General features: G+C 37.9%; 1 protein-coding gene and 1 pseudogene across 1 annotated transcript; both read left to right on the top strand.

Annotated features, from left to right (window-relative positions):
* Positions 1–6,264: 6,264 nt before the first annotated feature.
* Positions 6,265–16,028, top strand: LOC146392872 (uncharacterized). The gene is made up of 5 exons (XM_084938162.1): positions 6,265–6,618; positions 7,018–7,176; positions 7,263–7,355; positions 8,373–8,543; positions 15,990–16,028. The coding sequence occupies exons 1-5, from the start codon at positions 6,265–6,267 to the stop codon at positions 16,026–16,028; spliced, it is 816 nt and encodes a 271-aa protein (XP_084794288.1).
* Positions 16,029–17,866: 1,838 nt separating this feature from the next.
* Positions 17,867–18,883, top strand: LOC146392871 (E3 SUMO-protein ligase ZBED1-like; annotated as a pseudogene).
* The last annotated feature ends 42,065 nt before the right edge of the window (positions 18,884–60,948 follow it).

Raw genomic sequence — 60,948 nt, 5'->3', positions numbered from 1 at the left:
GACGGGGCACACAGCGGGTCTTGCCTGGTTTGGAGCGGGGTTTATGCTGTGCAGTGGTTCGCCCATAGCATATGGCTTCATTAAGGCATACATTGCATGGGTGTATTTAACATTGCGTTAAATTGAGCCGGTGTGCTGTGTACAAAACTGTCCATGTGAGTGGAGGAAAATGGGTTTGAGTCTGGATAGTGGATTTTCATTTGGGGAGTAGAAGCTGGATAATAGTTCATGCTGCTGCCTGTGTTTCTCTCACGGCCGTAGCTGCGGCATTCAGCATCAACGAAGGGATTCGTGCGGGAAAACTGCGGCTGGGCAGGACCATCGGGCGGCGCGAATACACCCTCTCCATTAGCGTGTGTGTTAGCACAACTTTCGCCACACAGGAATGGGTTCATATGTTCACGTTTAGTCACAGCTGTCTCTGTTAGCTTCCCTAATGCTCGCGGCACCCTCGGAGACACTGGTCAGCGACATGAACGGGTTGGAATAATTGGTCTCGAGTCCGTAGTTTTCACGTGAATGGCGAGCAGCAGCCATCGCGAGTTAGCTTAGCTACGGGCTAGTACACTTGTAATTACGGTCACTCGGCTTTATCGTTAGCCGCTTTAGCCTGTCGGTTTTTCTCAGTGCTCACCACTCCTTTAACAACGTGAGAGGGTCCCTTCGTGGTTGCCAGTGTTAACCATTCCTCGCCGTCAGTCCCCTGACCGTGGTCGGGAGACGCGAGGGGAGATGCTTCCTCCAGGGCCGAAGTTTGTCCTCCTTCGGGGTTAACTCCCTTCACTTTTGTGGAGTAGTGAGGCAGACAGAAATCAGCCGAGGCACCGGAGAGTACTGAAGAGATGAGGCTTTAATAACAGTACTGCACACTTCGAAAAACACACTGCATAGGCTGTAGCCCGTTAGAACGCTGCTCCCGGTCGCCTTCTCTACCCATGACACACTCTCTCTCTCTTTTTCCTTTTTCGCTCCCCGCGTTTTCTTCACGCGCATGCTCACACACATCACATACACTCCTTACTGCACCCAGTCACACACAAGACGGCAATTCCCGCAACAATACACACAGTTACTGTCCCTCCACACATACTACTCGGTTCTGCTTCTATGCCCCAGCTTTGTTTACTTTTTCCCACCGAGGCTTCTAGACTTCTGATTGGCCAACATTTCTACACGGTTAGGAATATATCGCCACCTGTTGCTTTGGCATGTTCCTAGCAGCGTTTTCCTTCATTTCTGCCTTTACATGTGGACGGGATTATTTTTTAAAACGAAAACGGAAAATCTCTGTTTTCAAAAATACCCGTGTAGGTGTGGACGTAGCCTTAGATAACTATATTGTTTGGCTTTTATTAGTGTTTTATTTGTTCCTGAGTAAATCGGCTTGGCTGAGATTAAAGTTATAGTTTTCACACAGTTTTTAAACAGAAAACTGATTAAACAGAAGCGTGAGATAGTCAAGCGCTTACTCCAATGTTCATTTATAGATTAGCGAGGAAGGAACAGATGGCTGAGTTTATTAAACTCAACTGAGACAGCTGGTGACGTAAATCTGAAGGCTAGACCAGCCCATTTCACCAAGCTATTGCAGGACATCACTTGCACGGCCAACGTAGACCTGGTCCTCCTGGGTTTTGGGACAGACCTTTGGTGTTTGGCTGTATAACAAGTCCACAAGAGTGTGGAGAACTAGTCCGAGCAAATAAGTGAAATCCAGAGCTGAATCTCATGGGTTTCAGCAGAGCTGAGGATGTAAGAGGTTGCAGACTGAGGCAGAGCTGTGTGGATGCGGAATGGGTGAGAGGCCCATTGGAGGCAAATATGGCTAATTAAGTTTTACAGTCGTACTTTTCAGATATTTATTGTTTTTTGTTTATTATGGCCCACTACAAGGTTAGTTTCATGTCGTTTACCAGTCCTTTTCTGCAGGGGAGCACACTCATGTCTAGTAATTATGGTTTAAACATCTGCAGTTGTATTTCTTTAACTAAAAATATCTTTGAGGACAATTCCTACTTGTCAAAAAGAGGGAAAAAAAAATATAGCCACTGTAACATTCTTCTCGGGACAAATTGCATGTGCATTGAGCTTTCAGTTTCAGATGTCCACTCGTTTGTGATACTACAGATATTTCAGATAGTACACTGACAGTTGTAATATCTAAATTCAGTTTAAGCTGTAACTTGTATATGTCTATATTGCAAGGTATACAGTTGAATACAAATAATCCAAATAAATTGTGTTAAAAAATAAATGTTTCCACATTTAGTTTTAATTTGTCAATCAGATCTTTACCTGCTGATTAATTTATATGCCAGGAGCTCATTAAGCAGAGAGAAGGTCCTGTTCGAAATAAATATTTTATATTGTGTCAAATCTTGAAATAGTCCACTGAACATTTACTAAAAGTATATTGACTGTGGCGAAGTTTTTAATTGTCACTGTTAAATTTAAAGTAATATTAGTTTTTTCTTTTTTTTTTGTTTTTAATGTTTGCGTTTAATTGCTGTGCACCTTCCCTCTTCAGGCGTAAACTGATGGTGGGAATACCATACATTCAACAATCCCAGCAGTAAAGGTATTTTTACCTACACAATGAAAAAGCTGTAGTAGAAGTTGTAATAACAGCTGTTAATGTAATTCACACTATTGGATTTCTAAAAGTTCAGTCTCACAAAAATAGGGATGCATGCTTTGTTTATTCTAACTGTTAGAACATGTAATTAACTTTATACTTTCTTTTGTTATATTTTACTTGAAATGAGCCATCTCATTTATTTGCACATCTCAACAGTTTTGAGGTAATCATTTGTTTTTTGTAATGGTCTATTTGATTTTGAGTGAGCTGCTAAATTTATAATTTCTTTTCAGATTTATTAAGTACATCAAGATCTTCGGATGCAGTGGACTTGTAAGTATTGCACATTCTGTGCTGAAAAGAGAGGCTACCTATTTAAGCATTACCGCTTAAAACATGGGATCCATACACGGACATCACCACTTCCTTGCCTCTATAAAGACTGTCTGTACACGTTTAAATCTTTTAATGCACTCAAGGTACACCTATCAAGGTCGCATGCCCAAAAGGATGGAGGTAAAGGGAGGATAAGTACTTTCCATTGCCAGCTGTGTGACTTTGTGGAGCCATGCAATGAAGTGGACTTTTTCACCCATTTGCGAAGACATTTAAAGCTGAAGCAAAAAGTCAGTTGTCCATATCAGGGCTGTAACTTTAAGAGCAATATTTATTCCACCTTCAATGCACACAGAAGCAAAGAGCATAAGCTTGACAGTGAGATGATATTCAAATCTGAAATTTTTTCAGAGAATGTCTCAGAGGAACCTCGGACTAATAGACCTGAGGACACTGTGACTGTTGAACCCGAGGACAGTGATTCTGATGCTGCTGATACAGCATTTGAATTAACATCTGACGAAAATGTAGAAGATTTGGAGAGACAGTTGGAACATAATGTAGCTGCTCTGTTCTTGAAAATGACCTCGATTTTTAACATCTCTGAAACTGCCCTGCAAGATGTTATAGAGCAGATAAACCAAATTCATTTGCTGTCACAGCCATTAATCCATTCCTCTATTCAAAGAATACTACATCAGTCGGATGACTATTTAGTGAACGAGATAGTTAAGGTAGTAACTGATAATAATGCATTCCTGAAATGCACTTCTAGTGGAGGATCATTGTCAACTACCAGCAAGCGAACGGCATACATTTTAAGAGAATTTCCTGTGGTAATGCCCATTGAGTATACGCTGAAAAAAGACAAGCACACATTTTTGTATGTCCCTATACTGAAAATGCTGCAGACAATTCTAAGCAATAGGGACATCTTGGATAAGGCCATGTCATCTGAGTCAAATGTGACACAAGGTTACAAGTCATACAAAGATGGTTTCCGATTCAAAGACAATCATCTCTTGACAGAAGAAGAGTTCAGAATAGCTCTTTGCTTGTACATTGATGACTTTGAGGTTGCTAATCCCTTGGGAACTTCAAAAAGAAAACACAAACTTTGTGCCATTTACTGGGTTCTTGTCAATTTGCACCCCAAATATTGCTCGTCTCTTCACTCTATTCAGCTTGCCCTGCTCTGCAAGGTCAGTTACATCAAAGAATACGGCTATAGTGAAATTCTTCACCCGCTCGTTCAGGACCTAGTTTCACTGGAGCAACATGGTGTATATGTTGAGCAGTTAGGATCCAGCACCAAAGGCACTGTGTTATTTGTCGCAGCAGACAATTTAGCTGCCCATTCTTTAGGAGGGTTCTTTGAAAGCTTCACAGTCAGTCGGATGTGTAGATTCTGCATGGCAAAGCGGGAAGAAATTCAGCTCAAGGAAGTGCGGACAGGCACATTTCAACCAAGAACTAAAGAAAGTCATGACAGACATGTACGTGACGTTTTGGAGGATTCTACCATGTCTCAAGAATATGGTGTGAAAGGAAATTGCCCTCTTACTGTAAGCTTGGAACATTTTCATGTTGTTGATGGGTACCCGCCAGACCTTTTGCATGATCTCTTTGAGGGTGTTGTTCCATTTGAATTAGCCTTGTGTTTGAAGGGTCTCGCATCAAAAGGATATTTCACACTTGACGTCTTGAATGCGACAATCAAACAATTTCCATATGCATTTTCAGACAGAAGAAATCAACCACAGCTCATCACAAAGAACTTTTATTCCAAGCGAACAATTGGAGGAAATGGCCATGAAAATTGGACACTTCTCCGACTTTTGCCACTACTAGTTGGTCATCGCATTCCGGAGGGGGATGAAACCTGGGAGGTTTTGATGAACTTAAAAGATGTAGTTGAATTGTCATTGTCTGCAACCTTTACAGAGGAAACCATGTACTTTCTTGACTGCAAGATTGCAGAACATAGACATCTATTTCAAAAAGTGTTCCCGAATGAAACAATAAGGCCAAAGCACCACTACATTGAGCACTACCCTCAATTAATCCAAAAGTTTGGTCCATTGTCTGATGTGTGGACAATGCGTTTTGAAGGAAAACACAAATTTTTCAAAGAAGTTGTGCGTCATGCTCACAATTTCAAGAACATAGCACTTACTTTGGCTATGAGGCACCAAAAAATGATGTCTTTCCATTTGTCATCAGACTCTTTTTTTAAGGCATCTGTTGAAATTGACAAAGTAAAGTCTGCGATGGTTGATTCATTTCCTGAAAATGTGCAGAAGTATCTTTTTCACAGGAATGCTCAGCAGAACACAGTCCTTGTGGCATCTTCTGCATGTGTGCATGGCATTAAATACAGTGCTGATATGGTCGTTTCTGTTGGATCTTGCTCGGGACTCCCAGATTTCAGACAAATAACAAAGATTGTGGTGATCAATACTGAGATATTATTTGTCTGCAGACTCATGACCTCATGGTATCATGAGCATTTTAGAGCCTATGAGCTCTGTGGCAACCATTTGTCCACTGCCTCAGTCACTGAGTTGTGTGAGCTGAATGATCCTTTCCCCCTGTCACTTTACAAAGTGAAAGGAAGACTGCTTATTACACTTAAGCGGTACATATTATGTTGAGTGACAGTAACTTAAATGTTTGAATTTCATACATGTCTCTTTTCTCAGGATCACTTGAATATGGACCAAGGAATGTTGCTCAGAGTTGTCATCAGTGATGATGATATTAGAAAGCTGATGTTGAGTAAGAGACCAGATTCTATTGAAGACCTGAAAGATCAGTTGAAGAATCAACTGTCGCTGCATTATGACTTTAAACTACAGTATGAAGATGAAGACTTCAATAATGCCCTCTGCAATTTAACTGAAATAGGAGACTTGCCTGAAAAAGCAACACTGAAAATACTCCCTCTCATAACTCTTAATCTAAGAAGTCTTTCATCACACAACACATCATCAGACACTGAGTGCAGCACAGCAGACACTGAGATCCTGTCAGCTTGTGGGACATCACATTCACTAAGAGAACAGTGGCCGGACTTCTTTAATATACCCAATTTCTCAGTAGATGTTGAGTACAGACTTAGACAGGGAGATCTTGCCTTCATGAAAGATGGGACACGAATAACTGTATCAAGAGACATGAAGCATGACATACTTGAAAAAATTGCTGAGTCAATGTACACTTTCAAGGCATATCCAGAAGATGATGACTTCACCAGCGTTGCAAAAGCACTGATTAGCAAGCACCCCTGCCTTACAGAGCCCGGTCTACAGCCAGGATGGTACGGCTGGAAGAACAGCCTTAAATTTAAGATGGCGAACTATCGCACAAAGCTTCGGAAAGTTGGATTTGAAGATGTAACAGTAAATGGAGGTAAACAAAGTAAAGCCAACCCAGAGGGAGAGTACTCAAGCAAGAATGTGAAACGACCAAAAAGAGGTGAAGCAAATTATCTGCCCAACTTTCCTGATGGACATGATGAAATAACCCTCGAAAATGCAAGGAAGGTCATTGCAGATGAAATAAAGAAGAAACTGCCAGATGCCACTCTCATCTCACAGTTGATGGATCTGACATTTCCACTACGTAGGCAAGAGATTGTAAAAGAGGCACCTGCTGTACAGAACATGGCTGAACGGTGGCCAGGTCTTTTCAAAGAGAGACAGGTAAGCTACCTGTCTTAAGGTTTAACAGAAGAATTGAGTTTTATGAAATCATAATTTTCTGTCATCAAAAAGTAAAATCACGCAGAGTCAATGACATCACATGAGTAGAATGTATTGCAGGTAAAACAAAGGTTATTACAAAAAATAACAACTTGCACAAAAGATTTTACTTATGATGAGGATTATGATAAGATGACAAAGCTGAATTGCCATAATTCCCATTAGCTTTATAGGATGAATTTCATTACTTATTATTTTAAAGAACCTTAAGGATTTGTTGGTGAAAATTATTACCTTTGTCACCAAGTGTTCTAATTGCTAGTCTCTGCTGGAAGACATTATACAATAACCAAATAATTTGCTCTTTTCTCTACCCCTCCTTCCTTTCTACTTTTTAAGATATTTGCTGAGTTCTTTAGAATTACCAGCAAGAACCTAGAGGGAGACTTCTTTGAGACTTTGGACCAGCTCACCCCACGTTTTATTGAAATATTCAAGTCCAAAAAAGGAACTACTGGACAGAAACTGACCAAGCTATTGCAGGACATCACTGGTTTTGTGAGTATTTTCTTATTGAAATTTTACTATTTTCATTGTGGCAAAATTGTTTCTTTTTACTAATATTTTCTCTATTCTGTTATTAGACTCAAGATGTCACTGCACTGCGTTCTGTTGTCCTGAAAGGCATTCCAATCATTCTTGGTGATGACGCCACTAAATTTTACAAGACATGCTTTGTAAGTATGTGCACACAACAATGCTTTTGTCTCCATTTCAAAGATCATATCCACTACTAACACAAACACTTTAGAAATGCAGCTGTGTTTATACCGTATATGTTTTACTGTTTAGCTTTTGAACAGTAAAATATTTTGGTTGCACGTTAACAGATAGGTATGAAAACAGCCTATATTTAAATAAAAAGTAAGGAATTACTTTGTAATGTCAGAGAAACTAGATTGCAGGGAATGGCCAGTAGTCATGTTTATAAATGTGTAGCTTTTGTTTAATATACTTGGTTGGATTGTCATTTATGCTTAGAAATATATACTCATATATGCTTTGAGGTATATAATCAATTGTATAATGATAGAGGTCTGATCCTTAGCAGTCTGCAAAGACTCTGTGTGCCTTCCAGAGTGTTCTGGCATGCACACACATCCTAGGGTCATGAGAGAGGTGTACCTTCTCTTTCTGATTTATACTATTGGAGGACACCTACTCTGTATCTGCTTAAGTATAAGAGCCCTTTGTTTAGGTGGACCGCTGGGCTCCTGGCACCAGCTTTGGGGAGTCGTTCACAGGGTCACATCTTGACATACACACAGACGGTACTCTTTGTTCACATGTATGCCTATGTAAGACGTCATATGTTAATGAGACTATACATATTCATGTACCCACAATAAAGAGCGTTGCTACGGGGGAGCTAACTGAGAGTGACTGGGGTTCGAACGTCAGGAACAGCGCTCGTCACGGTTCTCTCCCTCGTGCACGAGCAACACAAAGAGCTCTGGTGACTTGCGTCTTGTTTTTGCCATTGTAGTAGAATTGTCTTGGCGTTCCAGCAATAGGTCTGTGCTAGACAAACCTATCAGCATTCATGCTTATTTTTTTATACATGTACAGTACTTTTTTGGAAGCAGTGTTTCAGTGCATATTAAGTAGCAAAGATAAAATGTTTTCTTATCAAGAGCAAATGTAGTAGGTAGCAAACATGACTTGGTGCTGACAGCATGTGTGTTTTATTGCAGGATACCGAGATCAATGAGGCCCTGGCATCAGTTACAGTTGGTGTGCTGAGTGTTCTGAGTGAAGACGATCCCCCGCAGGGTTCAAGCTCAGTCTATCTCCATCCTACCTCCACTGCCATTGTCATTGAGGGAAATCTGGTCATGGACAACATTAAAGACTTCCCTCAGGCAGTTTGCCTATTATTTGGATTTACCTATGCTTTACACTTGGATTACCCAAAGTACATGGCACATACACTCACATTTATTCAGACAGTAATGCTTGGTTTGGGAAACAAAACTCTTTCTCCAAAAATGCAAAGCCTCAGAAACAGTCTAATGATTTAGATAACCCAGTGGATTACTTGTCAGACTAAAGCTAATAATCAGCGAGGAGTCATCAGACAGGATTTGGCAATTGTTTTATTCATTATTGTATTCTTGTGATATACTTTGCAAAATTCATAGCTATTCATAACTAAGGTGAGGTCAGGCTGGCTTTACCAGTACAGTTCAGTTCAGTACTGGTAAAGCACTTATTCATATTTAAACCTTTAGCATGGAATGCAAAGAAAATGGCAGCATTTGTGACCACAAACGTTGATTCCTTGGCGTTTTTAAAAAGAACAAAAGAAACAAAGGAGGCCAAAAAAATGTGGCTGGAAAAGACTCAAATGTTCTCATGTATGCTTTTGAATTGAAGCAAATCCTTAATTTTTGTCAACAGTCTAAGATTTGATGTTATTTTTGATTAAGGTTTATGGTAACTTTGTAAAACAAAAACATCTTAATAGCATTTTCCATTTTGAAAGCAAATACACATAAAAATTGAAAGTTGATTACAATAATTCTTTAGCAGTACAACGACTGTTTAGTACCAGGTTATCGGGGCATCTTGTTCACTTGTTGTACTTTGGTTAGTAGTACTTGGGATACTGGGGTTAGTTTTTCTGATTAGTACATCTTTTTGTGTGCAAGTAATGAACATGTTCTATGTTTCCTTGTCTACATTAGAACTGGTTCTGCAGTTAAACATAAAACCACAATTTTTTTTTGTTTGTTTTGATTGTTAAGCCATTTAAAAAATGACATTTTGTCTTTACATTTAGACTACCTTTTCATCTGAACAATAAATAATTTGATAGTGTAACTTGAATTACAAACTCATCAATATGAGCAACATAAATTTGATTTCAAAATGCCTAGTAAATATAAGATAACATGAAAAATAATTTTGAATATTCTGAGGTTATTGTTTACATTTTAGGTGAATGAGGAAAAAAATGTTTTAATTGGATAATCTTAAAAAATGCTGAATTTTAACAGCTATTATGGTGCAAGTGTAATTATTTATTGTTCAGTACATATACATAATTGAATCTTGGCTGAAATACATCTTGGCACTTGAAAATAAAAGTTCTGCCTTTAACTAAGTCTGGAGAGTGTTTAAGTGATGTGCTAGAATTCTTTCCCTGTGTGTGGTAAACCTGTAATATATTGATAAATAGATAGTAATTAAGATGAGTTACTACTCTTCAGTTTTCTGATCTTAAATATAGTGTGCTAGTTGCTTAAAAAAAACAAGTTCTTTTAAGTACTACATACTCACATTGGAAAAAGTTGGCCTAACTTTATTATCTTAAGTAATCTTTTACTTAGTTTTTTTGAGGCAACGAGTTTCCTCAATTTTTTTGAGTTCTAGGAACTAATGAGGTTGTACGGTGTACTCAGAATAAATAAGTTGCCCTAACTTGGTCATCTTAAGTAAACTTGACCCAAATTTTTCCAGTTCTGGGAACTACTAAGGTTGTACAGTGTACTCAGAATAAATAAGTTGCCCTAACTTGGTCATCTTAAGTAAACTTGACCTGAATTTCTTGAGTTCTGGGAACTAATAAGGTTGTACGGTGTACTCAAAATGAATAACTTGCTCTAACTTGGTCATCTTAAGTAAACTTGATTCAATTTTTATGAGTTTTGGGAACAAATGAACTTGTACAGAGTACTGAAAATAAATAAGTTGTCCTAATTTGGTCATTTTTAGCTAAGCTTTACTCAATTTTTTTGAGGCAACGAGTTTCCTCAATTTTTTTGAGTTCTGGGAACTAATTAGATTTTACAGTGCAGGCAATGTTTTCAAATAGCGCACAACTTCAAGTTTTATTTCTATATGATAATTCTGCATTATTAGGCAATAAGAACAAGTAGTCTGATGTCCTGTAATCATTATGAAGCTATATTATTATATTATTATTACAATTACATAATACAATTATATATGAAATACAATGAAAGTTTTTGTACAAAGTATCAGTATCGGATCAGTATCGTCGATACCACCCTGAATTTTACTTGGTATCAGATCGGAAAGGAAATCAGTGGTATTGCATATCACTATTGCTAGCTAAAACACCGGTGTCGGCACATAAGGATGCTGTCATAGCCTCCAGTCTGTCACAGGGCTAACCATTGACACAGACAACCATTCACACTCACATTCACACCTATGGGCAATTTAATGTTTCAGATTAACCTGTCCCCTCTAACTCCATGTCTTTGGACTGTGGGAGGAAGCCAGAGAACCCACGTAAACACAGGGAAGAACATGCAAACTCCACACAGAAAGACCCTGGCCTAATGGTGGAATTGAATTCAGGACCTTCTAGTGAGGCAACAGCGCTAACCGCTGTGCCACCGTGCTGCCTGGATAGAAAATCATGACCAAAATAAATAAATTAAACAATAAGGGCTATCAGAAACAGAGGCAATGTCCATTGTGCCAAAATGACTTAAAATGATATAATTTCTCATTCCTGCCTAGGGCTCTGACAAAGAGCTTCTTTCTTGATATTGCCTTTACTGTGATCCATCTATGTAAAATTCTCCTAGCCATCTCACAGAAGCTCTTGTTAAAATGAAATTGTTTTTTTTTGATCTGTTTCATTCATATGTGGTTTCAAGTACTGATGTAATTTCTTGATACAGTGACCACAAGCTCAGAGCCCCAATGACTGAATCCAGGTAATTCTCTAGTCTGTCAAGAACAAAGATATCAAATTTGCTGATTCTGGAATAGCCTGTTGACCCTGGTTCTTACATATAGAGAATGGGAAACAGCAGTCAAATACTACTGCTACTAGTACTAAATCATTCTCATATTTTTATATAGTGTATATGCGATGCTGATATGTATTGCCCTTGTTCATTTTATATATTTGTTTTTATTATAGATTGTACAACTATCTTTCCTTGAAATTAAATTCATAACATGCATAACATTGATTTTTTGCCATTACTGATGTGACTGGGTCGGTTTCTGCTCAGCTGCAAGAGTAAAGGTGGACCAGAGCAGTTCAGCAAAAGGCAACTTTTTCTTTTAAGTTAATGAAACACCACATATAATATTGTAGAATCGCCAGGTGGTTGGGGTTGATGCAGGGCTGCAGGGTGCATGACTCTAACACTGGAGACTGGGTTTGTATCCAGTATCGGTTTTGTGGTGAGAGATTTTTTTTTTCTACGTGAAGCCAGACCATGAACTTTCCCTTAGTGCGGTTAGTATGAAAAAGGTTGGAGTCCCTATTGAACAATATTCCAAAATGAGATTTTTGTGTCAAGATATACTCATTGTATTCATAATTTAGTTTTTTAATGTGTATAAATGAACTTTGAAATATATTTTTTGTTGCAATTAGTTATGCGTTTTATGTAATCATAATTTGTATGACTACAGCTGAGTTCTTGACTGAAGATAAAGTTTCTTTTGACCTTTGACCAAAATAAATTAGGTTTTGCCCGAGATCTGCTCTTTTTGTAGACTAGTGTTTGGCATTTATGCTTCAGTTAACAGGTCACGGTGAAAAGAGACAGACATAATAGAAATGACAGATGACACAGGTCCCCTGGATGAGACAGGTTCTCACTGAGATAGATGACATTTGACTGGAATATTCTACCCAAACATTATGATTTTGTATTTCACATTTTTTATTTCACAGTATCAGACATTGCTAGTCTGCTCATCAGCTGCTGATAAGATGGATAAAATGGAAATGTTGACATTTTTAGTACAGATTCCCACAAAGTATAGCACGGCACTTAAGATGCAACACGAGTTTAAAGTACTTTGGGTTTGAACAAATGTGTATTTGTGACATGGATTTTTAATTTGAAACCCACTCTTCAATCTGTGTTTGCTGAAGTAATAAATAATCAAATCACTGAATTGGTGAAACTGAGTTCAGATACTGTTTAATAAATCACATCTGTGAACAACAAAACCGTGTTAAGTTTAATTCTGGTGTCTTAGATTTTAATGAACAGTTTAGTTGAAACTTGTGATTTTTTTATCAAGTATTTTTCTCCAGGTCTAATAAAATGCAGCCAGAGCAGAAAGCTCAAAAACGGCAATTTCTTGACTGGAGGCTGAAGAGAGCAAGGGGCAGCCTCTATAGCTGTAAAACAAAGCCCCGACAGGCTCCCGTGTTAAAATCACAATGACATTTACAACCTAGCCCCCCCAAAAAGCATTGCATCTACTGATAGTTTCCCGTCAGCAACTGTGAATGGGTTTTCAGAACTCATTCACCTGGAAAAGGGTGTTTGGCTACGGCAACACTGATTAACAGGTGACCCAACAGCTGCTAGGGCTCATCTCCACTGTTTCCCTAAACTGAACTGAACTGGACCTTTTCACTATGTTTGTCCAGTTGGTATTTTTTGGAGACTTGTTTGTTTGTCTGGAATGTAATATTATGGCTTGCTCTGTGGTACAGAGCATCCTAGAAGTAGTGATGTGCGAATCATGAACGAATCGTTCAATACTCGAGAATCACTTTACTGACTCATGAATCATGATGCACAAGCCCAACTGACTCATCCCTGTTGCTGTTAGCAGCAATATATCTAGCTTATAATTCAAATTGTGGAGAAAAACACAACATCCAGTATCTTAACAAAAAAATTTCTGCTCTGAAGTGGAAGAAAAAACCCTGAGTAGAAGCTCACATCAAGACAATAGCGCCTCCGTTCACAGTAGCATCGCTCTGCTAACATGCTAACAGCACATTTGAGCTACTCACCCCCTCCCTTCCTGTGCTGAATCGTAGGGTAAGTGAATCACTCAGGACTCACTAACCCCCTCCCTCCTGGCTCACAGCTTCTTCTTCTTCTTGGTTGGCAACCAATGTTAAGGCGCATTACCGCCCCCTGGCTCACAGCTCAGTGGACATTTAGATGAGAAAATATATATTTGACACATTTAAGGAAAATACTAATAAAATAAAAATAAACAAAATAAATGTTTATTAAGCAATTTTGATAGGAAATTGCTTAATTTTAGAAATGTTTTTGCTCTTTTTTGCTCTATAAAATAGTTGTTTTCTTTTAGAATCATTCATCTTAGCAGTAGGATTTACATGAAAAGAGAAACAAATTAAGTTTGAGTGAAAATGTACATTTTTTGCACTCTCTGGTCAACTGACTCAGTGAATCAAATGACTCAAAAAACCCAATTCACTTTGGTGAGTGACTCATTAAAACTCGATTCAGTAAAAAGAATCAAATTTACCATCACTACCTAGAAGTTTGTGCTTCAAAGTAAATTTCTACTTTTTCGTTAGTCCATTCTTAACTTGGCAGAAGACAACCTGATTGCAATAACTGGTTTGGGGAAAAAAATACTTTTGGGACTCTTGAAGTCTTTGGGAAAACAGCTTTCTATCTTGATCTCACTAAACAGTTTCTCAATAGTTTTCAGTTTAAAATCGTTTAAATTACTTTTTGTAAATTTAGGTTATCCAGGTCATTCATTGGCTAATCATTTATAAGTCTCAAGTCAGTGCAGTTTCACAGTTAGACCTACTTGCTTGTGGCTTTCAAATAGGCCTTCAGAAACCAGTTGGTGATGTCATGATAGCTACATCCATTTTTATACTTTCTACATAGCTAGTGTTAGCTGATAAATTAGCACTCATCCATTTATCCATATAAGGTGACTTCTGGTTCATCAAAATGCACAGTGAAAAACAAATGGGCAACTTCCATCTTTTATATTGTTTGTGGAAGCCAACCAGTGTATATTTTGTGTTACCTATATATAATATCTCAATTTGTTTGAAGATCTGAAACATTTAAATTGACGAACATACAGAGAAAATAGGAAATCCGTAAGGGGGCAAACACTTTTTCCCACTGCTGTACATTTGTAATTTATGTACCTCTGTCTTACAATGGCCTCCAACACCCTCCAGCCCTCTCTGATCAATGCTTGCTGGGCTTAAATTCTAGCAGACAAGAATACAGCTTAATTTCCTTCAGATGGAGAATTTAGTCATGATATGTGGCAGTTGGTAGCTCACAGTGAACAAAAAGCTTTTAGGGTGCATTTAACTAAAGAAAAATTGTGCTCCTCCTGGACACTGAGGCATGTAATTGAAGGAGACTTTTGTCAAAACTTGAACATTATTTTTTAGGCTCCATGTTTTAAGCAAAGAGCTTTAGGTTGAAAAGAAATTTGTCACAATACTGTTATACTCGTAAATGGGATTATCACACAGAGAGAATCCTATCCCTTTGGTGTTGTAAATCTTGGATAGGCTACACAGTAAAATTCTTTGTCAGATTGTTAAGGCACTTCCATTTCCACACACAGAGTTTGTAGAGTATGTGATTACACAGTAAAGATCTCTTAACAAGTGTTACGAAATCAGTTTCACCCCGGTTCTTTTTATTCCTCGGGCATCCAGAGACGGCACTGGAACTCAGTAGTCATTTTCACACAAAACCTTTATTCATCTTCATTCATCTTCATTTAAGCATGCATCTTCTAGAAGGGGAGATGTGCAAGGCCGGTGTCCTTCTGCAAATCTTTCACTCCTTTGTCTGTGAAACACAGTTTTGTAGAAGCAACCCCATCATAAAACCCCCATGGTGTGCTGCAAACTCTGTGTCTGTGTGTGTATGTGCGAGCACGTGAGTGCCTGTGTGTGCGCATACCCATGTGTCTATGTGAGTGCACGTGAGTGACTGTTGTTGGGAAATCAGTTTTACCCCGGTTCTTTTTATTCCTCGGGCCTCCAGAGATGCACCAGAATCAGTAGTCATTTCACAAAACCTTTATTCATCTTTATTCATCTTCATTTAAGCATGCATTCTTCTAGAAGGGAAGACTTGCCAGGCCGGTGTCCCTCTGCAAAATCTTCACTCCTTTGTCTGTGAAACACAGTTTTGTCGGAGCGACCCTATCATAAAACCCCCACAGTGTGCTGCAAACTCTGTGTCTGTGTCTATGTGCACAAGCACGTGAGTGCCTGTGTGTGTGTGTACCCGTATGTCTATGTGAGTGTACGTGAGTGTATCCGCGTACCTGTGTGTATGTGTGAGTGCACGTGAGTGAGTGTATGCGCGTACCTGTGTGTATGTGTGAGTGCACATGAGTGAGTGTGTGTGTGGATGTGTGTACGTAACAGTTAAAGCACTATGTGCGTATATCTCTATGCACGTGCCTTCCTGAGGGTCATAAAAGTCCATCTCCCTTCCAAACCAAAGTTATTCAGTTACAAACTTTGAGACTCCCACCCAGGCATGCCCTGAGGAACTTCCACTCAACATTAACCTCTCTTTGTCTCACTTTCACAGTTCAAACTGGGGGAGGGTCTCCTAGAAATCTACTCCTAAGTTTATGACACACTCAGGCCTTTATTACATCCAGGTCAGTGTCTCTACAATAATTCTACATCCTATCTAACACAATTCTAAACTCTAAAATAGGCTACGCATATCTTCACTGTGCATGTGGGTGTGGGTGCGTAACAGTTAAAGCACTGTGTGTGTGTGTCTCTGTGTACGTGACTTCCTGTCGGTCATAAAAGTAATCTCCTCACCCAAGCTACACCAAATTCCTCTACACAACATAGAAAACAGAGTTAATATTTTACAAACACTGAGACCCCCACTCTGCATCCACTGGGCCATTGGCCTCTTGTTGTCTTACATTTACAGATCAGGTGGAGAGTCTCCTGCAAACCTACTTCCAAGTTATGGCAATTATGAGTTTTATTAAAGGTACAAGCATCAGCAATCCCCAACTGTAGCTTCTTGTCTCCTTTTATGACAGCAGACCCCCAGTGTCAATAAATTCCTTTCCCTCTAAACAATTACACACACTCTCAGGCCTACAGCTAAACCAACTGAAACACACAGACAAATCCTTTCCTATTCATCTGATCTACTGCTGGACCCTCTTATTAGGGCTGCTCAATTAATCAAATTTTAATCTCAATTACGATCTGGGCTTTCAACGATCATTAAAAATGACTGAGCCGATTATTAGCACCTCCCTCGTGCTTTACTCTCGCGAGGTGGCAAATCGAGCGCACCTCTATGCGTTTCGAACACGCGTCACATCAATTAAGAGTACCCGAGGAAAGCTAAGCAGTCGTTATTTGGAGAGGAGAGGATAATGGCTGCTAAAGAAAGAATGCCATTGGTTGAAAAGCGAGGTAAAACTACTTCAGTGGTGTGGAAACATTATGGGTTCGCGGAATCAGACGTGGATCAAGTCGATATAGTGTGTAAACTTTGCTACGGTGTTGTAGCTGCACCACAGGGCAACACTACAAATTTATTCAATCATTTGAAGACCGCTCACAAAGTGACATACGATCAAACAATGAAGGAGCATAGAGAAAAACTCTCAACAACACCTGCTTCATCCTCACAGACCTCCATTCACGCTACCTTGTACAACGCAACTAAATATCCCACCAGCTCCCAGAGACACAAGGAGATAACAAACGCGGTAACGTTTTTCCTCGCCAAAGACCACTGCTCAATTAACACAGTGAACAACCCCGGCTTTAAGAAACTAATCAACACTTTGGACAAACGGTATAACTTGCCATCTCATCACTATTTTAGTCGAGTGGCGATTCCCGCTTTGATGAGTGTCATGATGGTGTCGCAAAGGAAGTGGCTACAGCCCAATATTTTGCCACCACAACGGACTTGTGGTCAAGCCGCACCATGGAGCCGTATTTGAGCCTCACGGTACATTTCATTGACATGGATTTCAACATGAAAACGAAATGTCTCCAGACATCATTTTTCCCAGAAGACCACACAGGGCAGAACATAGCTGCAGGTCTGAAACAAGCACTGGCTATGTGGGATCTGGAGGAGAGTAAACCCGTCTGTATAACCACAGACAACGCTGCAAATGTCATACTGGCTGCAGAACTGAATGGCTGGATGAGGCTCCAGTGCTTTGGGCACAGATTACATTTGGCCATAGGTGAGTAGGCCTAATTCCTACTGAATATGATGCATAATGTGATTTTCTTTCAATAAGTATACAACATAATGCTTCGAATGAATATAATATATAAAAAACTATTTAAATTCAGAGATACTTTTATTCATTCTCACAGTTATACACATTTTCTATGAATTATACAAACACATAAATAAGCTACTTAAAGACTGAATGTCCAACCAGATGGGGATCTAGGCAGGCCATGGTTTCCAGAGTCCTTGAGCAGCAGAAGGCCATTGCCCATGTCCTCTCCCAAGACAAAGGAACCAGGCACCTCATCCCCTCATGGCAGGATATTGATGTCCTTGAGGCCATCAACAAGACCCTGGGACCTTTGGTTGAATTCACTGATGCACTTTCTGGAGAGAAATATGTGAGTGTGTCTTTTATAAAAACCAACACTCCACCTATTTAACAACTCAATCTTGGCTGAGCAAGATGATGACACAGACCTCTCAAAATGCATCAAGAGGAGAATACTGGAGTATCTAAATGAAAAGTATGGTGACTCACCAACACAAGAGTTGCTTGACATAGCCACTGTCCTGGACCCAGGGTTCAAACTGAGATATGTAAGCGAGGTCAGCCAAGAGACAATAAAAGCCAGACTGACAATGGAAATGAAGTCCATCATGGTATTTATAAAGATACTAAACATCTATCTATCTACCTATCTACCTATCTATCTATCTATCTATCATTATTTATAGTAATTATTTAAGGATTGTATTTTAGAATGCCAAACCTGAGACAGATAAAACTGGTTCCTCATTCTGTGTTGCTGTCATTTTATGTTTATCCCATTAAAGGAGGCTGCAGTGATGGGGACACCCGTTGGTAACACGGAGGTTGCTGATGATGGTGCATCAAACCAAAAGAAGAGGAAAAAGGGCCTAAGCATCTTCTTTAAGGCCCCTCACAGCACAGCTCCAGGTGCAGAACATGCTCTTCAACTGGAGCAGGCCATAGCTTTTGAGCTTCAGGCCCACTCCAGGCAGGGACCCTGGACACAGAGGAAGACCCACTGGGGTGGAGGAAGCTATCACAGAACCTCTTCCCACGACTCTCCATCCTGGCAAAGAAATATCTTTGCATCCCAGCCACAAGTGCCTCATCAGAAAGGGTCTTCAGCACTGGTGGAAATGTTGTCAACTGCCTGCGTGCATCCCTGAAGCCTGATCATGTCAATAGGCTGGTGTTTTTGGCTAAAAACCTTTGAAAGGTTGCAGGAACCATGTTTTGTTGAGCCATTTTGAGATTGTATGGGACTTGGGCCTACTAGTTTTTATTTATTTCTTATGAAAGGTACTACTTTCAGTGTTTAATTTTATTTTTGTTCAGGCAGCAACTTTAGTTGACATACCTCAATGTCAGTTTGATGCAATTGTGCATTTTGTGGCTACACAGCTTGCCTTGATGTTTGGTTATTTGTATGCATAAATATTATGCAGTAGTTTGAAGTTCACTAAACATTAATGTTTACATTTTTTATTTATTTTTTATATTGCAAACATTTGCACGTTATCAGTATTTGCACACCATTTTATATTATTTTTTGACAATCTTTAAAGCAATTATTCAATACATTGTTATTGTTAAATAAATATCGTGAAATAATTGAGATCTCAATTTCATTGAAAATAATCGTGATTATCATTTTCGCCATAATCGAGCAGCCCTACCTCTTATCTAAGCAAATTTAACACATTGTATTCTAATAATTGTTTTCTTGTACTCACACAAGGTAAATAATACTTTATTAAAATCAAAATGCATTTTGGGTAACAGTTTAAACATTCCACAAACTGTTCTTGATATTCTTATTGATAAAAACTTACTCAACTGGTCATACTTTTCTGTATCCTGCAAATATTGTACCATGAAAAACAAACAAAATTTGCCACAAAAAAGATCAAAACCACAAGTTTGCAGCCAGAAAAATGTGAAACTGGCTACTTAAGCTCTTTGAAAGTCAATAAATCAACGTACCTGCACTGCTAATCTGTCATAATCAAGTCACTATATCATATTTAATCTACACAAGAAAAAAAAAGGTTTTTTTTCCCTTTTTGCCAGCACAGTACAATAACTTTAGTATTGTTGTCACCATGAAGTTGCCAGAGAACTACTTGTGGCTGTGTTGTTTTTCTTACCAAGTACTTGCTGTGTACTGATCTTACAGAACACACCAAAGCAAGAAAATACACACTTTCTTAAAATATCAATTTATTTTTTGAATACAAAACATTATCTTTGTCTTTATGTTGTGCATTTTAATGTGTTTTTTTTCCATTATGGTCTTATCATTGTGGCAGTGACATTATGCAGCCAAATGGAGCAAAGCTGTTCAGCCCAAATTGTCATCGCTCATTGACAAAATACAACATTATAATTAGAGGGCAAAACCTGGTCTTGCTGCTTCATGTCATACAAAACGGAGTTTAGAAATGCAAAAGCCATTGTATGATCTGAAAGAATTAGATGCAGCGCTGGCTTTCATATCTTATTTGCTCTAGCCAAGAATATTCTGACATCAAAGTGCATTTTTTCCCATTTTCTATCCTGCATGTTATTCTATATTAAATGAATTTGGAAAATGAAATGAGATCAAGCTGCTGCTGAGAAATTCCAGGTTTATGAAAAATTATAAAATGTCAGTGTGTGTCAGGATTATGACACAGTTAGATTGACCTTTTTTAGGGATTTGAAAAGTGGGTGAATTCATGCTGATATCACAGCAGCTTGTAAATTTACTAGTCTATTTTATTACTTTGGTATTCCTACATTTGACCTTTAGGTGTTTAAAGAATGTTCCTTTGTACTGAGGACTCCAAAGCATGCAAACACAATAAACCCCCAGGAAACATTTTTATAAACATCTTGTAGTTTCCTTTTCGTAGCTGGCAGAAGTTAATCCTGGTCCTCTGCAGCCTATCTGTTTTGAGGTTTGAGAGATGCTCTTCTACTTTGCATTTAACAAGTGGTCACTTGAATGGTGTAATTAGTGAATTAAATACTTGTGTTACCTTGCAGTGAGCAGTGAACCTAATAATGAAACCAGATAGTGTATATTCCTTATATAATTACTGAACTTATAAAACTCAGAGCAAAATACACTGGTTTGGATCAGTTTACATAGTCACTCGATGATGGAAAAGTCAGTTTGAAGCTTACAGTCTAAGTAAATTAATAGATAAACAACTCTGTAGGAGAGGCAATTCAATACAGAGTCATCAGGTGATATTTGAATAAATAAGGTGCCTAAAGTAATTGTTGGGTGTTGGAAGAGATGAGAGAAATCGTAGGCTGTAGGCAGGATCAAGTAATAAGATGAAGCAAGAAACTGAATAGTGACAGCTGGTGGGCAAGGGTGTCATGCTAGGCCTGAAATAAAAGAAGAGGTTTGTGTGCATACCTGGCATTAATCAGGTGGACAAGAGGAGGAGGAAGTTGTGATTTCCATCCAGAAAAAGGCATGCTTACGCTTGGATTAGGTTCATAGCAAAATTAATAATTAATGGAAAGTTTAATACTTGCCACAGCATACATACTTAATAGTTTCTATGAGAGTTAGTAAGTTAATGCCTGTTTTAGCATAGATTTTCTACCACTTCCTTCACATCTGTCATCCTGTCAAATGGATTACTGTCCAGAGTTACATGTAGCAGAGACTAAACTCAAGATATGCTGGCTATCACTTTCAAACCTGTCAACCTTTCTACAAGATGGTTTTGTAGCTATGCAAGACCAAAAGTTAGATGAAGTGTTTTCAAAAATTTAAAGGGAGTTCCTCAAACTGATCACTAAACTCTGTACACAAGCATAATACGTGGCAAACATAACAGAATAACACACCTCAGACTATCAAAATTATAGCGAAATCCTATTATTTTTATCGCATTCATAGATAGATACATTTACTCGACACTGCCCATTCATGACATTGTGTCTTGGAAGCAAATTTGACATAAAATGTAGCTATGTCAGTAGAACTGTGGTGTGTGGTGTGTTTTACGGAAAGGCAAACAGGCTAAAACCAAAATGAGCTGAGGAATACAGCTCTAGATCTTGATTTTAAATTTCATATTATTAAAACACACAAAAAATACAGCTAAATTAAAAGGGTTGAGTGCTATGTGATATACTCAGCTGTCAATATATACTGAGAAAAGTGGGACATGGTAGGAAGTGAAGTCTCCTCTCATCATAAAAGTTTTCCTTGTTTACTCTAACCTGTGCAAAAGGACTGCTACACTAATCTGAGATGCTGATATCAGAACAGTGAAAACCAGCACATTAGTCTCCCAATAAAGACCAGAGATTTATTCAGCTTGACAAACTCAAGCCATAAAGATAAACACTACAGATTCCAAGCAGAGTCAATCCAGCTTCCAGCAACAGTAAGTTAAAGAATACAAGCAAACAGGCTAGAAATTTAAAGACAGAGCAGTGTTCAAGTTGAACAGTGAGATTATATTCACTTTGATACACTAAGTTGATTTCATTTATTTCAGTTCATTAAAGCCCCAAATCAAAACAAGGTTCCTCAAGGTGCTCTACACTGTAAGGTAAAAACCACAAAGGAAGCAGAGAAAACCCAGCAATATTATGACCCCCTTGATCTTTGGTGACAGTGGAAAGGAAAAACTCCCTTTTAACAGGAAGAAACCTCCAGCAGAACCAAGCACAGGGCTGAATGTCTTGATGATTAGTAGGATGATGTCTATTAACCATAAACTTTTCTCTGATGTGGAGGATTTAAAGAGTAAGTTTGAATGGCAGCAAGTACAAATAAATTTATTAAACTACTAAACTAAAATGTGAGAGCAAGTGTCACAATGTCTATATTATGCCAGTTAACCTTAAGCCAAAACATATTTGACCTGGCCTGTTGAACTAATGGAAACCCTCACAACAAAAACTCTTGATTGTTTAGCTTTAAAGCATTGTGCATGAATTTTATCCAGTGGTTTTACTTTGTCACCAAGACAGTTAAGGCTTCCATTTTAGACTCCAAGCATTTTTGTTTATATTTCTGATAACTATTCTTTCATCAATTTTTTTCAGTTTTCTCCTCTATCGCCTCTATTTTTTATTTATTTGGGGGTTTTTTTGTGGTCTCTACTGGGAAGGGAGTCCTGAAATGTGAACTTGTGAAATTCATTTGGCATGCAGGGCAAGTTTTCTTCTTTTTGTAGGTCATCCTTGGACAAACTTCAAAAAGGTGGTGGTTAGAGAAGTAATGTAATCACTGCTCTTTTATTTAAAGTCCTATTTTAGGAGTAGATTACCTGCCTGAATATTTTGTCTTCCCTTTTAATATTCCCTATATTATGGCATTCATTATATTACACCACATTTAGTATGCTTTTATATGGTATTTCATTTTACCCATATAGAGCTTAAAGCTTTGTTGTTGTTCATTCATTTAAAAAAACAAAAACAAAAACAACATAGCCATCCTTTCAAGTACCCTGTGACTTCAAGCTGTTGTTAAATCTGCCAGAGAGTATCTCAGTGGAAAGAGCTACTGGGTGCCCAGAGTTTTACTGAAACTGTTATGGTTATACTTCCCTTCCATCACTGCATGCTCACTGTGTTAATTTCTCAGATAGGACCAAACCCCAGTACTCCACTGAGCTCCTGCAGAGATTCTAAACCAAGGACACATTTGAAATTAGCTCCCTGGAGTTGGTAGTGCTTTATGTTTAAAGTTGTATGGAGTTGTATGAAACTATATAAACTCACATATCTTTCCACAGTGCATGAATATAGTAGCTGCACAATGCATTCATTTATTTATTTATCTGATTTTGTGAGAACCTGTATAGTACGTAATCAGTGAAAGTGGAAATAGATACTGCTCAGAAATGTTTAAAAAAAACACACTGATTCAGTGATGTTTAACTATATTTTCACAGTTTATGATCATGCTGCTAGACCCTGTGAAACAATTTATTCAGATTCATTTTGTTGTAATAAAACCTATAGTGGTGTGAAGTGGTGTGCTCTCATCCTGATTTGCTATTTATTGAGTGTATGTCACACTTAGGTGTTTCAGATCATCAAACAAATTTAAGTATTAGACAAATATAGCACAACTGAACACAAAATGCAGTTTCTAAATGGAAGCATTTATTGTTAAGTGTGAAAAACCAAACCTACATGGCCTGTGTGAAAAAGTGATTGCACCCTACCCCTCCTGGACGATCTGATATCCTCGTGTTGGTGTTGTTCCCTCATCATCATAAATAATGTTGTTCCAGGTTCAACATTGCAAGTGACCAATCACCTTCTCCTGACGTCATCCGCGACCTCGAAAAAAACAAACTCCTTAAAAAAATCTACTTCACTTGCGAGAAGAGAAACCGCCTCTATCAGATCATCCACACCTCCTATCTGCTTGGGCCACCCTTAGCAGCAACAATTGCAATCAACTGTTTGCAGTAACTGGAAATGTCATGGGTTGCTTAGAGGGTCCACTCGCAGGACTCCTGAGTAGCATTTAAACAGAGACTGTTTATTTACAGATCTTCACCAAGTGTATGTACAGACAGTGCGGGGTTAGTGCTATATACAAGACGTGAGGGGCAGGGGTCCGGGGCTCCAGGGAAAACGGGGAAATCACACACGCGCTCAGTTCAATCTCTCTCTTGTCCGCTAGCGACCAGTCACTCCTTCCACACTCCACACGGGGAAACACGGGGACGGGTCCGGGGAATCTAGGAACAAAGAAACATTCGTTAAGTCTCTGAGACGGAGGCACAGGAAACTTGAGCTAGACGTGTACTGACTAGAGCCTTCACAACAATCCAGCGTTGAACAGCTGATCTCCTCCTTCTAATATACCAGCTGGTCTGATGAGGCCCAGGTGTTCACAATCCAGGAAGGCGTGGACCGAGGGTGTGAACCCGCCATGAGTTCTGCCCTGGCAAAACAAGGGAGAGAGAGGGAAAAAGAGAAGAGAAGGAGGGCTAGGAGTGGAGAGATTCTGATCAGCACCTGGCTGATCCTGCAGGTCGTGACAGGATCAGGAGTCTTTTACAGCCCTGTGGTGGAATTTTGGACCTCTCATCTTTGCAGAATTATTCTAATTCAACTACATCAGTGGGTTTGAGCATGAACCACTTTTTTAAGGTCATGACACAAAAGCTCAGTCGCATTCAGGTCAGGACTTTGACTAGGCCACTCCAAAGTCTGCATTTTATTTTTCTTAAGCCATCCGGGGATGGACTTTCTGGTGTGTTTTGGATCATATCAAAAGTACAGACATTCAGGGCTTAAGTAGAAATACAGATACTGGTGTTGAAGAATAATCCAGTAAAAGTTGAAGTACTGATTCATCTTCTTTAGATAAGTAAAAGTAAAAACAGTGCACAGTCTGAAATGTGCTCAAAGTGAGAAAGTAAACAGTATCTCTTTTCATGACATTAATTTTTTGGTGCAAAGCTAACTAACCCCGTGCTATATTAAAGTAATAATAAAATAATAACAAATAATAATGCAAACTTTACTTCAGTCTCACATGTACAGACACAATATCTGATTTAAAAACATGAGGACTTACGTGTAAGCTTTACATTTCCATTTATCAAACACCACTGAGCAGCTGACCTTTAAATATAATCTCTCTTCTTCCTCTCCTGTCCTGCATTTCTAATCTTTTGCATCTCTGAGTGTAGTTTGCTCTTTTTCTTTTTTCTTTTCTCTCCCTGTGAAACACAGATAGCTGAACATTCTACTAGTATGGTGCAGTAATGAAGTATTTGTACTTTGTTACTTCCCACCTCTGCAAACATACAAAAAACTGGAAATCAGGAATGGGACAAACACTTTTTCACACTACTGTATTTGGACACTGCACAAATATAAGAAAGGAATGAAAGATTTTTTTTTTTTTACTGCCAGATTCTTTACTTAAGCCTGAAATAAAAAAAAAAAACATCAAGGACAGAAAGGGAAACATGCCACTGCAGTATGGCAAAATTAAGTCTTTTATCTAAGCTTATGTAAAAAATCAAGACCCTGTATTTTTCTCATTCTGCAATACTGTGAAAATCTGAAATAAGCTTAGGTATGAACAACCAGGTTACCTTTGTCCCTTTGCAAAGGGTTCAAATAACTGTATCAACAGCATTTTTTGACAAAGAGGGACAACAAGCCTATAATATTTATACAGACAAGTTATCTATCTGTCCTGTTCATAGACTAAATCCAAAACATTGTTGATAGTTTGTACATCAACATGTGGTATACGTGAAAGATTGCATAGAGAGAGAATGTGACATAATAAAGTCTTTAATAAGGTAAGCTTGACACAGAGCAGAAAGATTTAAAATTACATTGCTTCCCTCTCTTTTCATCACTCACTGAATACATAAGTATTCACAATTATAACACTGGTGATAATAAGACCGCATATTAGCTTTCATGCCTGGTTTTGTTTGCATTTGTCACACTGCGGTATGGACAAAAAAGAGAATTAATCCCTTTGTTTTGCCATCGTGTACGGAAGCAATTCAGTTTGTCACCCTTTGCTCCTCTGTTGCCCAGTGACTGGAGTTCAGGAGCACCAGCAGAGCTCAATCAGCACTCCTCCTTCACCACTGAAGCGACAAAGCAAAGGTGAGACTTTTTTGGCTACCCTGGTTTTTTCGTGCAGCAGAGAACTTTCATTGTTCCCACCTGCTCTTGATGTTTGCCAGAATAAGTTGATGTTTATTCAGAGTGGGGGACAACTTCCTTTACCTTTCTGTGAATCTGGGATAACACAAAAGCCAAAGTTTTGCAGTATCTCAAAATGTCACTTTCACAGTGGTCAGTGTCAGGTCAACAGATCCCACCCCAATCTCTTGGAACCTCCCAAACACGATTTCATAAGCACTGAAACATCAGGGTGAGGAGAGCACCCTTAAATTAGAAAAGAGTAAAGAGTCCATATCTGAATTCGTCCTTTTAGAGAGTGTAAAACATTTCAGCTTTTGTATAGTGGTGTTTGCTATGCCAAGCAGGACTATATTGTATTTGACATGGAAAAGGGCCAAAACCTCCCCATGTTACTGTTATCCGTTGAGAGCATCATGGGAGGACCAGATTTGATACATTAAACATTTTAAACTGTGTCGACGATAGCTGCACATTTATGTTTGACCAGAAGAAGCGTGTGATAGTAAGGCATTCATTTCTGAATTTGTCCTTGTAGGTCTGTTTGTCAAAGTCACAATCCACTCCCACGGAGATATGTGAGGTGCATTGCAAAGAGCCAGACTACATGCACTGTGTCTGTGTGTGTGTGTGTGTGTGTGTGTGTGTGTGTGTGTGTGTGTGTGTGAGGGCGTGTGTGTGTGAGAGAGAGAGAGAGAGTCAGAATTATTATAGTTCTGTATTTTCTAATTCTCTTTTAACTTTTAGTTTTAATTAATAACTGATTTTTTATTATTTTTCATTGAGGGCATGTGCCACCAAGGTTATTATCATTAACGAAAACTAACGAAATAACGAAAACTAGAAGTGAAAAAACATTTTCGTTAACGGAAATAAAAATAAAAACAAAAAAAGGAAAACTAACTAAAACTGTAATGAGTGTTCACAAAACTAACTAAAATTAACTGAATTTATAGCAAAAATGTGTTTAGTTTTCATTGAGGTGTGCGTGTCCTACAATAGTCAAGGGTGAAAATGAAGTTTAGTTTCCAGATTTTTTCTTGCTGTCTCATTATGCCAGCAGGTGGCAGTACGTTAGTCGAGTCGTCTGTGTTGCTGCTCCGTCCACGCGCAGAATCATGTCAGGAAAAGTCGGGAGAAAGCGCCAGAGTCCAATTTGGGATTACTTTGAATATGACTGTGTTTTGGATAAAGCAAGTGTCTTGTAGTGGAAAGAGACAAATTATGAGGGACATTTCTAAAGGGAAAAAAATCCCACAAACCTTAAAGTGCACTTGAAAAGCTCACACAAGAAGGCTAACCTAGCTTACCTTGAGAAGGTAAGGGAGCACACTCAACCCTCATCCCCAGAAAACAGAAGCTAACCCCAGGCAAGGCAGCGTGATGCATCCCAAGACAACAGGACTGGGATATCTACACAACTGTGTGAGTCAATTGCCTTCAAAAAGTTTATCAATTCACTTGAACCAAAATTACGAACACCCGGTGCTGCAAGAGTTAATAGTCTCATTGGGGCCAAGATATACATTTTATAGTTGCCTGGTATCAATGGTTGTTCATCTGCCTTCATTTATTTATTTATTTAAAGAACCCATAGGTGGGAATGTGAGTTGTCTGTCTCTGCGTGTTAGCCCTGCGACAGACAGGCGACCTGTCCAGGGTGCAGGGTATGGTAGCTGGAATAGCAACATACCCAATGATAAGCAGAAGAGAATGACTGATATGATGAAACTGGGATTTTGTTACACTTAATTTTTGCAAACACAACTAAAACTATAACTGAAACTAATCAAAACTAAACTGAAACTAAGGATTTTCAAAAAAAAATAAAAACTAAACTAGCAAACAATTGGTAAAAACTAATTAAAACTGATATAAAATTGAAAATCTGAAGTCAAAACTAAATAAAAATAAAAACTAATGAAAATTGCAAAACTATTAAAACCCTGTGTGCCACGGGAAAACTCAATACAGCTATTACAAGAGAACACACTTATGATGGCTAAAATGGCTAAGGCTCAAACCCTTCAGATTTAACCAGTTTGACAGATTAAAATTAAGATGATAACAAAACAGCACACTAGATAAAACCTAAATGAACTTATATGGCAACATGGAAAGAGCAAAAATCCATTCATTACGTTCACTTTTCCCTGAGTCATCACTGCACATAAGTGGTACAGTAAAGTTTTCTTTCATAGATGCCACTGAAAATTTATCATCGGCTTGTGTCACTAGTGTGAGAACAGGATGATTACTATCCTGTGTGTGTGCTCTGGGTGTAATACTGTCAACTTCAAGCGTCAGCTGTGTCAGAGTAGCTGGACTTTTCTCCCGTGCCTCTCCCCGTCCTCAATCAGCTTCACCATGCTTGTCATCAGCAATGTTGTTCCCTGTTGAGGCAGTCTCCAGCCCACTGTCCCTTCTGAAAGCACTTGAAACAGATTTCCAGGTCATATCGTCCTGTTCTGGAGCCATCTCTTTCTCTGGCAGGAGCTTGATACATGGTTGAAGTCAGGGGTTTGGGCACAGATGCTGTAGCTTGGATAGATCATGGCAAGTCATGGCTTCTTCAATTTTAGCCAAGTTCAAAACATTAGTAGTAGCTGGAGAGGCAGCTGGAGGGTCCCCACACTGACTTTTGTGATGGGTTATGTGTAGCAAACTCTGACGTGGAAGTGGTTTTCCTTCCCAGTGAGTCAGCTTGTTGATGTGAAAACGCTGGTGGTCGGCTGTGGTCAGTAATGAATCGTTGGAAGAGTCTGCTGGCGTCGTGCTCTGTCCATCTTTGTTTTATGATGGCAGTGGAGGTCAGGGTCAAGTAGGAGGCATTACAGGGGCACAGTCAAGGCCATGATTCACTGTAACAAACTGAAGCTCTAAGGAGAGATACAGAAAAGATTTTCTCTAAGGAGATTCATTATTTAATCACTTTTCCCCTGAGCCTTTTCATTAGTTTCTGTTTTTATCCCTAAGTTCTGCATTACATGTCTACACATGTAATGCCTTCAGGTGATTTTTTGACTTTGTTCATTTTTATTTTCTGATCTGTTTTTTCCTTACAACTACACTCAGAACGTTTTACAGAGTATGCATTACACTGATAGCCCTGTCACCATATTTTTCCCTCTTATAACCCAGATTTGGAGACATGAATCCACCTTTTCTTTGGGAATTTCTTCACAAGATCTGGTTCCACGCTTACAAATCTATTTCAATCTATTTGCTAAGCTAATCACTACTTTTGGCACTATTGTCAATCTAATACAGATTTTCTTTCACTACAAAGGTAAAGTTTGGAAATGCACTTTTCCAGGATGATCAGTCACTGTCCACCTCAAACTCCACTTCTAGTCATTCCTGGATATCCTCATCAGATGCTAAGCTTGTTGCAGAAATCAGAAATAACTTTTGGCATGCACAACCAGGTTTTCTTTCATTGACCTTTGCCCAGGGGTCAAGCAACAGTACAGCAACATGGGAGCAACCTGTATGCATTCTGACAACAGAGAGGGATTGTAAGCCTAGAATATTTATACAGACAAGTTATCTATCTACCATGGTCACAGAACACATCCAGAACATTGTTTGCAAAATATAGCTTGTACTTCAATATATGTTATATTTGAGAGCTTACATAAAGACATAACATGACAATATCGAGCCTTTTGTTAAGTAATGTCAGCTTGAAACAGAGAAGAGCAGAATTTTTTTTTTTCCGCCACATGAATTAACATTTTGTAATCTCTTTTTTCAAGGAATGAGTCCCTTTGTGACTGCAGCCCACAAAAATGACACCATACTGTATATGCCAAAAATTAATTGGGATAAGATGATTGAGCCTTGCACAGCATAACAACCCTGAAGGCAGCAGTTACAATTCCAAAACAACTTTTCCATTTGTAATTTGGATTAAACAACAAGGAGAATTAAATAAAAGGCCTTTTTGACAGTGTGAGTGCAAATGTCTTCTATTTCCTTTCCAACTAGCACTCTTCCTTAGCCAAAATGTGCACATACCACTGTGTCTTCAAATAGTGCCTCTTCTCTATCAAGATGTTGGCTAACTGCTACTGGAGTCGGGACTCTTGTTTGTTGCCATTATAGTTGTTTTCTCTCCCAATTTACAGAGTAATTCACTCTGTATGTGCATAAAGCTTCTAGCATGATTACATTTTTGATAACCAACTGAATTCTTGTAAGTGGGATCAGCAGACCTATATCACCTAATTCTTCTTGGATGTTTCAAGAAATGTGCAGAGAAAAAGCTCCACGTCTGTGCTTTCCTTATTGTAATGAATTGTGTACACTAGGTTGGGCAAGCTTTTGACTCAAAGTTTTACACGGCTTGAGGTTTACAGGGATCTAATACACAAATTTCAGATACTCCTACAATAAGGGATAACAACGTCGGGCTATTGATTGTTCTCTTGTCTGTCTGGGAGGGTCTCTTTTGATGTTTCGACAAAGACCAGGTTAGTGTTACATTAAATTTTTAAGTGATTCTGATGCATATGTGACCATTCTCTTGCCACACTGTGATTGTAGGCACATATTTATAGTCCAGTGGGTGATCAAAAATGAAAGAAAATAGTGATCGGTTTGTGAGCATTTTCTTAATACCACAATTTTAAGACTTCTGTCATCTTAAATGTGCATCATACAGTCCAGTAAAGCAAAACAGTAGGCTGGTAATCTGTTAGGTTTAGCACCACTGTGCAGCCACGTCTGTGTGTGGCTACTCTGCCCTTCTTTATTGGATGGTAATCTTGGAAAGCACTACAGTGAAGGAAACTGATACCTTCAACCTGAGTCATTCCTGCTCTGTGTGTGTTACGTGTTGTTTTTCGATTGCCATCTCTTTGACTGAGCACTGAGATCCTCATTTCGACGTGAGGACTCCTGTGTGGACTCAGGATGTTTAGGTAAGATGAAAACTCTTGTAAATGTGTAAATCTTTACAGACAAAAATTAATAAAAGGTGCTGCAGGGCACAGGCAGGAAAGTCCAACTCGGATGAACCAAAGGAACAACAAATAACTAAATAAGTTGTTAAGGGTTCAAATATTGAGGAGGGATACAGGAGGGATTCAAAATCACAACACTGGTCCAGGAGAGTCGGTCAAACAATGATTTTAATGAACACACGTGTGGGAGATGAACACTGTACGCAGACAGCATCGATCTCACTTGAACAATACACAATCAGTTGTTTTTATACCATCAGGGAATGTTTATGACGCCCCCTCATGCGTCAAGCAGATACAATAAATGCATAAGTTTCAAAACCACAAATGTTCTGGTGACGACTTTTGACACAGTGAAAAGAACATTGCCTCCATCTCCATGCCAGGTGCCTTTCCTGTAGCTCGTCTCGCTCTCGCTTCTCCAAAACCTCAGGGCATGCTCTGCAACAAAAACTGTCAATTCTGCAGACTCAAAATGCAGTTGCAAGAAAAATATGTCTGAACTTTTACCTAGAAATGAATCTGCCTAAGATGTGTGTGTATATGTCTCCCGACCTCAATTGCACTTTGTTTCACCTCTCACCTCACCTACTAGAGCGCACAAGCAGACAGAGGCCACTCTCATATGTGCAACAATCCACTAAAACTATATATGTAATATATTGAATAAATGCTGTAAATGAATGACACTACTCAAAGCTTAATATTAAGATTATAAATGAATAAAAGACAACAATGAATAACCTGGTAATTCAAATAGCCTCATCCAGACAGCTCCTCAAAATAACCACCAAAAAATGCAAACTTTACAGAGGATACAAAGACATTTTAGAAGTACACTTCCTGACTTATTCTGAGTCATCTGTTACCAAGCAAACTCCAACGCACCAGGTTGCTGAATACACTCAGGCCTTTATTCAGGCCTGTTTCTAGATTATATGTGATATATGTATTGTAAGCGTGAATGCAATCTTTCCATAGCTCTAGGCCACTTTGCTCAATAGATCGGCCAGACATCGCGCCGGACGAAGCTTCTGACCATCAATTAACTGACCGAGCTTCAACTCTTTAATAAGCACCAAAATGCAATGTGTATAAAATGATTACAGTTGCTCCTGCAATGAAAGATTATTATATGATTATGATAGCACCTGTAATACAGACTTTAATGTAATGTTAACAGCTTCAATAAATGGTTTAATGCAATGCTTGTTACGTGGTTCTAATGCAATGATAATACTGATAATAAAATAGCAGTAAAATAACTTGTCCAATCCCACAATTCCCTCTCTTGGTGACCCTCTCTATAAAAGAGGGTCACCACACTTTACTAGTGTCATTGCTCTGACCCTCTCTAGCCGTCCTCTGGCTCAGGGAATGAGACAACAACCTCAGGTGTTCGAGGTGGTCGACCAGAACACACTTCTTAATAAGCACTCTGTGTATACAATGATGTGTCATGTGCCTTAAATGTAACTTGTCATGTGGAGAAACTCAAACTGAGGGATAAACATGAATACATGCAGGGAGGGATGCTGCAAAGCAGAAAGACTGATAACTAACCAGGAGGGCTGAGCTATAAATACACAGGGAACTAATTGGGAAATGGCATCCAGGAGAAACTAATCTGGGCAGGACAGACAAACACATAAGCAGGAAAAACAGTGTAAAAAAGGGAAGTAATATATCTGAGGAGGTAGCTGTGAAAGGGAGACTGAAAATGCACACAAATGATGTATGTAATGATATGTAATGTATGTATGTAATGATGAAATAGACAAGAAATCACAGATGACATGGTGAAGAGATAATCGCTAATACACACAAAGGATGTGATCCTGTCATTTGTGTTGCAAGCTTCACAAGCTTTACAGGTGGGCACATTCATACTGCGTAAGTAGTAAGTAGCAGTGAAGTTAATTTAGTAATTGTTTTTGGAAATCAAAAAATTAATCACTATAGAACTTATTTTGGTAGCCCTTGGGTTGCAAAATTGGCAACATTCGCTAGGTATCTTCACTTAACTGTGTCTGTGTGCATGACACTGGGAATTTGTCAAATGTTTTGCTTGCATATATGGGCATGAGTTGTTTGATTTGTGTTTCATAGAAAAACGCCTGGAGTGGAGTTTTTGCTGTACATATAGATATAAGTGAAAATGATAGTAGCTGAATAAACTTTTGAATAATCTTGGAAATAGTGTTTTAATAAAAAAATGAATAACTCATATCACACATCCACATTTACATATATTTTAAAGTGCTGACTAAAGATTCAAGTCAATCCTGTTTTGTGCCCAACACTTTTACCTTCTTAACTTGTTTTGTGCTTGTGGACCTTTTTATGCACAGCTGTGTGCTGGCTAGAGAGGGCATTCAGTGGGCAGATCTATTAGATTAAAGGTTCTTTAATCTAATAGATCTGCCCATTTTTGAGTGGTATCATTTCCTCTTAGATTACTAGAAATAACAAGAGACGGTATTTGTTTTTTTCTCTTTCTAAATAAATGATAATGCTAGTACTGATTTACTGCTCCACTGAGAATCTAGAATTACGTCAGCAACTGTGTAGTTTATCAATAATGTCATCAGAAAAAACATGTGGTAATAATATCCCCTCCTGACACAGGAGAGAAAGAAAAGAAATTCAAGAAAGTTATCACACCTCATGTGGTATGCTTGCACACATGCTTTAAAATGACATGGTTAGCCTTTTCATGCTGTTTTGTTATTATGCATGAACCAACTGTGCACAGCAGCACAGACAGCTCAGCACACGGAACATGTTGGAGGCAAAGACCAGATACTCTAATACTCTTTTTTCACATTATGAAATTGTTTATTTAGTAAATGAATTGGTGCAACATTTAAAAAATTGTTAATGAAGCTGCGAAGGACCTGCAAACATGAAAGGAGCACCACTTTCATGAAACACCAGTAAAATGAACCAGTACAATCAATGTAAAAGCCCATTGTGGAAGCAACAAGCTTACTACCAATACCTCAGTCACAGTAACTGTGCCTGCTGCAAATGCTATTCTGAATATTTTGCTATAATGCTCTGGTGTCTTTCAATGAGTCGAGACCCTGAGCTTACAAGCTCTGCTGCTTTAAGCTTTTGGATGACCGAACCTGAGCCATGTCCCACCGAGAGATAAAAGAGAAAGACGAACAGAGATCAGAAGAAAGACCTAGTCAGCCAAAGCTGTTTAATGTTAAGGTCAAATTAAAATCAATGTCTAGGAGCTGGAATAAGAGCAATGGGCACTGTTACGGGGCATTGATTCATTTTCCCCGTTCCCGCATTGTTTATTTCCCTGTGTGTTTGCCACTGTAAACATACACGGCAGACCCAGTGGCATTTTGATACTTTTTATTAATGCTTTTACGGTTGCTATCCACAATACTCACAGAGCTGCAGCTCTCCCGCTGCCCGCTCAACATTATCACAACAACAACCCAACCACAGGACCCAGTACAATATTTAATTCGGCGGGGCGTGATTGCGGATGCCGTGCAGGGGCGTCCACCCCCTCTGCACGGCACCGCAGGCCACGCCCCGCCCCGCCACAGCCACAAATTAAAATAACTCCTCATTCTCATAGTGACTCATTTAATAACCAGGTGTTGAAAGCTTTTCCAGTTTTTGTGTCTAAGTATTTTTTGCCATTTGTACGAGGAAAGAAAAGAAAAGTGTGATAGAAATGTGTAACAAAAGGGCGTTATTATAAAAATCAGGATGATTGTAGTTATATGATTAAAGTAGAAATATAATTTGGAAGGATTTTAAAAAGCTATCGCTGTACAAAATTGTTTAAGGTTTCCACAGTCAAGAACACCTTTGTAATATATGAGTAAACAAAAGCTACAGATAAAAGGTATCCGGGATTTGGTACTGTTCACTAAAAGGATTTCTTTCTGATGATAGTTTGTGTGTGTGTGTGTGTGTGTGTGTGTGTGTGGGGGGGGGGGGGGGGGGGGGGGTTGTAACTTGTGTTACAAAATGTGACATACGGTTGAATAATAATAAATCTCACAGCCGCACACTGGGTCGAGATTGTTTTTTGTTTTGTATTTGGACCATGTGGGAGTGGGGATTTCACTGTAGCCCATCTATCAGCTAGTCTGTGGCCTTTTTCAATAAAAGGAGGAGGAAATGAAGGAGGAGAAAGAAGCTGACGGAAGGAGTGAAGTGGAGTGCAGTGAAGGAGCTTCTACTTAGCAATGTGAACTGTTTTAAACTGTAATCCTTTATATGTATATGTATAAAGGAAGAAATCTACAGATTTCTTTTACTGATTTTGAGGTTGTGGTTGTGCTCCCAGGACCTGGTGTGGATATTCCCTGCCTAAAAACACAAGGCCAAACCAGATTGGGGAATTGGTTGCTTGTTCTTTTATGTAATCATCTTTCTGTTTACATCAGGTCAGTAACTCTTTCTGTGGTGTCCTTTAGTCTTGGACTGTTGGCTGAAAATGTATTTCCACATCATAAGATTTGCTGTGGAAAAAAAATAATGATAAATTATTATATCACATGCTCTATGCTAGCATAGAGAATCCTGGTCATATTTAGAGCTTATTTTAAAACCTTTTAATGTTTTAATTACACTCTAATTGTTTTAATTACACTCGGGGCGACTGTGGTTCAGGGCGTTGGGAATCTTGTAGCCGGAAGGTTGCCAGTTCGATCCCCAGCTCTGTCTGTCCTGGTCGTTGTGTCCTTGGGCAAGACACTTCACCCTACCGCCTACTGGTGTTGGCGCAATAGGGCAGCCTCGCTTCTGTCAGTGCAGCTGTGGCTACAACTGTATCTTGCCTCCACCAGTGTGTGAATGTGAGAGTGAATGAATAGTGGAATTGTAAAGCGCTTTGAGTGTCTAGAAAAGCGCTATATAAACACAATCCATTATTATTAATTGACACAGTTTTTAAATTAATGAATAGCTACATTTTCACATGCTTACACTTAAAAATATTTGTACTTAACTCTTAATATAAATATGAAAATGACAAGTAAGAAAATGTCTTTTTCTGAGAGTGAAAGAGAAAAGTTTTGCTCTGGTAACTCGGAACAGCAATTCATCCTCCACTAGAAACCGAACATCTTCATCAACGTGTTGATTTGTGGTTTCTATCAGACTCTCTGGTAACTGTCTTGGCTTAATGGACTCAGTTATTCAAATGACCCTTAGCACGTCATCATTTCCCAATTTAGATTAAAAAGAAGGTTTGAATGTCTTGTTAGATTCAGGTGGCTATAAAATATGTATTTCCATATTTTCAAACAGGAAAAAATTTATTCAAGACATGTCTGCAATATTTACATGAAAAGCATATTCATAAAGATCTACATTAATTATACATTGTACCATGTTTTCATAAAGGCTTATACTACTAAATAATTTACACACATTACGATGGTTGAACACTAGGTTCACTTTTATCTTAAGCTGCCTACAGATAGCTGTCCATCAGAGTAGCGTTTTACCTAAATGTGTATCTGTTGTTAAAAAAAAAAAGAAGTTGGATTTACGCAACATTTACTGCAGAGTAGTAGCAGTAAATGCTTTCACTGCTGTGAAATTGCAAGATAGACTTCAGTCCAACTGTGAGTTTCGTGCTGAGTGTTGTCTTGTTTGCAGGTTTTCTCCAACATACTGTCCGTCACCTGCAGTATGACTTCTATTTTAAGCTGCTCTATCATAACAAAGGCATGGGGAAGGATACATTAAAGGAACTTTGATATACAGTTATGATCAGAAGCCTGCATATACTCAACATGGACGTGGATGTCATGGTAATTTGGGGCTTTTAATGGTATCTTTTAACACTTAGTTTTAATGGGTGGAAAGATTATACCGCATATATCTTTATTGACTTTAAAAAAAACAAGAATTGTGTGCACAAGCTTGAATTTATTTTGGACCACTCACACACCCAAAATAAGTTAACACAAATAAAAAAAATCAACCTCTCCACAACTCCAATTTCACCTATTTCAGTCGTTGTAATGTTTTAAGCATATCGGCCTCAGACCATCAGACCATATCCAAGTGGTTAAAATAACTTCATGGAGAACAACCATGGACAAATTATCAAGTCATTCCCTGATATGATATGAAACACACAAAGTTTTTCCAGAGTTTGGACAGCAAAAGATAACTAACAAGGTTGAAACGAGTTTATTTACAGCTAACCTGAGTGAATAAAGAGCTGGTCTTATTCAGATGAAAGTAGCTGCAATAGTGGGGCTCAGAGAAGTGGGAAGAAATACAAAGTCTTTGTAGTCTTACTTGTCCAGGCAGAATGTTGAACTGAGAGATAGAGATGCCGAAGCTCAGAGACAGTGAAAAGGCGACTCAGTGGACAGTGGACAGGCAGATGCATTCCAGGTAGGTCTGTGCTTCCGATGAGAGTGTCAAACATGTACAGAGCAGTGACAGTACTGGTGCTGTGGCTGTTTTGCTCCAGAGAAGAGCAACAGGCAGGTTTAGGAAGAGGTAGGAATTCTAGAGTATTAGAAGGAAGCAGATAAGAAACAGGAATTATTTTGTGAATGTTACAGAAGTCTTAATCATACACACTTAGTCAAATTACCGCTAAAGTGGAGACAACAGTCTGTCAGAGAATCACTGTCACAGTTCCCCATACTGATAAGAGAGATGAGCTGCAGGTGTGCAGGAGCCAGGAAAGAGCAGCTCCAGAGATCTTTCTAGCTGAGAGCAAGTTTGAAAGAGAACCAGAGCCAAAGAGTGACAAAGAGAAAATGATAAAAACTGTCAAATGCATACATTAAAAAAATATTTGGCATTATTAATTTAACACTATGCCGTTACTCCTGACTTTTAAGCTGCACAAAAATAATGAAGATAAAATGTTTTTAATTTAAAACATAACTTTTTTTAATGTAATATCTGATTTTTTGATTTCTATATAATATGTACAATCTTGATAGGAGTTTGCTTGTTAGTCATACCTTTCCCTGGGTTCTTGGCACTCATCTTGATGAGCCATCTGCCTTAAAACACACAACATATAGCCGTAGGGTGAGACTAACAACATCTGAATAGCAACCACAAAAGGTGAACAAATCATTGGCGATGGAGGAGCTCACCGATAACAGAAAAACAAAAAACGAAACAAAAATGCAGTGGTTGTATCAGTGTTTTTAGAAAGTGACGTTTTAGTTTTTATTTATCAATGTTGTTGCTGTCTTTTGCTTCAGTTATTCATGTATGTGAAATATCTTGTGCATTTCAGTTTTAAATCTTCTCTAGGTAATTTCACACATTGATGGTTTCCAACTGCAGGCAGAATGAAATGGCCTGATGATTGTCAGGATAGCAATGAAGTTCTTGTAAACCAAAGTCTTAAACTGAACATCTGTGACACCCAGCTTGTATGGATGGAGGTGATGAGAATGTTTTTGGGAGTGAAGCAGTTTTCTGTTTCAACTTTTGCTTCATGTGCAATGTGTCCTTTCAGATTAATGACTACATCCAAAGCCAAAATAAAACATAAAAATTGAAACAGTACACCAAAACAAGGCACTTTAAGCTCACTGGTTCAGTCCTGTAAATTATAACTTTATTGCCATATTTAAACTTAAAAAAAATCCTATTGGGGAGCAAAGTACATGTATGTATATTCTTGTATAATACTATTATCTGTCCTAACTGAGACTCATTGGACTTTTCATTTATGCTTAATTAAAACTCAATATTGTGCAGTTAGCTATGTGAATGGGATTATTTAAGTATATGAAATTATATCAGCATTTATGTGACTTTTTGTTTGTTAGGAAGATTTTATTTCTCAGTCACTGCACATAATGTCCAGTTGGCATAAAGAATATTTATGCTTATTTCTTCTCTGCAGGTCATCTGAGGTGAACTGACAAACCGCTAAAATCAAGTGTTTTCATTGTAGTCTGTTTGGACAGGTTGTTTCATGGAGGTCCTGTTCTGACCTGAGGGTTCATCCATTTGTGATGCATACTGGATCTTCTCCACACAACCAACAATTCAAGAATTTCATATTGTGGGAGTCAAAGAAGACCCAAATCTGATGCAATAGGCCAATTTTGACACCAACACATAAAGATTGTGGATGTATTGCCAAAAACTTTGACATCTTCCAAATGGCAGCATGACACTTGCCACAGTTTAGTTTGCTGGAAATATTTAGCATTAATATCCATAACGTGGAGAAAAAAACAGCGTGAAAGTTCAAGGTAAAATGTGCACATGCAAATGGTCTGAATGAGATTCTCAGGAAGAGTTCTCAAGGGATACAAGAAGTGCACAAGTATATGGCACAGAAGTGGAAATTGGCCAAATTCAAATTAGATTATTATTATTTTTTTAAATAGGTGGATATATTTTAAGATCCTACCTTGTATGATGGAACATCTTTTCAAGCACTTTTTGATAAACACTATGACTTCTTTGATGAGTATTTACACAGACAAAGAGTGCTTTATGTGCTGGTTTGTTTTATACACAGACATCGAGCCCTGGTGACAGTGTGTTTAGTAGTTTTGGTGAAAAAAGAGACTTTCACTTTTCAGGTTTTTGGCATTTGTTGGACAATAATAACATGTTTGGGGTTTTTTTGCTTTTTTCACCAAAAATATCCTAATGCGAAGTTATAGGCAGCCTGTCATTTTCACGCAGCCATTCATTTTTCTGCCAGCTAACTCATGTTTGGCATGATAAAGCCAATATGGCAAAAAATATTGTTTTTCATTTGACACATATAATCAGCATCTGCTACTGTGGAGATATGTCAGGGTTTTTTTTTTTCTTTTTTCTTTTAGCACCAGTGAAAGACAGAACAATAGCTTTTGTTTTAAACTACAGGAAGATCTTGTCAGGGAAGAACAGCAAAAAATCCTCTAGGAGAAGGCAGTACAGGATGTTTTTTTTTTTTTCTGTAGACTTCCATGTACCTTTCAGAAGTCTTGACAACGACTGACTACAAGCACATTTTCTTTGGCTGTTAATTTTATTCTGCTTTTAACAAGAATTAACAAGTTACTATGAAAAAGAAGAAAACAATTTGTCAATTTAGACACCGTTTTTATTTGTTTTGTTTTTTAATTAATATATAATAGTTTACAAGTCATGTATATGCCAAAAATATCACAAAAACTGTTGATGATAATATTGCGTTACTTACTGTTACTGTTTGTGATGTTTGCTTATGTCTCGTTATTAAACATTATTATTTTCACAGCAGTGTTTCCAAATTCAGAGCGATTAAGCAAAGTAGCTTTTGTAAAGAAAAATATAAAATATGAAATACAGAATAAAATCTGTATTTCCCAGACAAGGTCCAATGAATTCACTTGTCTTTTAAATTTGATCAGTTTAAGTTAGTGGCCACTCATCTAGCTCCAAGTAGTTCAACCAGTACAATAATGTGATCCTATCTGAACACTTTCAAACTCAACTTTCTCTAAAAGCTTTGACAAGTAAATCAATTAATGATATGTGGAAACAAACAAATGTCCTGTGGTTTGTACTGTTCAGTTTTTGTTTTTTAAAGTTAAAGGTCTTGAAATTAAAACTAATGTATATTTATGTATATTTTGCCCTAGGTTAAGCTGAAGAGGCTCTGTGTATGAATAGTGTCTGGTCTGAGGTGAGCACAGTGGGGAAGGATGACATGCACTCTTGTATAAGTGTACAAATGTCTTGGAAGAATTTCTTCTGCTTGACATTATATACACACACACGTATGTATTACAATTTTAAATACCGCTACACTGTGTTGTCCTCAGACCTCAGTCATTGTCAAGGCACACTGCCAACACTAAATCATTTTATGGCTATATTTTTGCTGAAATAACCAACTCTGCTTTCACACTTTCAATTCTGTCACCTCACTATCAGTATGACTTCCCCAAAAGCATCACCCTTTTCAGCCAGCTGATTGAAGTTTTCACACATTTGTCATTGCAATTTTAAATCACTAAACGTGATCTTCAACAAAGATGCAGCATGTTCCACTTTACCTTAAGTCGTCTCAATTCCCAGCACGAAAACGGTTTCCTCATCTGCAGCAGACGCAGCGAGAGGTGTAGCGGATAACGAGCAGAAAAAGAGAGATTGACAGCCTGTCCAATATAACTAATCACAGAGTTGGCTGGAAAACCTTGAAAGGATGGGCTTTGACACAAGCTGGAGAGAGATCTGTCCCATTCAGTTTGAGTAAATTTATCCCTCTCTGGGCATAAAATAAACACTCACTGCTGTCAAGTTCTTGAACTCTCAGAGGACTTAGATTTGCACATTCAGTTCCAGAGGATGACACTTTGTACAAAACATGATCGATCAGAGTAAGAAGCAGCTGATCAAATATTAATATACCTCCCATGTTTGATGCAAATAATTTCTAAGATATTGAAATGAACCCTTTTTCCCCTGCTCTTAAGTCTGTGGCTATAGAAGTAAAGTTTCAATGCATCAGCGTTATCTGATATTGTATTCGCTTGAACAAAATCTGGTACCCTTTTTATTTATCAGACATCAGCTGTCAAGCCTTTTAGTCCACCTGAATATGAACTATTTCAAGGCATCATGCAAGACAATGAATTGGATTCTGCAAATGCCGGGTGTATACAGTGACATATTGGGTCTGTCTACTCAACTTAGTCTTCATTGTCGGACAAAACTGATGACACTCCTGTCTCTATTCTTTCATCTATTTGACAGAAACAAAGTTCAACATATTTGACATTTTGCTGCGTGATAGCAGGCAGTGAGTGCTATTCCTTATTTTTATGTGAAAGCTAAAGAAACAAAAAAATGCATCAAGTACCGAAATGATGATGAGAGATGGGATGCATAAATACTACAATTTTACTGAATTTCTATTGAAAGTCCCAACAAAAGAGAAATATATAGCAGGATCATCCCTGCTTCTCACTGTCAGATACCTGAATTGACTTTTTGTTTAAAAATGCTCCCAAAATAAATTAAATGAAACTGTATGAAAAAGAAATATATAAAATGAAAAAGAAAGGGAAAGTAGTGATACACAACACAGCACAAAAAGGTAAAGGAGGGAATGTAAATTTAAAATCTGCTTTGTATATTAAGAAATCTCATTATCTGTTCACGTGTATCTGAACCGAAACAATAAATTGACTATAACATATAATTTCCTGTATGCTTCATTTGTGATGCAATCGTCACTTTTCTGTTTAGACACTGACATGGCGCGATGTTGCTTTACTTTGACTTGACATAAAACTTTAAAAGTTATGGCACAAACCTGCTGAGGTCCAATTTGGCAAAATGCAAAGTAAGAAGATTGTTTCCCCCCCTCAGGGCCACCCACAGCAAGAAATGTGTGCATTCAAATATGAGACTTTGCATTTTGTGGAGTACTAAATTGCAAAGAGGAAGTCATTTAAATAAACTAATTATAAGTCCTTCAGAATTTTTGTGACTAAAGTTGACTTCCCCAAGAAAGTAAAAGGTTTGCGGCATAGGCGCTATAACACAGCGATAGGCCCTGGGGCAGAAATTTTTTGGGGGGCCATTACCACCATGTTGTACTTGAGCAAGAACAACATCTGACATTTTCATTCTCTATCTATCACTGTCTCTCTCTGACACACACATACAAAGACACACTGGAAGTGAAAAATCATAGCTTATACCAATAATCAATAATACCAATAGCATCATTCTACCTTTTGAGCAGCACCATGGACAACAACCTGCTCATCCTGCTTCATAGAGTATAAAGCAGGATAAGCAGCTTTCTTGAGCTTCCCTTTTTTTTTCTTTTTCCTGCAAAACATAATTTAAAATGCTGATGCTTCTACTGATGTTTTCATAGTTGATGTCAACAAGTTTGTCGACCTTTGCAGTACATCTTTTGCGTCCTTTATACTATTCAAAGAAATGTCTGGTTTATAAGGTTGGGGAATCTTTTGTTTTCACTTGAAAACACTTTGGGGGTTTCTTCTAATTTTACTGTTGTGAAATTTCAAATTTTCAGTAGCATAGAGACCTGAGTCTGACTGCACAATCTGACCAACCATCCATTCTCTTCTGCTTATCAGGGTTGTGGATGGGCTGGAGAGATAGGTAAACCCTGGACAGGTCACCAGTTTATCACAGGGCTAACACATAGAGAAAGACAACCCTCTGCACTCACAGTCACACCTATGGGCAATTTCATCAATTAACCTAACCCCATTAATTGCCTGTCTTTGGACTGTGGGAGAAAGCCGGAGTACCCAAAGAGAACCCACACACACAGGGAGGGAACATGCAAACTCCACACAGAAAGGTTCCAGCCAGATGTTGGAGTTGAACTCAGGACCTTCTTGCTGTGCGGCAACACGGCTAACCACCGACTTTGAAGTGAATTTCCTGGGATGTCCACATTACACATAATAGTTTAATTTTCGTGTGACTCTATATACATATATGCATTTAATGAGATATCGAATCTGGTGCTCCAGGCAGGAGGATGAAATGACAGTTGGTGACAACAGAGGATGCTAGGGGTAGGGTGAAACACATGATTTGTAGTAGAGGCTGCTAATGGGAGCAGCTGAAAGAAGAAGAAAATATTGTCTATATATTGCATCAGTGTATTTCACAGAAATGTATTTTACATAATGATAACAGATAATGTCATTAGTCCTGTCTCTTCCCTCCTTTACCTACACTGTCTGCTCTGATTAGAGCAGCTTTTCTAAAGTTGTAATCGTGCAGTCGGGAAGATAACTGTAGTGTCCCACTCCCATGCAGGATTACCTTGTCAAATATCTTTTGGACCTTATTTATCAACTCAAAACAACATATTGCTAGCACATTGCATAAAATACCAGCATGCATTTGGAGGATTTTTCAACAGTTGTTTAATGGTTAAGTCTGAAAGCACACATGCCAGATCGAAAAAAGAAAAATCACAAAGGGTTTTGGGATCAGATCGGTGTTTTGGGACCTTGACTGCAATCGTGGTGTTTTAAATTTATGAGTAACATTAGCTTGGTAGAATTATTCCCATCTAATATATGCCTTTAATTATCTACAAGACTGGAAGCATTTCACATGGCTCAAAGAGTAACACTGTAAAAGTAACCAAATTACTTTTGGTGGATCTCAGTAATCCAGTTGGGCACTTTAAGTTCTGTCCTCTATTAATATAATAATAGATGTGCTTAATAACTGCTTTTCAAAGGAAATTTTAAAAATCACTAGATTAATCCCTCTTCTTGATTCTTCAAACCAAAATGGAGAAATAGATAAGAAAATTAGATTTTCCTTTTCGGGAATTAATTTTTCAATACAGGGTTAAACAGAAAACTAAATAAAGACCAAATTAAATCAGCTGACTATGTATGAAAACACTTAACTTTTGCCATCTCAAAGATAGACCTCTCAAGTAGATCAGTCTGTGTAGCTGCTTCTGTATACGCTTTCAGCAGACCATTTTATAAGATTAAAGCTCAATATACAACTGTGGTGGAAAGCCTCCACGTTTACATTAAATCCAAGTAGAAAAATACAACTTAGCATACAATGGGCAATTACAGCTTGTCACATATCAAAATAATCTGGTTCATGGTGGTCATGTGTTATATGGGCTGTTCATGCTCTAAGTCTATACTTTAATTTTCTCACAGAAATAGTTTATGACAAAATTCTTAATACGATTTTTGGAGACTCAGTTCAGTTCAATTCAATTCAATTTTATTTATACAGTGCCAAATCACAACAACAGTCGCCTCAAGGCACTTTATATTGTAAAGTGGACCCTACAATAATACATACAGAGAAAAACCCAACAATCATATGACCCCCTATAAGCAAGCACTTTGGTGAGAGAAGGAAAGAAAAACTCCCTTTTAGCAGTCAAAGGAGCTTGCAAAGAAAAGCGTCTGGACTTCTTTAAGTTACTTGAAGACGTTTCACCTCTCATCCGAGAAGCTTCTTCAGTTCTAAGGTCAAATGGTGGAGAGTCCCAGATATAAACCTAGTGGGAGTATCCCCCCACAGAGGGACAAAAGGACCCCCTGATGATCCTCTAATCGCCTGAGCCAAGGTGTGAAACTGGGTGTGGGTCCCAATCAGCCAGAGTTTCGGGTGTGTTCATTGTGAAACCTGGCCCCACCTTATCATGCGACTTCCTGAGGTCAGATTTAGCAGGAAGAAACCTCCGGCAGAACCAGTGGTCATCTGCCGTGACCGGTTGGGGTGAGAGAATACTCTGGGAACAACAATTAAGCCTACAGTGTGTACTCTAATGTGGTGATATGGTACTATAAGGTCATTAAAATAAGCTAGGGCCTGATTATTTAAGACCTTGTATGTGAGGAGCAGGATTTTGAATTCAATTCAAACAGATTTAACAGAATGGCATTAGATTGCTAGGAACATTAAATAAAAATACATTTGCACCAGCAAAGGAAAGCATGACAATATACCTCGATGACAATATACCACTACAAGAGAACCCAATACAATTGGGACTAAAACTTAATCAAATAGAATTTGTGTTTTTCTGATGGACAGCAACCTTATTTTAATTTATCTTCTAAAAGTCTTCATGTAAGCAGAGATTCTTTTAAATTTTTCAAAATCATAGGAAAGAAACATTAAACAGGCCTAAGGCCAGACAATGTTAGACCATGCAATTTTGACTGATTAACATTAGGAACACTGAAAAAATACACAGCTTCATCTCATGTCTCTCTGAAAACAGTTACATGCATTAGTGTACATACAACTATTAGCAGATTACTTTCTATGAAATGTAATCCACTCACACCAACACTGCAGTGTGTCCTATTTGCTAAGTGTTGGTAAATGATCCTGTCTTTCTTATAAGTTGGAGCCGTCTAACTTTCAGCCATTTGTATAGTGTGTCACATTTTGAAAAACGGATTCTGTATGCCACTTATGCAAAGCTAGAATAACACCCCAAAGTATTTGGTTGCATCTGGAGCATAATGAATGTTGCACAGCAAACAGAAACGTGATCAGAGACCTTAAACCAGAAAGACCATAAACCAGAACACCTTTTGTCAAGCAAAAAGTCCTTTAGAAGAAGGTGACACAAAGAGTAAAAAAAAAAGACAAAACCAAAAACCCCATGAACTGAGAAATATTATTTTCCATATTGCCGTCAGATTTCGTCAAGCTGGAGTGGGATTGAGACCGCAAATGAAATGAAACGTCTCTACAATTCATCATCATTATCTGCCTTTCTGCACCTGTGAATGTGTCCTATTAACTGTGAAATCTTTTTGTCCTTTCCTTTGCATCACCTTTTCTCATTTGTAAAAACAGTTGTGCTTTCGATTCAGCAAGTTTTTATAGATATTTCTTTGAATAAATAATTCGATGGCATGTAATTTACTGATAAGCTTAGTTGTTAAAAAACTGCAAGTTGTGGATGTCTTCAGTATCTTTTTTTAATCAAGACTTGACTGATTTATTAAAAGTTGTGACTTCAAGGGTTTCAAATTCCATAATGTTTTACAACTTATAACAACATAACTTTTCACTTTGTTGCCAGATTCATTTAATAAACATCATTTCACTTATAATTTAATTGCACCCTTTGTGAATTTTTATAAGCAAAAAGTTTCATTATTTTTACATTATCTCTCAGTGAGCGTTGACCCAGTGCCACAGCTCACTGTGTAAAGATAAATGTACACCTGAAAACTCTACAGACTGGCACAATCACGACCATTATCACAAATCTAAATGCAGTTTTTAACTATCTCCTTTAGGATTTTGAAAGGACACTACTAAAATATTCATTTTCTACCTGTGTTTATGTTTTGTTATAGGAAGCAACCATAGTCATACATCTTATTGCAAGGGTAGAAATGATCTGTTGTCATAACACCAGAAAATCTAACAAACCACACTGTTACAAAAAACAAAGAAAATACCCTGGCCTTGACATGTCTGCCTGCAATATAATTATGTACCTTTCATTTTATTATAAACTTCGAAATAGTCGAAATAGTTTTCTGTGTATTTTTCCAATCCAATTTTAATTATAATGCACTTTTAAAAAGCACAAGTTTGACAAAGTGCTATTCAAAGCACCAAAACGCTGCACAATAACAAACATAGTTGTTTTCTTGTTTCTTTTTACTTCTACAGAACAAACCTTCATGAAGAAAAAGTAGAGAATTTCAAAGGTGTTGTTGTGATTTTATGGTATTGTAAACAATAATTGTGTTATAGTGTTGTTGATGATGTTCCACCTCTTCCTAAGACTGCTTGTTTTTATCGTCGGTGATTTCAGAGTCACGGAGAGAAAAAAAACTGAAAAAAAAGAAGAAAAGGAGACACACTTACATACACACTGTGTGTGGACTAATCACTCTTTCTCCTCCCTTTAGTAGTGTGCTGGGACCTGAAAGGAGTCATTGTCCTATAAATAGCACGAATCCAATGAACCAGTCAGGAAAAACCAGAATGCAGGAACTTTAAACAGTGCGCACCCTGAGCCAGACAACAAATGTTTCGCACATGGGTGCTAAGACTGAGCAAGCTGTGTGTGGACATTATCAGTTTGGGAGAACCCACAAACAGTGAGCATCCCATTCTCAGTCTGTGGGAAAGATGATGTAATGCTTATAAAAGCTGGCTTGAACATGTATAGGAATTTCTTTTACTTATGTATTAATCACATTATTTTATTGTATAATGCCTTGGTGCCACTGGATTTTAACATGTCTGACACTCATACAGTAAGACAAATGGTGGGGGTCTAGTAAGGAAGTTGGGGGAAGCAGACCACTCCACAGGAAGAGTCTTTTGTCTCTTCCAGGACTCTGGGAGGTAGCAAGGGAGTGTGAACCTTAAGGTGTGAAACAGCTGTGTACTGCCTTTTGTTCCTGAAGAAGGTATTTAACTAAGAGCCATGCTAGGCTCAGTGAGACTCTGCTGACCCTGCCCCGCGGTCATGTAGGCTCTCCACAAGCTTGGTTGTCTGTTCTTTGTGTGTTTTGATTAAAGAATGTTAGCTACCGCTCACCGCTCGTCTGCAGGCTTTATTTAATGGAAAACTTCCACAACAAACATCATGCTTTAATTAGTGCACTCATCACTGGAAGCTTCCACCAACCGAGCTTCACACATGCAGGGATGCTCAGTTGCATTTTATTACATCATACCGGTGTCTGCATTGTGCTATGTTGTGTAGCGCTTTCTAATCCTTATACCCATGTAATGTATACATCATCAAGAACAAAACAGCATCATCAAGAATGAATTGCCTTTACCTCAATCACACAAACAATCACCCTTTTCCCCAGTAGTTCTCATTAAGCTATTGCCCATAGATACAATGTCCCAAACAATGTGTGACACCTTTTTGGAACAATTTTGCCTTTTTTTTTACCTTACCCGAAGGATTGGTGCTGCTGGCAAAGATAATACATTTATGATACAAACAAAATATTTATTTTATTGTCCCCTTGGGGTAGATTTTCTCTACTCAACAGTTTTAATGATAACATCTCTTTGTTCCAGAACAATTATTTGAACACATACTGACCAGCAGCCTTGCAGACACTGAACAGATAAAACAAGCAGACCTCTAAACACAATAAAAAAAATCAATAATAATAATAATTAACAACATAATAATAACAATAATATGTTTTAAATACCAAACTGCACCAGAATATATATTCATTTTACATGCAGTCCCAATATAAAGTGCCACCAGTAGACTATACAGATGGATCTCAGAAGAGTGAAGCAAAATCAGTGCATTGACAACCTCCATTTCTTCTAAGGGCCAGGCACACTTGGGCCTTGGGCCCTATACCAAGAATCAAGTTCAACATATCTGGGGTATCTTTCCAGTATCTGGATTCATTTATCCTAACACTGGGGATCAGGATAAAGTACTATAACTCTTTAAGTTAACTCAGGGTTTCCTGTTTGTCCAGTTTTTTTATTTATTCTCTGTGTCTTACTATTTATTTTTTATTCTTGCACAGTTGGTGTGGAGCACTCACAGTTTCATTGGACATGCACAATGGCAATAAAGGGCTATTATATTCTAAAGTAGTTTATGCCCCTTAGGGTAATAAGTAAGCTGCACCCCTAGAGGTGCTTATGGCTCTTTTTGTCCATCTCCATCAACTCCTGCTTTGACAACAACAAACAAACAAAAAAATAGCTGAATACATGAATAGGTAAATGAAGAGTGGGGTTTTTTTTTTACATCTTAATATTCATTCCTCATTGCTATGTTTATTTATGTTTATTTTATACATGTGCCTTTAAAATCCATAGCCTACACACAAAATGTCACCACCAAGACTGCTGGCTTCCTGGTGTGCTGGATCTGCAGCTAGAAACTGGCAACTAACAAAAATAGTAACACGGAAAGACATATCAAGAAAAAAAAACTGCTGAAAAGTAGGCATCTGTGGAAAAAGCAAGAGCAGTTTGGGAAATTCTGCAGAAAGCACTGCAGAGCAAAAGCGGTTTTAAGAACTGGATCACATCTGCACACTTCATAGTGCTGCTGGTTTTGTGGCAGGTCAAGAGAGAGCGAGGCAATAAGAGGAAGGTATTCATAGATGGTGAATGACTAACGGAGGCTTCATTTTTTTTAAATGTGACATTGATAGGCTCATTTATATTTTAGCTGGGTAACTGTCATTATAATTATCAGATATGTTCAATTAAATTTGCTCTAAAATTGCTTTTTTGATAGTCAGCGTTATGGACCCCTGCTTTAGCATGTATGGCAAAGTTGCAATAGATTTTATGAACTTGCAATAGATTTCTCAGCTAGAACCAGCAATTGCTCTGGATGTCTAGTTTCAAAAGAACAAGATGGCAACAAGAAAAAATGCTCAAGCCAAGCTTTAAAATGTGACTTTAAAACCCATGAAGTCATGTTTTCCAATGCCTACATCCTTCTTTTATATACTGTCTATACTCCCACCAATATAGCTTTTAACTGGTGCTGCTAACAACCTTAATGGAAACTGGAACAAATTTATACACATATATGAACTTTTTTTTCCTTTTCTTCCTTCCTATATTTCCTCCCCTCTATATAAAACTAACAAAAAGCAGCATTACTATCTCTGTGTCTTCTGGCTCACCTCTGTTTTGCAGAGCTATATGTATAAAGGCCTTTCACATGCACTAAATTTGACACCGGTGATTTGGTGATGTGAAAAGCAGGATCTGTATGGATTCTTCAAAGTAGGCCAGTTTAAACATTATTTAAGCATTATTCCCAAAAAAAAACAACACATGTGCGAGGTCCTGATATTATCCTGGTGCATTTAAAATGCACATTGCTTTTGTGGTTTAAAATTGCAGTTTGTCACATTCTATTTATTTAGCAACTGTATGGTAGTCAAATAAGAAATGGTTGTTTAAAAGAAAAGCGTAACGTTTATTCCAAAAAATGTCAACATGCAAAGTCGAGAATTTTTGGCAGACACCGACATCATGGAGCAGAATCCCAGATGAAAGTAGGAAATAGTGATTAAACCCCCTAGAGTCTCAAAGTTGGTTGTGGTGGAGCAGGGTAAGCAGATGGTTGAGAAAGATTTTGGATAAGATGCCCTGAACACCCTGGATAAGAGTTGCATAACAGACAGCCTTAAAGGGAGATTGACAGAGCACAATGAATTTAAAAGCTGGGGACTGAGGACTAGAGGCTGATTGAGGTGAATTTGAGAGTTACTGAACTTGGATAAAAGGAAGGCTTTCACATCTGTTTGATAAGTACTCCTACATTTTAACACAACAACATCATAAAAGAGGTCAAACATAATGCTTTTTTCCAATATTTTTGTGCTTTGTTTTTGTTTTAACATGCATGAAATATCTCAGTGGCAAACGTCTTAGAAGGCTGTGGAAGGAATGAAAAAGGTAAGGTGTCCTTGTGAGGTTGAACAAGGATTATCCACAACTAAATTTCACTAGCTGGGCCCACGTCCTCATTTTAGGTTTGACAGCATTTTAGTAGGAGAAGGTGAATGCTTGGACATGAATTGAGCTGCGGTTTAGGGAAAGCCTCGAAGGGCACTGGCGACAGCTCCTGCACTGAATAGAAGTAAAGAAGTTAAAGAATTGAAAACAAGGAGGGAGGGACGGTGGGGCACGTAAACGAGAATGAAAAGCTTGCAGACCTGGGTGAACCCATATAGATGACAACCAGAAGGAGCGTGTTTGGAGGCGTGGTCCTACTCCTGAAATTCCAATACATAATCTCTGAGTAAATGCATACAGTACCAGTCAAGAGTTTGGACACACCCGTTCATTTAATGGTTTTTCTTTATTTTCATGACTATTTACATTGTAGATTCTCACTGAAGGCATCGAAACTATCAATGAACACACTTGGAATTATGTAGTAAACAAAAAAGTAAAATAACTCAAAACGTGTTTTATATTTTAGATTCTTCGAAACAGTCACCCACACTCTTGGTATTTTCTCAATGAACTTCATGATCCTGAAATGGTTTTCCAACAGTCTTGAAGGAGTTCCCAGAGATGCTGACCACTTGTTGGCCCTTTTGCCTTTACTTTTTGGTCCATCTTATCCCAAACCATCTCGACTGGGTTTAGTTCAGGTGACTGTGGAGGCCAGGCCATCTGGCGCTGCACTCCATGACTCTCTGGCTTGGTCAAATATTTCTTACACAGCCTGGAGGTGTGCTTGGGGTCATTGTCTGGTTAAAAAATAAATGATGGTTGAACTAAACACAAACCGGGACATGGGATTGCATATCACTGCAGGATGCTGTGGTAGCCATGCTGGTTCAGTGAATCTTAAATTTTGAATAAGTCCTTAACACCGTCACCAGCAAAGCACCTCCACACCATTACTCCTCTTCCTCCGTGCTTCATGGTGGGAACCATGCATGTAGAGACCATCCGTTCACGTTTTCTGCATCACACAAAGACACGATAGGTGGAACCAAAGATCTCAAATTTGGACTAATCAAACAAAAGCATAGATTTCCACTGGTCTAATGTCCATTCCTTGTGTTTCTTGGCCAACAAATTCAAAAAAATCTCTTCTGTTTGTTGCTTTTCCTTAGTAGTGGTTTTTTAGCAGCTGCTGTTTTGCACAGTGTCTACTGAACACTTGATGCAGAGATGTGTCTGGTAATGGAACTCTTTCTGGCATTAATCTGGGTCTTATCTGAGGTGCTGTTAAGTTTCGATTTCAGAGGCTGGTGACTGGGATGAATTTATCCTCAGCATTAGAAGTGACTCCTGGTCTTCCATTCCTGCAGCAGTCCTCATGTGAGCCAGTTTCATTGTAGCTCTTGATGGTTTTTGTGACTGCACTTTGGGCCACATTCAAAGTTCTAGCAATTTTCCAGACTGACTGACCTTCAGTTCTTAAAGTAGTGATGGAATGTCGTTTCTTTTTACTTAGCTGATTGGTTCTTTGCTGTAATATAATTCTAACAGTTATCAAATAGGGTTGTCAGCTGTGTACCCACTCGATTTCTGCACAACATACTGATTGTCCCAACCACATGAAAAAGGCAACAAATTCAACAAATGAACCCTGACAATGCACACCTGTGAAGTGAAAACCATTTCAGGTGACTACATCATGAGGCTCAATGAGAGAAGGCCAAGGGTTTGCAACGCTGTCAAGAAAGCGTGACTACTTTGAGGAATCTGAAATATACGATATATTTAGAGTTGCTTATCACTGTTTTCTTGTCATCCTTATCTCACCCCAACCGGTCGCGGCATATGGCTGCCACTTCCTGAGCCTGGCTCTGCCGGGGGTTTCTTCATGTTAAAAGGGATTTTTTCCTTCCCACTGTCGCCAAAGTGTTGGCTCATAGATGGTCATATGATTGTTGGGTTTTTCTCTGTATGCATTATTGTAGGGTAAACCTTTACAATATAAAGTGCCTTGAGGCAACTGTTGTTCTGATTTGGTGCTGTATAAATAAAATTGAATTGAATTGAATACATAATTCCATATCTCTAGTTTTATATATTTGATATTTTTGGAATGTATCTACATTGTAGAAAGTAATAAAATTAAAGAAAAACATCAAATGAGAAGTTGTGTCCAAACTTTTGACTGGTAGTGTATATTAGAGAAATATTGATTGATTACCCTTGTAAACAGCTTAGTAGTAATATGAAAAAAAAAAAGAAATATATGGTTGTCTTGCTGCATTTATAATGTCTCTTAGGTGTATGTAATTTAAAGAAGCCAAAATAAATCCCGGTATTTGGATCAACAGGAGGCACAAAGAATGCATGTCAAATAGTATTGTGAGGTAGATGGATTGAGTTCTGCTACTTCTATATGGCACAGAGTAAATGCTCCTGGCAAACTAAATGGATTTACTTGACAAATACAGACTTAAATACCCTAAAAACCAATGAAATATATCTGCATCTTAAAAATAATATTACTGACAAACAGTCCATCTATCTTTTGGAAAAAGGCAAATTTGTTTAGAGCACATCTATTTCTGAATCAGCAAAAGCACAGTGTTATGTGTCTCAATCCTATTTATGATGATTCAGAAACTGTAGAGGCTGCAAAAAGAAATGCATATTTGCACAATTTCTCTATGAGCATTTATTTCAATTATTTTTCTACAACATTAGTAGATACTTAGAGGCTAAACAGAAAATATGCAGTACTCTAAATAGAACTACTTAAGCAAGTAAAATATGATAATGTTGTATTTTAAATTTCAAAAAAAGCACAAGCAGTATTATGCCACTGCTGTTTCAACAATTTTATAATTTGCAGAAAAAGAAATGTTTTAGATACTTGGCTAGTTGTTTTTTTCAGTTCCTGCTCCTCTCTTTCAAATATTATTCCATGGATTTTAATTTATTAAATAGAATTTTTAATATCTACCACAATTAAATGTAAACTATTAGGATTACATAAAAAATAGATATAGCAACACAGGACAAGATACACAAATTTACCATAACAATAAAACCACTTACCTAGTATTTTGTGATTGCATGGCATGAAGGCGTGCCCTTGGAAGGCAGAATGTGAAAGAAAAGCCAGGAGCAACAACTCAGGCTCTACATTCTTTAGACAAGCATGATGTGTTTGGAAGGGTTTCCAAACACATCATGCTTGATTTCTAAATTTAGTTCAACAGGTCAACAACAGTTGACCTGAGGTTGTATTTAACTCATTTTAGAGGCAGATTTCTTTTTTTTTTTTTTTTTTTTTTGGGGGGGGGGGTTATATAATTATACATAGAACCTTAGAATTGAAAAAAAATTACTGTGACTGAGCTACTACTTGCCAACTGGTTAACCATAGAGATGAGCACAACACAACTACTGAAAAACAAAACGTTTAATTAAATCGCTAACACCTGCAAACCACATGTCTAGTGTCATTTCTGTCACTTTTTTACTCTCTAGCATCTGCTGCCAACCCTCCAGTTTTTTTTAATTGGATGAATAAAATCAGCTCAGTAATTCTTTCAAAATGATGAATAACCAAAAACACAATATAACTGGCTCTATATGCAGCATGAGCAGTTTCAGATCTATGTGCAGGTTAGTATATATCAATTCATAAATCAGCAGAAATGTACAGCATGTTTAATCAGCATGTTGGATCAGAACAGCAACATTATGCTAAACACGAACGATGTTTACAAGTCTTGGTTTAATCACATAGTACTATTATTATTTATTTTATTGAGTATGAGTCAGTGAGGAAGTTTCATTGCAAAAACAAACATTTTTCATTCACAACACTTTCCACTGTTTTTGAAGTAAATAGGGTGGCTGTTCATTTTGTCTTCAGGAATAAAGAAAGCAAAAACATTTCTTGACTGCTTCCACCAATTTACAGTTTTGTAAAAGGTGACAGCATGAAATGAGATGGTTAGAAAAGCCATTTAAAGTGCAGCGTCAGCAGCATTCACTCCTGCTGGTGTGGCTTCTTATGTCTTTCTGCTTTTCATTTTAAAGGGCTGCATTTCCCTTCTTCCTAATGGTCAAGAATGCTGTTGAAAAAAGTGACAAGTAAGTGTCACCAAAGTTCAAAGAAAATATAACAGATTAGCCTTGTGGTGCATGAAAGGGCTGTTAAGTTATAGTTTTTCCAGTACGTTGAATATCAGAGCCAACAGCAGTCCCCTTAACTCTGTTGTTTTATCATAATAATTATCAGAAAATGTCACCAGAGGTAGGAAATATGACTTTTTCTGCACTGCACAATATATAGTTTTCTTTATATACTTACTCATATCCCAGGGCTATGGGCTATGAGTACGTGTGAGTGTTTTAGAACTGAAGCCATACTGGCTTAGCCATCTCCTGGATTAACAAGGCCAGCATCAGGTACATGGTGCATGGAACGCCATAACCAGGTGGCTGGTATAGTATACTGGAACATCTTTGTCAAGTGTGGCCAAAATGGGATACACTCACTGGGTGGCTCAGAATGATTGGCGCCTGTGGGGCTTGCAGATACAAACAGACAAACTGATGATTTGTGGCTAATCAACAACACATGATAGTGATAGACAAGTAGAGGAATTAGTGATAAATGTAGTCATACCAACTGGTAGCAACATTGGGAAGAAAGCGAGATTTGAGAAATATCAAGGGCTGAGAGAGAAACTTGATAAGATGTAGAGGGTTGGGGCAACAGTGCTTGCTGTGGTAATCAGAACACTCTTTGCAGTGACACCCCTCAAATTGGGCAATTGGCTCCAGCAGATCCCAGGAACAACATCTCTCATATCTCATCATCTCTGTCCAGAAAAGCCCCGTCCTAGGAACACCAAAGATAATGCGCCAGAACCTCAAGCAGGCCTAAACACCGACCACAGTGATGGATGGATGGATGGATGGATGGATAAAGCTTTCTTTTTCAAATTAGGTTCTTGTGTTAAAAAAAATAATCCAGCAGTAGTGATTTAACACTGGTGGTGCCTTTCTAATTGTACAAACTTTCTGTTTTGATCTGTTTGACCACAGAACAGTTTTCTGTTTTGTCTCATTCCCTTAGCCCAGAGAGGACAGCTTCATTTCTGTATCATGTTGTGGAAGTTTTCCATTAAATAAAGCCTGCAGACAAGCGGTGAGCGGTTACTAACATTCTTTAATCCAAACACACAAAGAACAGACAACCAAGCTTGTGGAGCCTGCATGACCGCGGGGGCAGGTCAGCAGAGTCTCACTGAGCCTAGCATGGCTCTCAGTTAAATACCTTCTTTAGAAACAAAAGGCAGTACACAGCTGTTTCACACCTTAAGGTTCACACTCCCTTGCTACCTCCCAGAGTCCTGGAAGAGACAAAAGACTCTTCCTGTGGAGTGTCTGCTCCCCCCAACTTCCTTACTACACCCCCACCATTTGTCTTACTGTATGAGTGTCAGACATGTTAAACTCCAGTGGCACCAAGGCATTATACAATAAAATAATGTGATTAATACATAAGTAAAAGAAATTCCTATACAATCATTTCCACACATGACTTCTTTGCATGACAGAATATTTGTAGGTGGTAGGTTGGGATTTCGATAACATCTTTTGTAATGCAGCGCAATCTTTCAGGACCCAAAGATCATGGTCATATTGATTTTCAACCTTATCCCTTGCACACAGAGATTTGTCCAGATTCTTTGAATCTTTCAATAATATTATACATTGTAGATAATGAGATATTCAGTAAGTAGTTTTATATTGAGGAACATTATTCTGAAATTGTTCCCAACAAGAATGTAGACATGGTGTTCTGTATATTGGTGAAATAATATACAAAATATCAGAGCCATCTTTACTTCTGAGAATTTTTGCCTCTCTAAAGAGCTTTTTCTATACCTCCATAACAACATGTCATGCAACTGACATGTTGCTCCAACCTTTTTTTAGGCATGTTGTGATCATCAAATTCTAGATGACCCCATAAAGGAAATAATAAAATACCAGTTTGATGTTTTCTGTATTTGACTGTATTTTGAAATTTGCCAATCATTGTATTCTGTTTTTATTCACATTTACAGTGGTTCAGCTTTTTTGTTCCAGTTCGTTGTCCTTTGCATATTTCATTGTGGTTTTCTTTAGTTTACTGTAATATTGTGTCTCACAGGGGGATAGTTTAGATCACACCACAGAGAAAAGCTGTGAAAAAGCTGGATAAGACTGCGATGTGCTATTGAAAGCCAAATGATTTACTATAGGTTTTTGATTTGAAGGATAAAGTCCTTCATATCCATTGCCTAAGGTTCTTTTGGGACTTAAAATTCTGTTGCTGGCTCAGTGAGATTTCTTTAAGTGTACAATTAAAAACAAAACAAAAAACTAGTGACGAAGTTGTTAAAATGCAACATGCAATGATTATAAAACACTTGTTGCTTGTTGCACAGAATTTTTTGATATTTTGACATTCCCTGAATAAGACCTATGACTACCTGTACTTGGTGTCAACATCAAATCTCCAGTCTGACAGTTTCTTCTTTCAAGGACACTTCAGCGGGGAATGGCTGAGCCACATGAGCTTCAGTCTCCATCTTATATTTGAAGGATGACTTCATGGCACCCTGCTGTTTTTTTCACACTCACCATCTTTTTTTTCTCTGTTTTTCATTCAAACGTTTTGTTTCATATTTTTGAGCATACCAACCCAAGTGTATCAGCAATCTGTCACTGCATACAGGCTTCTCCTATGAACACATTTTAAATTACTTTTAAAAATGTTATGAATGCTCTTGATGTGACTGTGTTTGTCTCTAAGTCCCATTTCACCCTCATGAATTTTAATAGTTTGTTTTTTTTTTTTCATTTAATGTAACATTTTGTGAAACTAAACTTTAGTGATTGAGATTTAGCATAATGAGATTTTTTCTTCTGCAAACATAGCTGCCTTCAATCTCAGGAATGTTTATGTAACAAACAATAAAATCTCCAATGAATGGTAACTTATTCAAACCTAGGCTTTTGCAAAGTGTATTATTTCCCATTTTTGATGTAGATGGGAGAAAACCCAATGAAAAATAAGAAGATGGCAGTTAGTCTTGTCTCTGGACTCATGCAAAGTGTTATATTGATGTCTTTGCTTTGAAATTATTGAATAGCTTAGAGAGAAAGTTGAGAAACTGTGTGCATTTTTTTTGGCATTAAAAATGTCAAAATATCAAAAATATAACAATATTTTAACACATTTTCAAAGTCTAAGACTTATGTTTAGTTTGTAATAATAATGATGATCCAGTGGGAAGAGAACAGTGAACATTACACAGCCAATAACCATTTTTCACTGAACATCTTTCCAGTTGAATGCAAAAGAACGCACTTGGAGCTGATGTTAAAATAATAATTATAAACTAGTAAGTTAATAAATCAGTAACATGTGCCAATGCCACAGTATAATACTGAAGGTGAAGGTTATGCTGTTTTCTCCATCGCATGTATTTTCTCTCTGCACCTCATTGCTCTCCACTGTTTTTTCAAGCGTCTTACATAACAAAAACTACTCAACAAGATTATTCTATCTGACTCTCAGTAAGACAGATGGAAAAGTGTATGTCAAAGATAACAATAACGGAGCACAGCAAGAGACAGAGAAAGAAAGACTCTGCAAAGAAGGTGATAGGAAAACTTAAAAAAGAGAATTTTGCACATCAAAGACTCCCTGTTGAATATTAGGTAGAAAGTAGAAGAGTACACACTTGCATGTGTGGAATACTTATGACTTATCTCTGGGAATCTTGCAACATCTTCAAAAGCAGGTATGCCAGTTTTTTATATATTTAAGAGTATCACTTCTGTTCTCTTACAAGTGATTAAAGTACACATCGCTCACACATCGGGCACACTGATAAAACAGCAATTTAAAAAAAAGGTGTAAATTATGACATTATGAAATGTAGAAAATGTCCTGTGATGGACTGCTTGTTGTAACCCACTCCTTGCCCAATGACAGCTGCAATATGCTCCAGCAACTAAATTGGTCTGATGTCTTATTGTCCTACTCTCAAATAAGAGACGTTAATGATTTCTGGTTTTATAATTTGGGTTTCTAAAATGGTAAAAAGTGGCATTTTAAGGGCACAGTCAGTGTCCTTGTGTTCAATTAAGATTAATTCCTATGCAGAAAAGTGGGCTGAAGCTGTAACACAATGCTTTTAAGTGCACTGTTACTATTATGTCTCTTGTTTATAAGTTATAAATATTTTTAAATATGAAATATGACTGTTTCTAAATTTCAATGGTTTCCAAGAAATGTACTGCTGTCTAAACAAAAACAACAAAAGGCAACATCTTAGCTAAATATAATCATAAAGTAAAATATTTCTAGCAAAGCTACCATTAGCCATTTACCCTCTTAATAAGGACTTTGAGTTAGCAAGAGGGGGGTATAATCATATAAGAGTGTCATATACTCTGCAAGATAGGTCATTCTCCAATTCTCTAAAGCTAGTTTATTATGCTAATATATCTTTACTTCATTCACTTTCATCTCTTTCTGAATTCTTAGTTTCTTAGCAGAAGGCTATGTGGTACTTTGCACTCATTAAGATAAGATTGTTCAAGAGCTTGTGTTCAGTTCTGGATTTACCAGGGAGCCAGTGAAGAGAAGACAATATGGGAAAAGTATGCTGTCCCTTCCAGTCCCCTTCAGTACTTGAGTTGGAGCATTTTGGATCAACTGAAGGCTTTTCAGGGAGTTTTTAGGACAATGTGAGGATTTTAATATATTACAAAAGTCCAGCCTAGAAGTAATAAATGCATAGTTTTTTAGACAGAATATTTCAAATTTTAGGGATATTGTGCAAATGCAAGAAAGCAGTCCTACATAATTGTTTAATATGCACATTGAAGGACATATCCTGGTTAAAGATTCCTCACAGTGTTACTTGAGGCCAAGGTAATGCAATTCAGATGTGGTTTGACACCAATTTCTAAGATTTTTGGTCTGAATAAACTAACCTCAGTTTTAGCTGAATTGAGAAGCAGGAAATTAGAGGTCAACCAGGTCTTTTTTTCTTTAAGACATTCCTGCAGTTCAATTTAAGTGACTAATCTTGCAACAATATTGATTTTGATGCTGAAGCACCATCAAGGCAATTAAATCAGCAAACTGATAAAATTAGTTATTTCTTGGTCAGCTCAGATAGATAGATAGATAGATAGTAGGGGTGCAACGATACACAAAATTTACGGTTCGGTTCGATACTTTGGTGTCACGGTTAGATATTTTTTCGATACAAAAAAATGTTCATGCTTTTTTAATTTGCCATTTATTAAAATTAGAAATATATATTTTAACTCAAAAGTACAGTTTTTAAATTTAATGTTGCTGAAACAACAAAGTAATAAAAAAAAAAAATCTGATTGAGAAATCACTCATCTTTGGAAAAGAGAGTTTATTACAGAGAAATGTCTCTTTCCAAAATAAAAGCTATACTATACGCTTCTTCTGGGCTATATTCTCAGCAGCATATTAAACATATCAGGTCCCCATAAGGAGAATCATGTGCTAACGGCTGTCTAAATGACTCGGGTAAAGTTTGTAGCATGCGTGCTTGTTGTTTTAGTCTGCTTCCACTTGTGTTTGCACTAGGATGATGTCGGCATAAATGTGCAGTCATATTAATTTTGTTCCCACTAGTGCTGTCAGCGTTAATCTGAA

Source organism: Perissodus microlepis, chromosome 2, assembly GCF_051167445.1.
Source record: "Perissodus microlepis isolate ML-2025 ecotype Zambia chromosome 2, ASM5116744v1, whole genome shotgun sequence".
Taxonomy (NCBI): Eukaryota; Metazoa; Chordata; class Actinopteri; order Cichliformes; family Cichlidae; genus Perissodus; species Perissodus microlepis.
This window is presented reverse-complemented; position numbering and strand designations above follow the sequence as displayed.

Bases quoted from the DNA above. Each gene is read 5' to 3' on its own strand.
- LOC146392872 (XM_084938162.1), top strand. From the start codon at position 6,265: ATGGCGAACTATCGCACAAAGCTTCGGAAAGTTGGATTTGAAGATGTA. The intron at 6,619-7,017 runs GTAAGCTACCTG...CTACTTTTTAAG, and splicing joins GTCTTTTCAAAGAGAGACAG to ATATTTGCTGAGTTCTTTAG. The intron at 7,177-7,262 runs GTGAGTATTTTC...TTCTGTTATTAG, and splicing joins TGCAGGACATCACTGGTTTT to ACTCAAGATGTCACTGCACT.